Raw genomic sequence first — 70994 nt, 5'->3', positions numbered from 1 at the left:
AAACCCTCTTTGAAAAGATTCAAAATAGACTTGAAAGCAGAAAAAATAACTCCACGTTCTTTTGATGTTAACCCTAAAGTTCCCCACGTTAACAATCTGGATACGCCAACCATTAACGAACTTTATAGATCAAAACACTACTGCTATATCTACGGTACTGTTCCTAAAAGCGACTTTAAGACCTGGAGTAATATTTCATTTGTCAAAAAGGATCTTTGCAACACTACTGGTGACCTGTCCTGGTCTCTTCCGGGCCATTATCCAATGGAAGGTTGGTTCGTTCCGGATCCAAACGGATCAGCAGAGGATGATGGGGTCCTCATGCTTCCGGTTCTGGACGGAAATCAAGGCAAAAGTTATCTTTTGATTCTTGAACCAAAAACGCTGAAACCAATCGCTAAATCCTACACGCCTTTTATTACCCCTTTCCACTTCCATGGACGATTTATCGAGAATTTATTTTAGGATAGTTCTAGTTTTTGTTTTGCAACTTTCTTTGATCGATGTCTTTCATTTTGAATGATTTTGAAGAAATGGAAATGTATTGTCTTCGACTGGAATACCCAATATGTATTTATGGCCATGGCTATGCTAAACACTGCACAGATGTACTCCATTGTGAACTTAACTGAAAGTAGTATTCAAGAATTATTAATGTCATATTCAAATACTTCTTTTATATATTTAATATGTCACAGTTCCTTAAATTTGCACTACACTGTGCACCTAATTTGAATGAAATTTAAAAACAATTCTGTGAATTGTGAATTTTGAAATTCCTTATTATGTTAAGCAATGTGTTCAGTATTTGTAAATTTCAGTTTCACATAATTAAGTAAAATTTCATGGTAAAGTTGTTTGTTTCTTTCTTTTTTTAATTCCAGAAGTCTTCCATCTTTTCTTTATATTTATATATATTTTGTTTTCAACAAATATTCCAAATATTACATAAAGATCGTCTGATTCGCAGGTCCTGAAATCTTCAGTTTGGGAATTTGGCCCTTGAAGCCCCGAGGAAACCACACTGACTTGTGAATATCTATACGTATACCGATAATTATATAAATACAGGATTTTGCCTGTATTATACTTTTATATAGTTATACCCCCGCTTGAAAATGTCCGTCTGTACGCACGACCGTCTGTGAAGGTTAAGGGTACCCATCTCTTATCTGCAACTCCTCTGATACCACTGCATGATATTTGATGAGACTTTCATAGAATCTTTATTACATATTGCCATTATGAACCTCCTATCTTACTTTTTGATCCGACACATATTTTGGGTTTCCCATAGCAAAAGAGGGACACTGCCATTATATTAATGTGGGAGGCTGAGGTATCATTTAGTGATCTCATGGCTCACAGTACCTCTGGTTTAATTTCTATTTGTTTTCTCTATCATAAATCTTTGAAACACAGTTTAAACTGTGTACATGTGTAAATAACAATTATAGAGTCGGACATTTCCTTTTTTCATCTGTCCATCCCAATACTTGCTGTCTCGACCAAAATGATCCCCTTAGTAGGACGGCGGGAAAAAAATCTTTGTAATATTTTTTCAATTCCAATACTTGGGTTCATAATTTTAAAAATATATATTTCAAACCGTTCAATTTTCATTTACCATGACGTAAATTGTCCCATTTGGTACTAATGGCAATTCATCGGAAATTTTTAAAGAAAAGTAACAAAAACGGGTTTTTAGATATTTAACCCTTTCTCTTCCGGCGCATTTTACGTGATTTTGGAGGCCTTTTGACATGGCATTATTAAATTATTTCTAAATTTTTTATCAAAGGGGAAAGCTAGGCATAATGCATACCATTTTGTAGGAAATTTCTTACAGATGATATTTTATGATTGTTTAGATACTCAACCACTGACCTTATTAGTAAAAATTGAGGTCAAAGGTCAATTAAGTGCAACATTTTATGGGAATTTTTGATACTTTTTCATCTTTAACATGTTTAAGCTAAATATTAAGTATGATGCATGTTGAAATAGGAAATTTGGGATATACCCACAAAAGAGCATTATACTGTACTACATGAAACATATAAACTTTTTTTTCAATTCTGCATATAACTACTTAAAAGGGGTTGCTTAGCAACGCAGAATTCTTTAATTTTCGGGCAAAAATTTTCATTTTTTACTCATCCTAGACAAATTTATGCATCCCAGCACATATAAAAGTTAGATGTGAGGTCATAAAATTACAAGGGACATAAAACAGATAAATTGGCTTAAAGTTTGACCTCATTAGAACTATTTTAGGTGGTCAAAGGTCAAATAAGTACAAAAGTTTCATAAATTTTTTTCAACACTTTTCAATATTCTTGCCATAATTTTACACAATGGTTGCTGAAATGGAAAATTCTGAATATACTCTCAAGAAGGGATCAGAACTGCAATATCCATGTATCATTCTAGTTCAAATATCTGTTTAATGACCTTTAAGTGGTTGCTAAGCAACATCATTTTAAAGTTTTTGGCTATATACATGTTTGTTATTTCACATTCTGGACACATTCTAGACACTTTTTGTATATTTCATCATATTGTTTGTAAGATATGGGCCATAAAGATGAAAGAACATTTTTGTATTAAAAAATGACCTTGACACTCTTGTTCTTCAGGGGATCAAGGTCATATCAGTACAGAATTCTGCTTTAAACTGTAAGTAAATATCAATTTTGAAATGCTTCAAACATGGATAAATCATCTAATAGTTGACGTAATAAAAATGGCGAACAACAAAATTTGCAAGCAAAGAATTCTGGTCTTCTTACAAAGCCCTAGCAAAACATGTATACTATCTTTTTGTTAAACAAGAAATCCATTCTCTTGATGCCATTAAAAATAATCTTTATTTTCAAGGATTTAATCAAACAAGAAAAAAAAACTAAATGATTTCATTACAAGATTTTTCTGGTAAAACAGAGCTTAAGGGGTACAATAAAGACTTGACATGTTATCTTGGAGGGAAATAATAATAATAGATAGCATTGGCAATATTTAACGCAAAACTGTTCAGGCAATAAGTTGAAAATTTGACGCTTATATCCAAATATACAAATCCAGAAATATTGCAAGATGAATTCCAAATCAGACTGAAATCTTCAACAAAATGTTGAAGAGCACTTTTACTTTGTGTCCGCCATTCTTTTATCAACTGTCATTTCTCTGTAAGACTGGAGGAAATTCTTTGACTTGTCCAAGACATTATTATTTGCTGCCAAGCACAAGTGATCAGCTTCTATCCTGTAAAAGATTTAAGTATTTTGAAACAGATACATGTCATTGTGTATATAAATTTATATTTATAAATAAAATTAAGAATGCTAAAATTACTACATTTATTTGATTTTCCTTTTAAAATTAGAATTGTATTTATTATGTGATCAAAGTAGTTAAATGATATTGTTAAGTCAATGTATCAGGACTGATAATTCAACAACCTTGTAGTAAACCATCATGGTAAAATTACTGAACTAAAACAAATAGCATATATGGCAATCTGACTAAAGCCAGACCTCTGTTTACGCTATCGCAACATGTAAAAAAAATCTGGCATTAGATTGCTACGAAAGCCAGGAAGGGACACGTAAATTTTTCAAAAAAGTAAAAAATGATATGGAATCAAATTAGACAATCCAATCCAACGTATAACTAAATTGTTCCCTCGATTTATAATACGAGATCTCGAATTACACAATCCGATCTTAAGGATTACTAATTCGCCCCCTTGATTCATAATTTGAGATCTCGAATTACATACCGGTAATTTGTTTTCACAGATTGATAATTCAACATCTCGATTTGTTACAACGTCGGTCTTATGATTCTGGAAATCTGTGCTCTTGAATTTCATTACATATATGTACAGATACATCCAACCATTTTAATCAATAAGAGCGTTCTATTTATTTTGTTTCAGCAACCGGTCGTTTCCAACCTCTTTCATAACTAACATGACTAATTCAATGTATATTTATTTTATAAATATTATGATTACACAGGACCCATATTCACTTTTACTATCTAGGACTTTCAATTATTCTAATATACAAGTAACACAAAAACCTCTAAGATTTTTTGTTGTACAAATATCAGTACTGGCACATGGATTTGAAAATGTTCATGTATTTTTCTCATTTTGGACCGTAATATGTAATAAAAGTTAGGATGTAAAATACTACAATATTCTATTTTTTAAACATGTATTACCATATCCGATATGTACAGATAAATAATTTAAACGAAATCATGGGAAGGGTTTACTTTGCGAGGGAATGAATCATTTAAACTAAGAGAATGAATTATACAATCTGAGATAACGGATTGTGTAATTTGAGGGAACGAATTGATAATCTGTGAGAATGAATTGGCAATTTGTTATAACAGATTGTCAATCCGAGAGAACGGATTGTATAAATCAAGAACTCTGTTTACTTTTATAAATTTTAAAAATTCTATGTCCCTTCATGGCTTTCATAGATTTCATACCTGCATGGCTGCCAGGGTTGTAAAAAGAAAGGAGACAATAGACTGCAATGTTACTTCAGGGCAAAATTCCTGGGGCAAGGCTGTTCGTGAGCATGGGAGTGTTGATAAACCATCCAGTGAGTTTGACCACCCATGTATATGATGTACCATAATTGGAAAGTGTCTGAAAAATTGAGAAAATGAAATGCTAACCACATACTTTATGCAGATTGGAAATACAACAGCAGTCTATAAAAACAGCTTGTTCCATATCTCGGCATTCATTCAGATAGATATTACATGTTTAAATAATGTGTCTGTATGAATAATCAAGCATCATAAGTATTATGTGTTTAAAACACTTATTTTTCAAAATATAAATCAAATGTTTATAAACTTGTATGAATGCGATATCATGAGACTTTATTTTTTGAAATCTTAGAAATACAGAAATTTTCAATACCAAAACAAAAATTTACCTGTTCATTGGTGTCCTTACATATTAATTGACCTTCGTAGTTCATGGTGAGCTTAGAAAGTGGGTATTCACGGATGAAAGTATTGTTGCATATGGTGAAAGCACCCTAAAATTTCAATGTGAAAGTTGTACATGTACACACTGGTACATAGATACTGAAAACAACTATCCATTATTATGACAACTTTTATTTTACTTTGAACTTACGAGTGATTGTCAAAAGCATCAAGGTTCAAAAACAATGCAAAATTGGCTGAACGATACGAAACACGCACACTGAAACATAAAGATCTAGTACATGTGTACATTTAGTTTTCTTTTGAACGTGAACTAATGCGTTTTAAACTTAAACTTTTCAGTCAATATACACGTATTCTCACCTGCTAATACCAAAGGCATGTCCGTATTATTTGATTCATTGATGTGAGGATCTTCGTCGTGAAATAATCATGAAAATTGACGTTCAGATTTCAGATCATGTTTTTGTTTACAGCTATCACAGCGGAAACACGTGTTTATTTCAATTCGTATCAACTCATACGGTGATGAGTCGTATTTATTTATAAATACGAGTTTTTGTATTGTTAAATATAGATCTAATTAAATTGCAAATTAATAAGTATACAGTATAACAAGATACAACAATATTAAAAATCTGATTGATTTTTCTTAGTAAAGACCGACGTTTTGGAAATCTACAATTTTTATCAATATTGTATATCACTTCATGAAAAATACATCATTAGGGCCCACATGTAGATGAATAAATTAACATTCACTGAACACAAAAGGCAGAACGAAATTATAATTTGTTTTTTGAAATCTTTTTTTTTTTTTTTTTTGTATTATGCATTTATTTCAGTAAAAAATATATTTAAATGGTCAAAAAAGTCTTATAAAAGAATTTGTTGTTTCGAGTAAGACGCAACAATATCGACCTTGACGTTACATGTAAATATTGACCGATTTTTCCATAAAAACTATGCGAAGGTCACAAATTCAAATTATCGTAATTAAGAAAATACTGAGCGTAAGAAGGCCTATAAGGGCTTGTTGGAAAGGAAATTTTCTCTACTTTTACCAGCTTTATTTTGTTTTCCCTATTTCAACACGGAAATAAACGTAAAACTGAGCTTTGTTTAAATATTACGAATAAAATCGAGAAAAAACACATAAGTGCAAGAAAATATTGTTTTTAAAATATACCTTAAAGTAATAACAATAATTTTTACATATTTTAAAAGTAGAGAATATATGCTTTAAGAATATACCATGCTTTCTTATAAAGTTAATCAGGAAAAAAATTGTCAATCGTCTGGAAAATCGGCAATCGCTTTGGAAAATTACGCCATCTTCAAAAAGTCTCGTTTGTCTTTACAACGTAAAATCGATTAAATACCGGCAATCAAGATATAATCTTTTTAGATATTTTAAAAGTAGAGAAAATTTCCAAAAAGATGATATATAGCTTATATACCTTCATGTTACCACAAAATAGATACGGAGATCTTATTTTCGCGAAGTCGTGTTTTAACGCGCCATCGGTCAATTTGACCGGTACGGAAGTGAAGGGGTTAATTTGGTAATCCTGAAAACCACCATTAGGACTTTTAGTAAAAGTGGGAATATTATAAGTATATGGTGGCATATTTCTGCCCCTACATGCAAGATAAATTATGTTAACATACAAGCGAAATACTGAGTATGTCAACGTGCAAGATAATTATGTCTACATGCAAGATAATTATGTTGACATGCATGTTAAAAATTTTGTATAAGAATCTGATTTTAATATGGTTAAAAACACGTACGTAAGACCGTATCTGACATTGTAGATGCAAGATGCAACATGATTATGTTAACACGCAAGATAATTATGTTAAAATGCGAGATAATTATGTAGACATGCAAGTTATCTATGTCACCGTGCAAGTAAAATCAAATTTCATTCTGATCTGAATTGTGGTTTGGTAAATATATAGTTCGCGAACCTTTTGATCACTCCTCGTATATACTTTATTTCTACAATAATTTTGATCTGCAGATTTTATATTCATCAACAGTAGAGAGTGCTTGATTCGATACTAACTGGAAATTGATTCGAAACCAGGAAAACTGAGGCGATGTTGTCGTAATTGGCATCTCTGGGCCGTTTGTGGACAGGACCCTCCTTTTACGATGCATCCCACTTCTGTAATTTTTAAGGTCTTACGTTTCCAACGGAAAACCTTCTACTGATTCTGATGATTGAGATTATTTTGTCGCCCCGAACGAAGTCGGGGACGACATATTGCGATTGTACCCATGTTTTTTGTCCAGGCGTTTTCTCGGAGATGGCTGGGACAGTCTTCCTGAAACTTTCCTCAAAGGACGATCACTGGTTGTAGTTGTGCCATGTGATCATTCAGTATCAAAATGGCTACCGTTGCCATGGAAACCTGCAAAAAGCGACGAATTTTGACCGCGAGTGTTCTCTCTGGTCCCTTGAACATTCTTTATGAAATTTTATTGACATAGTGATTAGTATCTGTAATTGTGCGTGTTGCATTTAAAAATTGCAAATTGTCAATAGTTTCCATGGAAACAGGAGAAAAGTGAAAAAAATTTTCTTCGAATTTTCAAATCAAAGTACCAAAAGTACTGATACGAGTAGATATTTGTCCAAGCTTAGCTTATGGGCCTTGTTTTAGTGATGAAAAAAATGAAAGTCTTGTCCAGTTCGGGGCGACATACGCTATTACTTGCAATAGCAGACTTTCTAGTTCTTATTATTAAGGTCTTCCGACTTCCTTCGGAAGACCTTACTGTTTTTCTTATGTTTCCTATTATCATTTAGGTCTTCCGACTTCCTTCGGAATGCCTTACTGTTTTTCTTATGTTTCCTATTATTATTATTACTAGTATTCCCTTTTCATAGTACACGTGATTTCTCGGAAACTACTGAACCGATTTCAAAGATTTTTACAGGAATGATGCATTTTTGTAATATCTCCAGATCATATCTTTATTTTTTGAAAAATCACTTCCGGTCACATTTTTTGTTCGATTTTCTTTTTTTAAATTGCCATTTTGTCCGAGCATCTTCTTGTTAACCACTCAAGATTGAATCACGATATTCTCAGGAATGATAAAATATCTCTTTGATTTATGCATGGTGTCTTTAGATTTTGCATCTGTCTCTTCCGGTCGACACAAGAAGTGACATTCAATTTCAATTTTTTTTTAAAAATTCAACTGTTTTGAATAAAGGCAAATAGAACTTATTTTCACATTAAGATTTGTTAACAAAACGCATCCATGAGAGTTACTCCGGTGTAAACCGGAAGTAGTTGAAAAATTAAACTTTCTCTCTTGAGTCGAAAGAAATAGAATAAAATGGGTTTATATGAGTTTTTTTCAAAGTTATTTTGTACTTGTGACTTTGATGTCAGCCGGAAATGATGCCTAAATTGTCTAAATTCGTCAAATGACGTCACTTCCGGTGAAAACGGAAGTAATCAGAAAATGCAAATTTTTGACATGTTATTGGTTAATTAATGGCACTATAAGCGTCTATTCAGATTTCCCATCCCTTGATATCACTACCGGTCAAACCGGAAGTAGCCAAATATAGCTTATTTTGCAGGTTTTGGCGCAAAATTGAAAACTGTTAAATTTTAAAGTCCTTGGAGGCGTCTTAACTCATTGCTTTCTCTTGTTGACGTCACTTCCGATCGAAACTTGACGGAAGACCTACTCGTTGCTTTGCAACGAGCTTTGCTCTAGTTATTATTCCCTTTCCATAGTACACGTGATTTCTCGGAAACTACTAAACCGATTTCAAAGATTTTTTAGGAATGATGCATTGTTGTAATATCTCCAGACCATTTTTTTTTATTTTTTGAAAAATCAATTCCGATCGCATTTTTCGGTCGATTTTCTTTTTTTTCAAAGTGTCATTTTGTCCAAGCATCGTCTTTTAAACCACTCAATTTTAAATCACGATATTTCAGGGATGATAAAACAACTCTTTGAGTTATGCATGATGTCTTTAGATTTCGTCACTTCCGGTCGACACAGGAAGTGATAATTTATTTCAATATTTTTTGAAAAATTCAAACATTTTGAATAAAGGCAAATAGAACTTATTCTCACATTAAGATTTTGTTAGCAAAACGCATCCATGAGAGTAACTTCCGGTGTAAACCGAATTGGCGAAAGTTGACGAAAAATTAAACTTTCTCTCTTCAATCAAATGAAATAGAAAAATTGGTTTAATTTGAGTTTTTCTGGCCTTATGACTTTGATGTCAGTCGGAAATGAAGCCTGAATTGTCGAAAGTCGTCAACATTTCAAAAATGTACTTCCGCTTTTGAGTTATTTCCCTTGAAACGAAAATTTATAGGCTTTCATTTCCAGATAAAGGCTCAGAGACCACAAAAGCTGGAGCAGAAATTCTACTGATTTTAGATAACAGAAGAATTGAAGTTGTGCATGCCAGTTTTTGTTTTTCGATTTCTGTATTCAAAATGGCGCTACACAGGGGTAAAAAAATTACAACGCCTAAAAGAGCGAAAATTTACACATATTTTACTTTTTATCTTGAAAACTAAAAATATTTTGTTAAGACATATTGAATAAAAGTTGTGCATAATTGCAAGAGCTTTCATTTGATATCATTGAAAAGGGGCTGGCCCCTAGAATTAGGGATCTAGGGGCCTTGATAGTTTTTGCTTTATAACTTAAAAATGGTAAATATTTTGATATAGTTGTCGATTATAAAATTGTTCCTTTATATCATTTCTGTCCTATAAAAATATTATTTTGTTCGAGTCTTACGTATGGTAAGAAAGAAAGGTAGATCTGTAAACAAGGCACCGTTCTCATTTTGCTATTGAAGGAAAACTTTTTATGCGTATAATTGAAAAAAACATTCTATAAGTAATAAATATTTTACAACGCTGATCATATTTTTTTTAAAAATAGGTGTTGAACGTGTTCTTTGGTTCCCGTTCAGAGTATTCGATGGCAACTTTTTCCTTTTTTTTAAATAAAGATCTTTCCGAGAGAGAGAGAGAGAGAGTGATAGAAAAAAGTACGAGCATCTTTTCTTTCTTTAAAATGAACACAAACAATATTAATGAAAACAATATACGCCCGAATCTCATAAAAACTTTTTTAAGAGTCAAATAGTACACCATTATTTACTGCTCGATTCTCACATTCACCTGGAACCCAGATTTTAAGTGTGTTTACCATTACGTAATCTATCCCTCGATTACACGCGGCCGAGAAAATCTAAAGCGACACTCCGCGGTGAACCATTGACCCTGCAGTCGTCTAGGCAAAATAATTGATATATTAAAACCTTTCTACAACACGAAAATTAATGGAAAATTGTTATTGTCGAATATCTGAGATTAATATGTTGGCTTATCTTTGTTTTAAATTTGATCGTGATACATATTTATCTAAAACAGCTATCTACGTTTTATGTTTGATTACAATTACGCGACCAACCATTCTTGACATTAATTTACACCTGGTGGTCGACGTGTTAAATCTAATTTACAAACTTACGGGAAAATATTATTTTCATTAAGTAAATCGAATCTTTCAAAAATATCTTAAAATGTCTTAGGTTTAACTTCAGTACAAAACAAGGGGGGGGGGGCATTTACTTTACATGTACATTAATCTTATTAAGGTCAAGATCTAGTAAATAACTTTAGACTAATTTTTTGGTGCTAGATCCATTATGACGTCATAATCAATTTCAACTTTCTTTTTCCCGTACTTTACGGCTTTCGCAGAATTATGTAGACAATAGGGTATTTTCATGACATTTAATATGAAATCATATGAAAAGTAAACCGGATACCTATATTAAATTTGATATTGAGTTAAAGAAGAGGCCATGAACATTCTAATTGCTGTTTTTTGAGAGACTGTAGGCAACCTGGATACATTTCATTTGTCGAAAATGAAAAAAACTCCCATATTAATGACTGATTTTCTTAATTTGTCATTGAAAATGACAGTTTAAAATACAGTTTTTCATCTTGTTTGCCTACAGATTATGCCCCGAAACACCTTATTTGACCAAGCTATAGTTGTAAAGCATCAATAAAGGAATTTATTTCTCAAGTTTGATAAATCTGTAGGCACCTTTCATTTACTAGATCTTGACCTTAATCAGTCTTCAATTTTTAAATGTTCGTTAGCTCCATGTGTAATTTTACTTTTTATTTTGACAATTCATTGCGTAAGGACTATAGCGATCTGTGGTTACTTTATTTCAACCAATATTGATTTAAATGCACAAGCTTTACGCTTTTCACACACAAATAAATCCGTTTTCAACACAAATTTTCCCAAACCCATTTTTTTTCATCACAGATTTTTACCATGGCATACCAATTTTAAACTTGTAAAGAGAATCTTCCGAATCATAAGGATATAATTATAGTCGGCCCATTTAGTCAATGATACGAATTAAACATCAATAGGTAAGTCCGGCACGTGTAAACTTCATAAGTGGCTTCTGTGCTGCACAATGCCTATTTATATTACAGGTTTGATAGTAAAGTTGAAAAAATAATAAAGATTTTAAAGCAATGAACTAAATTTGTTTTATAATTTATTCAAAACTTGTAAATGATTAGTAAGTGTGCTATTATTATAATTTTGTTCCGTGATTAAAGATCGGTAGCAGGCTATACAATGTACATGTTAGTAGTAATAAACCCGAATCGTATGTCCAGAATAAAAAAAATTAAGAACTTATATAACAATCTGCAGCTACTGAATATCACAAACTTTTTATGTAATTACAAAATTTTACAACTTAAACTGTTAAAATCATAACCAGCACCATAGTCAAACCATTTGTATCGTTTACCGTATATAACTGAGTATTTCCTTTGAAATTATTAACTTATATGTAACGTGCATTACTTTTCTTGGTTTATAAAAATACATGTACGAGAGAGAGAGAGAGAGAGAGAGAGAGAGAGAGAGAGAGAGAGAGACTTTCCTACATTAAGAAGAATGAATCATACAACAGTTCTATGGGGAAACTGCTTTACCGTACTTTTTTTTAAATCTCTCCAACATATACTATTATTTAATAAATCTATTTAATTATAAACTCTACTTGCTTATTTCGAAACTCTGTCGTTAAGGTGTATTTTTTCAAATTTTAGTATATGGGGAAATGATTTTTTCTCACAGAATAAAGAGGAAAGTATTTCGGAATCCCTCTAAATTTTAACTATACGATATAAAATATGCAATACTTCACTAAACTTCTTATATGAACTTAACAACATGTACTTAACAATACATGTATAATGTTGCTAATTTTAAAAATTTAGATTGCATATAGCTGAGATTAAAATATGACACTGCAAAGAGTATTACTTCCACGTTAAAAACTATTTTGATTTAACAGATTTAAGTATTCCCCATACTGTTACCATACTCTCTCATTTTCCCAATACTTATTTTGGAGTCTCTTTCTCCCTCTCTGAACTTTCGTCAAAACATTCCCCGACTTTCTGACTGAAATTACACGTTATTTTTTTTTTCTTCAGGTCTTACACTATTCTTTCCGCAAATTGTTTCCACACAACCTCTCATCAATATGCCTAATGCTATTTCTAATCTCTCTCACTTTACTTTCCCCATACTGTTTCTAGACTCTCTCACTTTACTTTCCCCATACTGTTTCAAGTCTCTCTCACTTTACTTTCCCCATACTGTTTCTAGACTCTCTCACTTAACTTTCCCCATACTGTTTCCAGACTTTCTCACAGAACATTCCCCATAATGTTTCAAGACACTCTCACTTTACTTTCCCCATACTGTTTCTAGACTCTCTCACTTTACTTTCCCCATACTGTTTAAAGACTGTCTCACTTTACTTTCCCCATACTGTTTCCAGTCTTCTTTTTACTTTCCCCATACTGTTTCCATACTCTCTCACTGAAATTTCCCCATACTGTTTCCAGTCTCTCTCACTTACTTTCCCCATACTGTTACTCTCTCACTTTACTTTCCCCATACTGTTTCTAGACTCTCTCACTGATTTTTCCCCATACTGTTTCTAGACATTCTCACAGACCATTCCCCATACTGATTCCAGACTTTCTCAAAGAACATTCCCCATAATGTTTAAAGACTGTCTCACTTTACTTTCCCCATACTGTTTCCAGTCTCTCTTACTTTACTTTCCCCATACTGTTTTAAGACCCTCTCACTTTACTTTCCCCATACTGTTTCTAGACTCTCTCACTTTACTTTCCCCATACTGTTTTAAGACCCTCTCACTTTACTTTCCCCATACTGTTTCCAGTCTCTCTTACTTTACTTTCCCCATATTGTTTCTAGACTCTCTCACTTTACTTTCCCCATACTGTTTTAAGACCCTCTCACTTTACTTTCCCCATACTGTTTCCAGACTCTCTCACTTTACTTCCCCATACTGTTTTCAGACTCTCTCACTGAACTTTCTCCATACTGTTTCTAGACTCTCTCATTGAACTTTCCCCATACTGTTTCTAGATTCTCTCACTGATTTTCCCCATACTGATTCTAGACTTTCTCACAGAACATTCCCCATACTGTTTCCAGTCTCTCTCACTTTTTCCCCCCATACTGTTTAAAGACTGTCTCACTTTACTTTCCCCATACTGTTGCCAGTCTCTCTTACTTTACTTTCCCCATACTGTTTCTAGACTCTCTCACTTTACTTTCCCCATACTGTTTTAAGACCCTCTCACTTTACTTTCCCCATACTGTTTCCAGTCTCTCTTACTTTACTTTCCCCATACTGTTTCTAGACTCTCTCACTTTACTTTCCCCATACTGTTTTAAGACCCTCTCACTTTACTTTCCCCATACTGTTTCCAGACTCTCTCACTTTACTTCCCCATACTGTTTTCAGACTCTCTCACTGAACTTTCTCCATACTGTTTCTAGACTCTCTCATTGAACTTTCCCCATACTGTTTCTAGATTCTCTCACTGATTTTCCCCATACTGATTCTAGACTTTCTCACAGAACATTCCCCATACTGTTTCCAGTCTCTCTCACTTTACTTTCCCCATACTGTTTAAAGACTCTCTCACTTTACTTTCCCCATACTGTTTAAAGACTCTCTCACTTTACTTTCCCCATACTGTTTCTAGAATCTCTCACTTTACTTTCCCCATACTGTTTCTAGACTTTCTAATTGAACTTTCCCCATACTGTTTCTAGACTTTCTCACTTTACTTTCCCCATTCTGTTACCAGTGTCTCTCACTTTACTTTCGCCATACTATTTTCAGTCTCTCTCACTGAACTTTCCCCATACTGTTTCCAGACTCTCTCACTTTACTTTCCCCATACTGATTCTAGACTTTCTCACAGAACATTCCCCGTACTGTTTCAAGACTCTCTCACTTTACTTTCCCCATACTGTTTCTAGACTCTCTCACTGAACTTTCCCCATACTCTTTCTAGACTCTTATACTTTACTTTCCCCATACTGTTTTCAGTCTCTCTCACTGAAATTTCCCCATACTGTTTCCAGTCTTTCTCACTGAACTTTCCCCATACTGTTTCCAGTCTTTCTCACTGAACTTTCCCCGTACTGTTTCTAGACTCTCTCAATGAACTTCTCTCTAGAGAGAGAGAGAGAGAGAGAGAGAGAGAGAGAGAGAGAGAGAGAGAGAAGAGAGAGAGAGAGATTTTGTTCATGACTACATTCAAGTATTTCCCAGAGAGTCCCTGTATCAAGTATTGTCTAATTTATTCTATTAAACATTATTTCCCTTTCCTATTTCAATTAAATTTATTTGATGATTTTATTCAACTTCAGCACAATATGTAGGACTAAAATGAAGTCCATGCACGGATGCTATTGTACATCGGGAATTTTCTTTAATCTTTTATCCTTTCTTCCTTCATGGAAAATAATTATGAATAAATTAATTGAACGAGGTGTATAAAACCATGTGGTTTGGGTTTGTCAACGTGTTTTAGATCATGATCGGGCCTTTCTGTCTAACGGAATAACCTCGAATGTATTACGTATACACCATGACTTGATCCCCATGCACCCCACCCCTCAATCTTTGAAATAAATGAGAGGAGATATTTTATTTGTGGACTTTTGAGTTTAATTTTATTGAATGTAAAGCTATTACCTGAAATATACTAATAATATAGAGGGGACTTTCAACCCCGTCTATCCTTTATAAATAGAAACTTCATGTTGTATTGAATTTTAACATCCGTATGCATACATCCGGTGTGTTTAAAGTATCTCAAGGTTGTTTTTCCGATTTTTGACATATGGAACGAGGTGCTGCATAAGAATTTTGAACATCTTCATCGGCCGATATCCGAATAAAAAGATAATTAAGAATATCATGGGTAAAAATTTGTTTTATAGAAAAGTTTCATATAAATAGATATACAGATAATCAAAAACATCTATATAATAATTATTTCAGTTTGTCTATAGCAGATGTTAATTTTGTAAATGCATGCTGAATTATATATAACTTACGTTTATAAATTGATCAATACGAAAACCGTACAATTATAAGAAATATTCCGAAGTAAACATTCTTATTCAATGGAATGATAGTTGTATGTAGCCTATACATTTAACATCCCTCTCGAAATAGTTAAGAGGCGAAATTCTTAATCAATTTTTTTTGGGGGGGGGGGGGGTTATGATTGATAGTGTATGTTTAAACGTCCCTCTCGAGAATCTTTCACTCATATACATGATATATAGACGCCATAACTTGCCAGTGGAGAGCTTCAAATATTGTCCTATAATCGGCACTTAGGGCCTTTAAGCAAGGAGGGATCTTTTTCGTGCCTGCACCTTAAGCGACACGGGACCTCGTTTTGTACAGTCTCATCCGAAGGACAGGTCCCCACGTCCCACAGTGGGATTCGAACCCACGACGTAAGGACCAACTCCTAGAGCAGACGCTCTTATCACTACGCATAATGCGGGCGACCTTGGGGATATAAAATGAAGATAATGAAGAAAACGGTTAGTAAAAATAAGAAGGGGTCGTTTTAAAATATTATTCTTACTAACTTTTGGGCAAGAATGAGAAACCATACTTATGAAAGCTTCCTGATATAAAAAAGATTTTTTTTTCGAATCATAACCAGAATAGGTATTTAAAATTTAGCATAGGAATTTATACCCCCGAAAGTGATTGTGTATTTAGGGGGGTAGGATGGATGGGTTGGGAATTAAATTGTCTGTTTAACTGTCCAGATGTCTGTCTGTCCCTCAAAGTTTTTCCCAGAAGACCAGCCTATAACTTCAAAAAACCGGACGCTCATACTCGCTAAAAAGATTGAGGGTTTGTCTTGACACAGAGCCAAGGTTATTCCGTTTAGATCAAGGTCACTAGCAGAAAAATATTTTCTTTCCCATGCTATGAATTAGTAAATGGAAATCATTGGAGGCTCTTACTTGAAACACAGAATACTTATGATTGGAGGTTGTGTCATGACCCTGATCAAAGGTCTTTCTGGCAAATCAAGGTCACTGACAGAGAAAAAAATGTTCAAGCATAACTTGTAATCAAGATTCACTGGAGGCTAATGCTGAGAAGAAAGGTTGTTTAAAAGAAGAAGGGAGAAAGTGCAAGTAACCTTGACCCAAGGACGGTACTTCCTGTCCATAGCTCCAATGGAAGACTCTTTCTTAGAGAGATATCTCTTAAAGTTGAGAGATATCTCTTACAGTTGAGAGATATCTCTATTTTTAAAGAGATATCTCTCTAAAATGAGAGATATATCTGTAATTTTAAGATAACATTTTTTCCGAATAAATAGCAACAGTGCTTGCCATATTCCAATGTCTTTGTCCGAGGTAAAATAACAAATAGTAAATGTACTTTATTTCCCCATCAATTTAATGGTTTATCAATAGGCGTGATTAAAAAAATTACGTGCAGGGGGGACAAATAGCTAGACAGAGGCAGGGCTTGGAGCACGTGGATTGGCGGAATCAAATGCATGTAAATATAAGGAATAACTGTCAGATTTTTCAATTTCATAACGATGATTAATCGAATGGGTTGCGTGATAATTTAATGCATAAACGCCTTCGGCGTTTTATGCAAATTATCACGCAAGCCAATCGGATTGATCACATCATGAAATCGAAAAATAAGACAGTTATTCCTTAACGACGTTCGATCCTGATATTTAAACTTTAAAGTCTTAAATTTTTTTGCCAAGTATAATCTTAGTTTCTACATACATAGCTTAATTAAAATTCACATCAAAAAGTGGGGGTCAATACGCTTCTTTTGGCGCTACAGTACATTTAATATGACCTTTTTGCACTGAAATTTGCGTCTTAATTGAAAATTAAATTTTTGATGTTTTCCATCCAATATTTTTATCCATTTAAAGCATGAAACAAAATGAACTCTAAGTTTGCTTAAAAATTGTGACTAACAAAAATTTTCAAATTGCTTCGCATAATCAATTATTTGACCCATCTGCACTAGTAAAAAGTTATTTTTCTGGCATTGAAAATTTAATAAGCAAGAAAATTATTTTAAAGTCTTAAATTTTTTTCTGATTTTCAGCAAATAGGTCAAATATATCTTGAATATTTGTCACACTTTGTTGATAGAATTCATAAGAAACAATTTAAGGTGACTCATTACATCCACAGTTTATTTTAGATTTCAATACAGCACCACTTATTATGTAGATGTTAAATATCCAGATGGGGGTATTGATATTATAAATATTTTTTATAGAATTTTTTAGTTTTTGTCTAATTTTAGTGAGATAATTTATTTCAAGTTTATTATTAACAGAATTTCTGAACTTTCAGTGTCAAATGATGGGCATCTTCTTAAGACAAGTACACACAGTGAAAATACCTTATAATACCTAATAATAATTTTATTAGAAAAAATAAGTTTCTCCTAAAAAACAATTAATGTCATTATCTTTTTAATCTATGCATAAAACATTAAGAAAATGAGTTCTGAAGAGACAAGGAGTGTATTTCAATGAATTACAAGTGTCAAATTGAATGAAGATTGTTTAAACGAAATGAAAAATCCAATTTAAAAAATATTGGGTATAAAAAGTCCACTTTCAAGAGTTATCTTTCCTAATTACCCAAGACTCAAAACACGAAGGAACGTTTGACATTACATGTAAAATTTTGAACAAAGCTTTAAATTGCCAGAGTATACATTTAAATCAATAAAGCAAATACTAGTATATAAATTAACACCAACACAGTAAATAATGCAAGTTAATAATTTTTTAATTTCAACAAGGGTGTAGATTTTAACTCGAATTTCCTCCATACAAATATGTCATTGATTGATAGAGCTCACTACATGCATCGCTATGAAATTGACATTACTTGTTTGGCGAAGATTTGACTGTTGTTTCCTTTTGTTTCTGCTTAAAAGCAATTCTTCTTGGTTTATGCATTATGAATCCGTTACTTTGTTTTCACTTTTTATAACACCGCATGTTAATGTTTCATCTATTTTTAAAGCGTTTAAAAGGTCAGGGTCATATTATAGAGGTATCTGTACAATTCGTCCCCAGAGGAAACCGGTCGACACAATGGAGGTTTATTTTTTTGTGTAGTACGTCATCAAAAAGTGGTGTAATGAGCCTCCTTAACAGTATTGTATTGAATGCTGAATGATTTGCATCGTTTATTATTTTCAAAATATGTTATAAAAATTAAATTGTAATAAAACAATGAATAATGTTTTTTGCAAAAAAAAAAATAAAAATAAATAAATAAATCAAAACCTACGAGGGACGTTCAATAAATAATGTCATTAGCTCGATGGCATACAACATAGAAATCATATGACATTAAGCTAGACTTTCTCTCATTATTGAATCTTTAATGAATTGATAACAGTTTATGTAACCCTTTTCATCGCATTATTGCACTGTAGGAAGCTGGAAAACAAGAATATTCGAGACACTGCATTAAAAATGAATGGTCAAGAATCAGTAAACTAGAGTAAAATTAAACGCTTCTTTAAAGCAGCTGTAAAACGTGTTAAAACCCCAAGATATATTATGTTTTATTGACTTTAAGACACATAGCAAAATTGATAGAAATCATTTTGGGGGTAGTTCACACTGTTTTAAAGAAACATTTGACAGTAAAAAGTTTAATACACAAAGGTCAAAAAATTGTACTTATACACGTTTGTCTAAAATACAGATATTGAAACTTGAATTCATTTTGTTTTAATCCCTCAACACAAATTTACAATAAGATGCACTTGACAAAACTGCAAAGGTCTAAAAAGAGCAAAGAATTGAAAGAGCACAAAAACAGTTTTATATGCTATTTTCTTAAATATTAGCAGTCTTATTGATAAAATTCATATTCGGGAAGGAAGTTCAATTTCTGGAGGAGTCTAGAAAACATTTTTTTGCAAAAAAAATTTAAAAGATTATGAAAGGAAGGAAACAGAATGAGGAATTCGCTACATCAAATTTCTTCATGACAGCGTACAAAACCAAAGGTCATGAAGAGTAAAGGAGTTTTGGGGATAAACAGAAAGTTAATGTTTTGTTACACCAATAAAATTTGAACGCCCCTCGTATACTGTATTCGAGGTTGAGTATTCTAAGCATATTAGAACAAGAAACATCATTGCGTAAAAGTATGTAGGTCTAAAGTTCAAATATATTAAATTTTATAAATGTGTAGATTTGAAGGACTTTCTTTTAATTGTCTTTCCACCTCAAGAAATAGTTCCTTGTAAATCTTGCTTCTTTTTTTAGTTTTTTAGCAGTATTATCTTGAATGCTGAATAATTTGCATCGTTTAATATTTTCAAAATATGTTATAAAAATTTGAATTGTAACTAGAGGTACTGTGAGCAATGAGCTCACTAAATGATACACCCCGCTTCCCATATGATAATAATGACAAAGTCCCTATTTTGCTCTTTGAGAGCCGAAATAAAAGTCAGATCAAAAAGTAAAATAGGTGGTGCACAATGGCATCATGTAAAAAAGAATCTGTGAAAGTATCATTAAATTTGTCCTGTGGTGTAGGAGGAGTTGCGGACAAGAGATGGGTGCCCTTCAATGCTATAAAAAAATGGCAGTGTCAATGTTTCGCTTTGGAAAACCCAAAATATGTGTGTCCAATCAAAGAGTAAAATAGGAGGTGCACAATGGCATTGTATGAAAGTTGAAAATCGAGTATAGGACAAAATTTGCAGCTCTCCACCGGAAAATGGTGGCGTCTCCATATGAGTGAAAAGTTCTCGAGAGGGACGTTAAACAATATACAATCAATCAATCAATCAATCATATTTCATTCAGTGGTATAAGAGGATTTGCGGATAAGAGATGGGCACCTCAAAGAGTAAGAGACAAACAGACGGACGTACAGCTAGATTGACGGCCGGATTTACCGATTATTATATACCCTCCCGCTTTTCAAACGGAGGTATAACTATATTACCGTATAATACAGGCAAAATCCTGTTTTTATATAATTATAGGTAAGTATCTACAAGTCAGTGTGGTTTCCTCGGGGCTTCAATGCCCAAATTCCCAAACTGTAGATTTCAGGACCTGTGGATCAGACGACCTGCATGTATTATTTGGAATATTTGTTGAAAACAAAAAATATAAATATAAAGTAAAGATGGAAGACTTCTGGGGTAAAAAAAAAAGAAACAAACAAATTTACCGTGAAATTTTAATTATGTGAAACAGAAATTTACAAATAGTGAAGACACCGGTTAACATAATAAGGAATTTCAAAATTTAAAATTCACAGATTTTTAAAAAAAATTTCACAGAAATCAGATGCATAGTGTAGTGAAAATTTAAGGAACTTTGACATATTAAATATATAAAAGAAATATTTGAATATGACAATAATTCTTAAATGCTTCTTGTTGAGAATTTTCAGTAAAGTTCACAATGGAGTATATCTGTGTTGTGTTTAATATAGGTATGGCCATATATACATATTGGGTATTCCAGTCGAAGACAAAACATTTCTATTTCTTCAAAATCATTTAAAATGAAAGACATCAATCAAAGCAAGTTGCAAAACAAAAACTAGAACTATCCTAAAATAAATTCTCGATAAATCGTCCATGGAAGTGGAAAGGGGTAATAAAAGGCGTGTAGGATTTGGCGATGGGTTTCATCGTTTTTGGATCAAGAATCAAAAGATAACTTTTGGCTTGATTTCCGTCCAGAACCGGCAGCATGAGGACCCCATCATCCTCTGCTGATCCGTTTGGATCCGGAACGAACCAGCCTTCCATTGGATAATGGCCCGGAAGAGACCAAGACAGGTCACCAGTAGTGTTGCAAAGATCCTTTTTGACAAAAGAAATATTACCCCAGGTCTTAAAGTCGCTTTTAAAAACAGGACCGTAGATATAGCAGTAGTGTTTTGATCTATAAAGTTCGTTAATGGTTGGCATATCCAGCATGTTAACGTGGGGGACTTTAGGGTTAACATCAAAAGAATGTGAAGTTATTTTTTCTGCTTTCAAGTCTATTTTAAATCTTTTCAAAGAGGGTTTATATGGATAGGCATTGAGCCGTGTCGAATTCATAATAACATTCATTTCAAAGATTGTCGCAACTGTAGCATCTGGATAGGATGCAACATCCATCAAAATGGTGTCTTCGTCCATTTCATAAGCATTTATATGATGAAACGTAAAGACATTTTCTGTTTGTATTGTCGTCACCTTTCCTGTTTTAATGTTAACTATATATGTAAGTGTAGGCTCATCTTTGTGAAAAAACATGCTATTTACAGGGAGATGACCTGACAGTATTTTCTCAATGTCTACGTAAAAAGGACAAGCTAAGATTATAGCGTATCTTTCGGTGACTGAAAAAGAGTGTAAATATGGCATTTTCTTCACTTCCCACTCTGCAATCTTTTCGCGAATATCTGCAGACTTTGTTCGGACAAGGGTAAATTTACTAGATATTTTGGGTACAATGCTGTTACTTTGGAGAAAGGTTAGGTGATGGTTTGTGCCGAATTCTTTTACCGGATGTGCCACAGACAACAGACTAACGAAAGGGAAACCAGTGTTTGCATTTGGTATCGTTGGATTGCATTCTCGTATTGTTTCTAGTGTATAGCAGTTGACTACATACAATTTCCACGCATCCGTTAAAATAACACAATCTCCTGAATAGTTGTAAATGTTAACGTTCATATTGTCCATACCATGAGCCACCGACATTTCCTGTTCCATAAGAGTACGGGGTGGGACAAGGTTATCAAATGTCTGGTAGTTGGCGACGTCATTGATGCTAAGTGATTCTTTATAAGACTTGCTTTGGACAAACTTGGCAGAGAAGAAAGCGGATCCATTTCCTGGGAATTGCCATGAATATAATTTTGCATACCCATCAAATACGTTAAGAAATGAATGTTTTCCCATTCCATATCGCGCAGGCCCATTTCTTACCTAGGAAAGCAAGAAACCTTAAAAAAAAAACAAATAATATCTATTGCTTTTCATTTAGGATATTGAGTACATTTTACTTACCAAAGACCCTTTGATCCATTTGGGAACAGGGTTATCGAATGTTAATGATTCTTTGTGAGTTTCATTTAAAACGTCGGTTCCAAACAACAAATTCCATCCAGGGAGATCTGCTAGAATTCCAACGAAACACATCGTGAGTAAGATGTGACGAATCATGACGAGGCTCTAGAGTAAGGACTTGTGCGATTCTGGATCAAATGAAATCTGAAGTTTCAAATGAGGTGGCTGGCTTATGTACCCTATCGCACACTATCATTTTGATATAAAGTCGACTTCAGAGTGACGCATTTCATACAAAATATTAACGAGGCCGAATCTAACTAGTTCTGCCCTATGGATTTTGATAATTTTTTTGATATTTAATTTTTACTGTTATATTTATTGTTTTTAGATTAAAAAGTCGAATGTTTACCATGCCGCTTTCTAATGGTTCCATTTCAAAAATTGTGAAATTTTACTATTGGACCCTATATGGGAATTTGTTGGAAAAGCGCAAAATTATCACATTTTCCATATTTTTGGTATTTCTGTACTAGAGATTTTCTTTTCATTCAGGTAGATGAAAGTTAATTTTAAAAAAATCACCAAATTGTCTAATTTCAAAAAAGTTCACCATCTAGGTTGGTCTAAGAATTACTATACATGTACATGTAGTTTATTTGTTTTAAGCCCAATACCTTTAAATTTGCCATATTATGTAGAGAAATACGTGGCGGTGCAGATGAATTATATATGCATATGATTTTTTCGGTAAAAATAGCAATGTTTAGATTGCTAGTATGTTTCTTTGGATGTTCTGTCATCAGTTTTTAGTATAATATCCATGGACGTCTTGAGCATACAAGCGAGTCATTCTTCAGCGTTATTATTGCTTAGAAAATCCGAAAATGGTGACGTCGTTAGAGCCATTTCAGCGGTTTTTTCCTACTTATTATCGTAAAATCACATTTTCAGACCAGTAGGGGTTACAGATAATGTCAATTTTGTATCAAAATCAAAATATTTGGCAAATGTGTACTAGCGCACAAATGACTGCATGAAATTAAAAGCTGCGCAAAGTCATGCGCACTTGAATTAGACTCAGCCTCGTTAACCAGTTATTGCTAATATCTGAATGAATTTAATTGGCAAAATTCAAAATTAAAAACGTGTATAACTATGAGGGAATTTTTGTTAAACCCCCCTCCCATTAATTAATTTTTATAGCAGTTATGCCATTACATTTTGATAAACCCTCGTACATGTAGACATGTATTTATGACTGACTTAATAATGAAAACAACAAAACCTTTTTTTTTAATGCCATGCACTTTAAAATGCCATGCATCTAAATGACACTTCCTATCTGATTTATGATCATGCTGAGACATTGCACAGATTCCTTCATGTCTCAATAATTATAATCCAAATTTTGATTGAAAGTATATTTCTTCCTTTTTATCAGGTGTACATTTAGTCACAGTATTTGCTTAGACTGAAATTGTTAATTGTAGTTAGAAAATTGCGATACCCCGCTCTATGAATACATACGTCTTAATTTTTAAAAGATTTTTTAAACAATTTTCATGCAATTTTGCGGCATCATAATTCCAAATGTGTAAGAAATATATTTTCTGGAATATATGGTCAGGGTCAAAACGACAATTAAAATGATTGACACCTATGGAACAATCTTGGCAATATGAATAAACATGTGATATATGTAGTCCCTAGCACCAACAGTTCACAAATTATGACCAAGGTTAAAGTTGGGTATATTTGAGCAAACGTGGGTAAAACTCCAAGGTAAAAGGTCAAATATGTGTCTACTAAAAGGAAGGTCCGGTCACAAGGAGAAAACGTGTAAAATATGAGAGCCATAGCCCCAACCAAACAAAAGTCATGGACAAGGTAAATGTTTTAGTGGACAAACAGACTAACAGACAGAAAGGCAGCCAGACAGACAGCGTGACTGGGCAAAACTATATATCCCCAACTCTTTGATTACGGGGGCATATAAATCAAACTATATTTTTTAAAACTATTCTTTAAAAACAAAATAAATGTGCATTGTTGTTACCAAAATTGCATGAAATATCACATATAGGTTGACTGCACCGTGGGTCAACGTTAGTACTCTGTAGTCTAGAGCCTTTGTTTTACTATGGCTGAATTATATTTAAGAAAAAATATAAAACAATAAAAAGGCAATACTTAGACATTTTTTTCCGGCAATCTCATTAAGCCTTGACAAGTGTTCTCTACAGCATTGCAAAAATAAATTAGTGGCGATACTTAAAACATGTAGCATCTAGCATAAATTGAAATAAGAAAGCAATCTGTTTGACTTTAAAATTTGTCCAACTAATCATTGACAGTACTGTTATAGTTCAAAATGGAAAAACTGATCATTTGCGTCTAAAAAAAACCTTCCGCCACAAAATATAGTCCCTAGCTTAATTCTACTTGAATGTAATTTAATCGCGGTATTTTTCATTGAATACAGCTAAATTGCACTGTAGAATTCAAATTAAATGTTAGAACTTAAAGATGATGCAGAATTTTATAAATAAAGAACCTGACCAAAATACGCTCAAAATCTCAGGATCGAACGTCCTTAAGTACACTTACTCCAAAACAAGTTTGGATTTTTGTATATTTTTCTTTGAATTATACAAGAATTTTCATCGATTGATATTTTGCCCCCCCCCCCCCTTCCCCCGCTGAAAGTAGGTGACATTAATTTGGTCGGTCTGTCCGTTTCCACGCGATATCTCGAGAAGCCTTTGAGCTTTTGCAATGAAATTTTACACAATAACTTCTTATGGCCTAAGGACAATTCCTATTGTCAAAAGGTCAATGTTCAAAGTCATAAATCTAAAAAAGTGTGTCTGTTTTAACAGTTTCGTTTCCGCACGATATATCGATTAACCTTTCAGCTTTTGCAATGACATTTTAAAGTACAACTCTCTATAGCTTAAGGAAGACTCCAATTAAAATTGAGGTCAAAAGGTCAAAGGTCAAGGTCCTAAATTTATACATTTTATGTGTGTTTGTAAAACTTTCGTTTCTGGGCGATATCTCAAGAACCTTCTAAGCAATTAAATGTTATACCATAACTCCCTCTGTCCCCCACCGTCTTTCTGTCCGTCCTTTCGTTCGACTGTCTTTCAGTCTGTCTGTAATTACACTTTCATTTCCAAGCGATATTTCGAGAAACCTTTGAACTTTTGCGATTAATTTCTACGCGACAACTCCCTATGGCCTAAAGGGGATGTCTATTAATTTTGAAGTCAAAAGGTTTAGCAGAGGGTAAACTAGACACACTTTTTTGTAAAATTTTGACAATGTAGAACGTGATGTAAACATATGCATGTAACCCATTGTGTGGTTTTAACTTGATTTGCTGTTTGATTATCATTAATGTCTTTTATTGTCGAATATCCTTAAGTTTCTCCTTCACTACTGTTAATATTTTTGTGAGGAGCAAAAAAGAGGCTTGGGATCACATTTACTGGAGCCCTTTATGTATATTTGTTTGTAAGGATGTTTTCGGGATTCAATATTAATATGGTATTTTAAGTTTTATGCCGCTAGAAAAAAAGAAAAAGAACCCATTTAGCAATTACTGCGAATAATCTGCATATACTAATATTTATTTTAAGATAATGGGTTATATGTGGACGAAGTGTACGTGTAACAATGCGTTTAAAAACGACCAATCAATCATGTTAATCAATTTATCGGAATAAAATTGGAACATTCCGCCATTTTTAACAAACTAAATGCACAAAACATTTTTATCTTGGTTAAAAGTACACCCTTTCCCGCCACTTAGCCCTGTGACTGAATTAGTGACAGAGCTTTATCAAATATAGTTAAGATATCACTCAACATTCTTTATCAATGTAATCATTAATGTTACATCATTTGGTCATATGATAAAAAAGGAAATTTATGTCATCGACCATAAAAATCTAAACACACAAACTAAGATATTTATTATTCTGTTAAGCTTCTTTATTTGCTCCTCACTAAAATATAACAGCATTGCATTTTAGGAGTACTGGTGTGCTTTACAGTAATATAATTGGGAAGTGATGGAAAACAGACCTGGTCCCAGGATCCTGAAACAGACCTAGACTTAAGTCCAATTTTTAATTGCCTGTAAAATGCTTATTAATTATTGAACGAATCTCTAATTTTGCAGATAACAACCCTTTTGTAAAGCAATATTAAAAAATATTCAAGTTTTTGTCTACTTTACTTAATCAAAATTCTAGTTCAAGATGAATAATTTGACTTAAAACTTAAGATGTTTCATGATCCCCAGGGGCCTGGATACTGAAAAACTCAAAGGAACTTTTAAAAATTTCAAAATCAAAATATTTACTAAATCAATAATATTTTAAAAAACGTACGAACTTTTCCTTCCTATATACAAACAAACCTTAAGTTGAATCAAAGTCAAGTCGTTTTGACATCATAGGCAATTATTTGTTATGTTCCCCAAACGAAGTTGGGGAACATATTGTTTTTACTCTGTTTCTTCTTATTATTATTATTATTTTTCTTCTTCCTGGGAAAATCTTTTCCGCGAATGATCTAGTAAACTACACGTCTGACTTAGGTGAAACCTTTTTAGGGTCAGTAGGCGTGTTATGTAGATTTGCGTGCAAAGGTCATTTTGCGCGCACGTGCTTGCAAGAGCGTGCACGTGCAACACGTGAAATGACCGATTTAATTGATATAGGCGTAACTTTTTTAATTTTTGATGAAATGCTTTGAAACTTACAATATAAGGATATATTAGTAGCATATACAATATGACGTGGTCAAAATAGGATATGATCTCACGCGCATGCACGTGCGCTTCGCTCTGATTGGCTGAAACTAAAGTCTTAATATTTTTCTTGTTTTTTGACGAAATCTTTTGAAATTTTAAACAGAGCCATGCATTAGGATATCCTACAACAAGATATATAGCAATTATCATGAAAACACGTGCATGCACGTGCGCTGCAATCTGATTGGCTTAAACTTTAAATAGCTATAACTCCGTTGGTTTTCAACCAAACAGGATGGGATTTGGAACATAGATAGATATAATGGGTTACTACAAGAAGGTATGGTCACCATGCACATGCATACACGTGGGTGTACGTGCGCTGCTTTTTGATTGGTTGAAATTTTAAACAGCTATAACTCCCTTTGATTTCAACCAAACGGGGTAATATTTAGAATATAGATAGATGTAATGGACTTCTACAAGAAGGTGTGGTCACCATGTTCACGTATGCACGTGCGTGCACGTGAAACGAGCAAAATCAAAAATACACTTGAATAAGCGTATTTTTCTTATTCTTTTGGATTAAATGCTTTAATATTTAGTATATTAAAATATATAGATTGTGTAGACAAGATGATATGGTCATTACGTACATGCATTCACAAGCGCACGCGTGCAATGCTAAAATTTGAATGAACTTGTTACACTTCTGGGTAAACGTTGTTAAAGTCTCAAATGCATAGAGTTTGTCTTATTTAATGAAGCTTACAGGGAATATGGCACCAAAAGGGAGTTGGGGAGCGTTTGGGGAACATCTGTAACGGTCCCCAGTTACAATTAGCACTAGTTGTTTTTGGGGTGGGGTGGGATGGGGTAGGTGGTTTAAATAAAAAATTGCCTCTATTGACATGTCGACTTGTTACGTTCAGTGAACTTGAAACACTAGTATATGATATCACAGAGTCAGAAACATCTGTTTCAAATTTGAATGTTTTACTACATAAGGACGTTTATAATAGTAACCGAAAAACAAAACCTCATGATAATCGCAACTTTTCTATCGACATCTTCCTTTTCTTACGTAGCAATATACCATTATTACGTGCAAATGGGGTTTATGTTTCTCAGTTGGGTTCGATTCGGAAGAGCATGAAACACATAGGAGCAATCTCTAAAACGAGACAAACTAATGAAAAACAAGTTGATGAAACAAGCATAATGCATCGAATGTTTCTATCTAAGTTGGTATTTGATTTTGCAAATTCTATGGTCGATACACTGACCTTGTCAGAAAATACAATCTGTCTTTTGATGAGTGGCTTTTTTCATACTTATTGTTAGGATATTATTTACAAAATGAAATGTCTACGTAATTTTTCGTTTTGCATGCCTGATCGTGAAAAGGTGCATACAATGAGTATGATCGATGCTTCCTCCTCCATGACATCTAATTCCAGTCTTTTGAGCTTTATCACTGTTCCTGTCTTTATGTATTATTCTTTGAAAAGCATATTAATCAAAATACTAAGTCGATGTATCTACTGCTTATACATACCTTCAATTTGACTACAGTGAGTTTCTGGAATGAGCTTCCAAAGAACGCAAATGCTTCTCGGAATATTGGTATACATGTGTTTTTAAAGATCTTCAAGCTGATTTTATATAAATCGTTTTCCACTGATACACTGAGCTTAATTTGTGATCATAATAGAAATCTTATCTATGATCTTCATGACAGAAGCTCACAGAGACAAAAGAGTTACATTGTTGATAACATATAGTGCATATTAGAATAGAAAAATAGGAAAAAGGTGACTCGAACCCAGATTTAAAAAATTAAAAAAATTAAATAATGGAAATGAGGAAGGGGGTCCAAACCCCAAGTGCCTGTGTTCCCAATGTACCCTTGACATCAATGATTTAAACTGAAATCATTTTATGGTTATTTTGGTAAAAATAAATTGTAATAATCTCATACTTGTCTTTTCTGGGCTCTAAATTAGAAATAAAATGTTCTGTTATGGTAAACTTTAAAAATTGTGTATCCAATCTTAGTAAAAATAGTCTAATGAGATTTTATAATGTTTAAATTTATAAATATTTCTTTTCAGAACAAATTCATTTTTATTTATATGCCTTTAAGAAAAGAGTGGTGGGCCTTCAAAATTGGGAATCTAGCTGATAGGGAGTTTGGAAAAAAATGCCTACACGAGGCCAACTTTAAAAAATTGTTTGGTTGTCCTCTCCAGACCGACTTGCTAAAAATTGTGCGACTCAAAACTTTTTTAAGGACAGACGACACGTTCCTCAAATATATGCTTTGTATTTCTTGGTATTATATATATATAAAAAAAAACTATGCATAATTGCCATTCTCTTGTGATATCTACATTGTTTTCATTATGTTTTTAAATATAATTTCACCAAAACCCGTGATATAAGCCATTCAGAAGATTACCCATAAGGGTATGTATAAGAAATATCACCCTGTGGTATCTTGTCCAAATGCCTTGTAAGGTACCCTAATTTTTTGTGAGGAAACTTGCTTTAGTTCCTAGACTTCAATGACCAATTATTGGGAAAAATTATATATTTTTGAGGAACGTGTCCTCTGACCTTCATTAACCACCAGGAAGCAATTATTTTTATTCATTCCGGGAAAAAAATCGGAAAATAACACCAATTACGCCTACCTACCTACCGAATTTTGCCATCCTGAGTAGGAAGAGGGCAAGCAAACATTTTTAAAAGTTGGCCCAAATGCTAAGTACCATATGGTCAAGGCTTTGCTTTGTTTATCGGATGATAACCCGTTAACTGCTCTGATAACAGTTGATCAAGATTTTTTACCACCAGTATTTATATGTAGGCCAAGGTAGTAACTAAGTTGAACTTAGAGAGGCTATTAAAGGACTGGGGGCTACCCGAGTCCCAAGCGGGCCTCGTTGGGGCACTCGAGGGAGGATGTCCGAGGCCTGGATTCAAGTACATTAAGAATTTAATTTAAAAAAAATATCTTTCAAAGTTTTCATGTTTTGAATTATTTTTCATGTGCGTTCTCATTGTAGGAATTCACAGACAGAATGTTCGACCCTCTTCAGGTGAAAACTATATGCGGACCCCGAACCGTGGTTTGAGACGATGGTGCGTTTTAAACTACATGTATATTAAAGCATCTGGTGGGATCACCGATTTACAGAAGTTGAAAATATTAATTTAGCATAAGGACACGTACAATTAATTATTATTCAAAATTAGTTTTACTACTTATCAAAGACTCAAAAATTTTAGTGAGGCTTTTGCCTCAATTGCCTCTGTGGTAGATACGACATTGTGGACGGTTTTCAAAAATTTATAAGCATCATAAATCTACTAGTCAATATTAAAAGATCAATTTCTGGCCGATAAAAAATCTTGATAAATTCAACTATTATCAGAGCAGTTAACAGGTTATCATCTATTAAACGTTTTTATCAACTTACATGTACATATACGTATCAATATATTGACACAGCCCTAATTATGTAATCGTGCCTACATTGAAATCAGGATCAAATGTGTGTTTTGCTCATGTCAGACATTTACATTATCTCTGTATAAGTTCGTCCTTCACAGTAAACAAGTTTTGATAACAATTCCACAATTTTGATTTAAATGTTTAATTAAATATTTCATGTACCAATGTAATCTAAGTAAAATCCGTTAGTTACTAGTAAGCCACAAAATTAATTAAGGTTTAACTGGTAGTTAACTTTCGTGCAACCGATTTAACTCGCTGTTATTTTAATCTCGCGTTAACGCAAAGTTAACGGCTAGTTAAATTTAACAAGCGTTTGTGCAACCGAATCCTGATAAACAAAGCAAAGCCTTGACCATATGGTATTTGGGCCAACTTTAAAATGATATTTGCTTGCCCTATCCTGACTCAGGATGAAACTAGAAATATGTCCATAGGACATGAATGCCCCGCCGAGGGTTTATTAGCAATGCAACATGAAAATTTATATTAGTGTAAATTTTATCAGAATATCTTGAATAGTGATGCAGTAATTGCTTACATCAGTATGTATCAGCATATGAAGTTTGACGCTAACTTCATTAAAATGAGGTCAAGGTAAAAGGAAATGCCAAGGCCAAAAAATGTTGATGCAGTTAAAAAGCTCTCATCAGTATGTTTCAGCATATGAATGTATTATAAATGGTTTCTTTACTGACTTAAAAAAACAATTTGATAAAAATGAGGTCAAGGTCAAATGAAAAGTCAAGGTCAAAATGTTCATACAGTTGAATTACTTACATCAGTATGTATCAGCACATAAAAATTGACACTGATTTCAGAAAAGTGAGGTCAAGGTCAAAGGAAAGGTCAAGGTCAAAAAATGTTGATGCAGTTGCATATCTCTCATCAATATGTATCAACATATGAAGTCTGATAAAAATATCTTGAATGGTATATTCAAAACTGAGCGAAACACTAATTAAAGAAAAGTTAAGTCAAGGTCAAAGGAAAGTCAAGGTCAAAATTGTTGATACAGTTGAATAGCTCTTATTAGTATGTATCAACATGTGAAGTTTGATAACAACTTCTTGAATGGTATGTTTAAAACTGAGATAAACACTAATTTCAGTAAAGTGAGGTCAAGGTCAAAGGAAAGGTCAAGGTCAAAAAATGTTGATGCAGTGTGCATTAGCTCTCATCAAAAAATCTATTTCAGCATATGAAGTTTGATGAAAATATCTTGGTTAGTTTCTTTGAAATTTACAGCTTTTTTAGAACAGAGCTAAATGCAAAGTGCACAGAACTATGTATCTTACAAGTTATAATGAAATTGGACCAAAACTGTAGGAAGTAGCATTTTGGAATTTCATTTCTATTTTTAGACAAACACCGTATATGCCCACAGAATTATTTATCTTAGTGTAGTCTACTTGTGTGCCAAGTTATATGAGGCCATAGGAGGAGTAGCATTTTGAAAGAATTTCAAAGAAATTTCTATTTTTAGTAACCAAGGCAACACCGTTCATCGAAATGTGCATAGAATTATGTATTTTTAGTGTAGTCTACTTGTGTGCCAAGTAATATTGAAATTGGACCAAAACTGTAGGAGGAGTAGCATTTTGAAAGAATTTCAAAGAAATTTCTATTTTTAGTAACCACGGCAACACCGTTCATCGAAATCAAAAACCGATTTATGTATCTTAGTGTAGTCTACTTGTGTGCCAAGTTATATTGAAATCAGACCAAAACTGTAGGAGGAGTAGCTTTTGAAAAATTGTTTACAACAGACAGACGGACGGATGACGGACGCATTACTATCGCAATCCCTTGCCAGCTTGCTATGCTTTGATGAATTGAAATGAAATTTGTACAAAGCATAGCAAGCTGGCAAGGGATTGCCATTTGTTTTCAAAGAATGGCCAAAAGATATCAGTAAAACTAAAATGAAACAAGAATACCTTAAATCTGTTTATTTTGCAAGCTCATACACATTTCGATATTCAACTTTTACTGCCCATTATGGCCTCATCCTGTCCTTGGGGGGCATGATATAAAGAAACTTGAATAAGGCCATAATAAAAATATTCTTAGATTCTCATCCCCGCCCGCCCCGATTTTTTACCCCCGCCTCGATTTTTTTTAATATCTGTTTTTCTTCGTCTAAATTCTGATCGGGATCGGTATTCATCTACCATTCGTTTTAAATCCTGCGAAAGTCATGATTTTGACAGCTGAAAAGATGGTAATTGCTATAATTGCTGCGTACATATTTTAAACAAGGGTCATTGGTTGAAAAAGATTGGTGATGATGTGAAGTAAGAGATGATTGAACCTTTACTATGACTTTTATTCGGGTATTATAGATAAAATTACACCGATTGACCAGGTCAATAAAAAATCTGCAAAATTGAAAAAATAAAAAATATAAAATAAAAGCCGCCCGCCTCAATTTTTGAAAAAATTCGGATGAGAATCTAGCAATTTATTTATTATGGCCTTAACACTACCTAAGAATGCTTTCATATTAATATCTCCAATCATTGCTTTGCTATTCTTGAGAAGAAGATTTTTAAAGGAAACTGATGATGTGCATATAATAATCAAAATCCAAGTACTAGACACCTCTTTAATACATACATGTATTTATGAACAGAAAAAAACTTCTTTTTGTCATACACACTGCAGGATGTAATGGCTGATAAATGAATCTTGAAGTTTGTCCATATGATGTTCCAATATTGGCAGCCATCCATAAACTTATCTAACCAATTCAATAACCAGATTTTCCCTATAAAAATCCAGTAAAATACATACACAGATACGTGACTATTGTTGAATTTTTTTTATTTGAGCCAGTCAAATTAATATAGCATGATTTGATTCAGAAGCAGTTATACACATGATTAATAGTAAGAAGTCTGTTTACACCTTTATTCCAGTCAGCTGTTACTTTTTTCTCCCTCGTCTAGTTGATCTCCTCCTTCCTCCTCCAGACTTGCTGCTCCTCTCTTTGCTTGCTGCAATGGATGACTCTTTTAAGGTGCCGGACTTCTCTTTACTTGCTGTCTGGTTCGATTTCTTGTTGACGACGGTTGATTCTTTAGAGGTGTCTGACTCTGGTAGAGAAACTAGATCATCCTCCTGCTGTGTTGCAAGACTTTTCCTTGGCACCGGAGCCTAGTTTCAGGGGGAAAAAAATAAGTACAAGTGAGCACAGTAAAACAATTTTATAACAAAGTGTCAAGGCGAGGCAACTTTGCTTAATTTAAAACATAATTCTTAATATATGTTACCTTTAATATATGTTTAAAAGCCACGGAGAATGAAAATCACCTCACTAAAAGCATCCATTTATCATTTAAGTGTGTTTAACTTTATATCAAATATTTAAAATTAAATGCGATTGAAAACATAAAGGACAAGTGCACTTAAGCATGCTTAATGGGCCCTTTTTATGTGCCACTTTACTATAGGATATATAACCAAACCGTTCTTTTTTGGTAATAGTTAGATACTAATGGATATTTCTAATTAAAAAGCACATTAAGCATCACCTAAATTAGCACGGATTTGAAACAATTGAATATTTTTAAATGCCTATGGATACCCTAAATCCGGAAAAGTCGTACCGAAACTTCTTTGACTTTCGTTTATGTAAATCAAGGGGAATAGGTATTTAAATTGACACTTGAACAATCTGATGGTGGATCATAGTCGGGGGTGTTTGCGGAATGTAACGTTTTGTTCCAAATCTGTTAATTAAAAAATTGAATGAAGTTGTGTGATCCTGTAGCCATAATGAAAAACTAAGAAATTGCTACTCTTGCATTAAAAAATACAATAATAGTTTCATTGAATTTAAAATTAAAAAGGAGTGTTTAGGTGGCTTTCAATACCTGTTTCATTGTCTTGCATGAATGTTATTATTTCTGACACTTTTATGAATAATACCTACCCGTGTTCATACGAATATTTCTAAGCGGCACAAATTTGACTAAATGATACAAAACCTGCCGATGTTTTACGGTGAGCACCTTTGAGGAATGTTTACCTGGATAGAACTCACGTGACTCTCGTAAAAACATTGTACATTTTCAGTATTTTAAGTACAATGTACCAGCCTAATTGTGTACAAATTTCCTACTTTCACACAAGTTTTATAGATGTATTATGTGTCTTTTGTCATTCGCACAAGTTTGTACAAAGTTAGGCTCATAGTAAACAAAAGCCTTGAATTGAATGACCGTTTTCGATTTACTATAGAAAATCACAAATGTCGGCTGACCCCTGCCACATTCTATGGTTTTGTTCTTTGTATATTCGTGGATTTCAGCGGTAGAATTTGTTGAATCGTAAGGTTTAGATATCAATTAATGATTTGAGATGAAAAACTGTGCTTAATTTGATTGTTTATTTTTTCACATTTTACAGGGGCCCATAAGTGCACTCACTCTTTATTCCTATGAAAGTAAAATCAATTTCTTACCGGTGAAGTCACATTCCACTTTTTTGGTTTCGGCAGTCTGAAAAATAACAATACTCGGAGAATGAAATAATATGAACAGCTATGAAAACAATCACATAAAACTATTTTATAATGACTTTATATAGAAGTACATGTATATGAACTTACGGCTTGTCAGGAGAAAACATATAGATGAAGTCTTTATTTTGGTTATCCCCCTTCCTTTTTATGCAAGTAGGAGGAGCTGCAATAAAAGTTAGATGTAGAATTTATAATAATAGTACATTGAAGAATATATACCTAACCTTAAACATATTACTTATATGTACATGAATGTCATACAGGATTGTTTCTAATTATACTGTACCTGAATTAGCATCAGCTGGGTATACCCTGATAGGTATAGAGGAGGGGATGGGAGAGGGGGGAATAAGGGTCACATTTTGGTCAATGTGGAAAGTTATATTGTCCAGCACACCTGAAATAGAAAAAGTACATAAAAATAAAATCCAAAGTCTCCTCCAAGAAATAAATACTAGGTATTTAATTTTTACCTGAAATTCATATGTTCATAAAATTAATATACATAAATTCTCAATTGTACACAAAGGACACTTATAAAACGTGACACTAAACAGTAGTTCTAAATTAAACATAGTTACAATCTTTTCCACCAGAAGTGCTATTACAAGATATCTGCCAAGAACAAGAACAGATATCTACCAACAGAAAACCACATGGTGTAAATAAATCTTTAAATTCAAATGTTTCACTCTCAAGGTAGTAAAAGTCAGAAATCAGTCGGATTTCTGTGAGTTTTGAAGAAATACACTAATCTGAAATGAGACTGCAATGAATATAGAATTTGTAGGCAGCAACACTGTAGGAAGTTCATACATATGTTTCAAAAATACAACTTAATCCTTTGAACATTTTTTTTCCTTTTGAACTTAACCAAGATATTTTAATACAGAGAAATATTAAACTGAAAAACACTGAAGCTGTACAGGAAGTATCTATATTTAGGAAGCACCCTTTCTCTCAAGGTGATATAAGTGCAGCTAAAACATGTATAGTTGAACTTTGTTATCTCAAATACCAATGATACGAGGGTTGATCCAAAAGTAATGTCACTGTTGTCCATATCTTTAATATTTGGTGACATATTATCAAATATAATGTACCAAAACATACATAAACATAAATCTAATCAAAATTGAAAATTTCATTTAATAATGTTTTATTGAATTAATTTTATAGACGTTTAAAACATTAAACACAATGGGTGTCGCAGCGTCACTACTAAACGTCACGTTTATTGTAAGAATGAAAAAAGATAAATACATTAAAAGCATCCTAAAAAGGCGTCTAATTGCCAAATATTTCAAAAGACAAAATTTTACAACATTTTATAATCTTTAGTTGAAAATAAAATGATGTCATTGCTTTTTGATAATAAATATTGTTGTTTTAATCTGACTTATTGAACAAGGGAAATGTCGAAATGGGGAAAAATACACTGAAGAGAACTAATGGGTTTTCGCTTCGAAATGGGGAAATTGCTAGAAGAGACAGTTTTGATGTTTTTATCAGACATACAGAGGAAGGAATGTAAATAAAAAAACTTGTTTATAAATTGTTTCACAATTTTTTATGTATTATGGGTCATTGAAGGATCAGCAGAGGACAGTAAGACCGGAAAAAGAAGGTCGGTCGATAAAGTTCAATAGTGTCGGACGTCATCAAAAAAGATAGACGTGTCACGTTTAGAGCGATATGAGAAACTTTAAGTTTGTCTTATGGTTCTGTTCAAATAATTCTGACACAGGACTAAATTTTATCTAGAATGAGTGTACAATGTGTGCCAAGAATATTCCTGAAAAAAGTGAAATATGTGAATTTGTTAGTGAATCTCAATTTTTTTTCAATAAAACGAAGGGGAAGTTGTTTGAGTGTATGACGGTGCGTATCCGTTATACTAACATATGACGTTATTTAGGTGCGGCGACTACCATAATTGCACTTTGCATATAATTCGATATTTTGAAAAGTATAAATCATTTTTATTTTAATTTATCAGGACTGATTTGTAATAAATATAGTTTTAATCATGTATAATTATGTTGATTTACGTTGACTAGTATAAATTTTATCGAAGTTGGACATTACTTTTGGATCAACCCTCGTACATGTAGGTCAAAGTGATTTAACAGCCCAGACAACATTTACCATTGTATACATTGTATATGTTTTTAAACCTTGAACCCCTTGAATGGTCAGATATTACGTTACTGGGTTTGAGATAACGAGGTCTGACTGTACGAGGGTTGATCCAAAAGTTCGTGGAATTTCTTTATATTTTATTTATTTATAAGTGAAATTAGTTGAAAATTACAAATGAGAATACAGACACTAGTTGAATATTTTAAATAAAAAATATTTTAAATATTTGTGATAGTAACTCTATGGCAGTTGCCATAGAAATGAATGTTTGGAAATGCGGGGGAGACATCAACATGTTTATTATCATTTTAATTCATAATACTTGAAATGAGAATAAAACCGCCCTTTGTGGTATAGAAAACGAAAATTATGTCATTATTACGATTGCTTGATCTTTTATAAACCTTTGTATGTGAGTTTTACTGATTTTACTGGATATTATGTTTATTAGTTGATAATTTATTGTTCATCTTTAGGTTGTTATACAATGTCAGATTTCGGTCAAGTCATCAGTTTTGTGAAAATCCTGGGATCACTCTATGTTACATGCCTATATTATCAACATAGACTGGGGGAAAATGCATTTAGTTACTGGTTTTCCAGTGCTGTAAAAAAAATTAAGACAAATAGAACTTCCATGGACGTTGATTAAAGGTGTGGTCGCCTTTTTGAGGCTCTGTTTTAAGTGTTTATCACCCTAAACAAATTAAAAGCGTTCACTGACTTTGTCGGCTGACGTACTGTTCTTGACATTGCTAATGAAATCGGAACATCATATGGAAAGATGGGGAGTGTTTAGAAAAATGAGTGAAAAATGAATATAAGTTGGTGCGAGAGGATACCCAAGCTTTTCATGAGAAAAAAAATATAGAAGAGGCAGCATTTTGTAGAATTATGTGTTCGAATTGTACATTAGGGTGAGATGCTTCTATAACGTGACGTGACATATCTTATTTGACGTTACGTCGAAGTCTCCCCCGGGTTTCACAACTATCCATTTTCAGAAAGCTCGTGTGACCTTATTGGTAAATGTAACGTGGTGAAATTTTCCAGTATTGTTGCATTATGACTCTATATTATGAATATGCATGTTGTTTGCTTTTATCAAATCACGATAAAATTTTAGAAAGAAATTCCACGAACTTTTGGATCAACCCTCATATGTGTATAATCTGACTTACTTTCAGCTCCTGTAACAAATATTTAAATAGATCAAGGTGTCATGATTTCCAAAAGGAACATTCCAATGTAAATGAAGATATTACTATTATAAGAAGCATAAATTAGTCTAATATTTGAAGTAATCATCTACGATTTTACCAGTAGGGGTGCTGATGGCTCTGTTGGTGGATCTAGTGGCACGGGGTGGAGTAGAAACACTGTCTGAGGACCCCGAGGGCAAATCTGCTGAGAACTGAACAAAGATAAAATAAAAGATTTTAAATCAAACAAAGCCATTTTAATAATCCAAAATTTTAACACAATTACTTGGTCTGACACACATTTTGTTTGTTTTTTTTAGTGGTTTGAAGATCTTAAAAAAAAATTAAAAATTCTTATGATACGAAAGTGATAAAGATTGATGCACAAATGAATAAAACAATATACATGTACCGTCTTTTGAAACTCTTATAAAAAGTAGTAGCAGAGAAGAGACAAATATAAAGAGAGACAACTTTTCCTACTACAGTGTAAGAGTATTTAATTTACACCAGTCCTTCATTTGTTACATATCAGTATAAAATGAAAATTGAAATAATGTAATTTATCCCCCAAAAATAAAATGTGAAATTTTCAAAGTGAAAAACATCTTGAGTGACATTTTCCTTAGTGAAAATAAAAATTGCAACAAAATGAGAAACTTTCCTTCCCTTCACAAGGAGTGTTATAAGGAAATACTCCTCATAGATAGATGAGTAAGTAAATAAACAGTCCTGACACAGATTAAATAAATATTCAAACTTTTTCCAAATTGTTGTTAAAATCCATGTTTACAAATTCCAAGTTCACAAAGCCTTAGCAAGGACATCTCAAAACTCTCAGCTAAGAAGTCACAGCGCTCAGGGACAACAAAAGAAAATGTATAAACAAACAGGGAATTGAATGTTTTGTAGGCCTTGGTTTTGTACAAGCTACAAAAACCCTTGAAAGAATTTATATAAATGTAAGTGGAGTTACCCTGACAGTGAGGGGTGGGGTCTCCTCCTCCTCCCTCTCTGTTGATTTCTCCTCTGTAGTAGCCAGACTGGATTTCCTCCGGTTTGTCTTACTAGCTCTGACTGGGCTATTTTCCTTGGCTTTTAAGAAAGCCTTTCTGGCAGAGTTCAGTATAGCAAGGGTGGACAAGGACTGATCTCTGTAATGGTAGAAGTGATAAATACAATTAATAATGCATTCAACTTCTTTCATATGTTTCTCTGTAAATGATTTTACACAATTGTATTAACAAAGGGTACTTTTTATTGTTGTGTGGTAAACCATGGCCAGTCTTTTCTGCACTTTGCACTTTATTAAAAACATGTAAATTTCAGTCACCTAGTAAAGTCCTTGGATCCAACACTCATTGGCAAAGGTGCAGTCTTGTTCAACTGAACAGAAACTGGGGAACTTGGCCTGAAATGTAAATACACTGTAGCTGAAGCTTAAAGAGAATAAATTCTTCAAAATAACTTTTCTACATCAGTATAATGTATCAAAAAATTCCAAATCAAAACAGCTTTTAATATTCATATCAGCTTTAAACAATCAAGTAAGAAGGCAAAGTTTTTTTTTTAATTTTAAATCATTAAATCTTTGATTCATATATTAAAACTGCTGTTTCATAAGTATTAGTTAATCCAATAACCTAACAGCGCTCCAAAAACAAAATTTACCAAGGGTTTAATATTAAAAATTCTGTCTCAGTGATTATTATACTCCTCAGGCAGTTAAATAATTGAATTGGCCTCAAAATAGAATTTTTACCCCGTAGAGCCTTGTCTTTGACCCACAGGACTGTTGGCCAGTGATCTGGTATGTGCTGGGGGTCGTGATAGGGGGGTGATCTGGGGGGACCTAGGCGATGGTCCCATCACAACTGGTCTGGGGCTAGACCCGGGTGTTCCCTGGTAATCACACAAAACTATGAATCATCTTATATCTGTTTATCAGAGATTATTAGCTCAATAGATAAATGATGTACTAGTATATTGCTCTGCATATCATGAATTCTGTATTTATTGCTAAGAAATATTATTGTAGAAACTCATTAATTCAGACATCAATAATGCATTCACCTTCAATTTGCTTTCAAAAACTTTTTTTTACATAAATTTTTCAAACACGCACACGGGCACAAAAAAAATTATCAGAAATCTGATTTTGTTTTTAGAAGAACCAAGTCATTTTAATAAGCTGTGGAAAAGAAAACATCTTGGCTATATGAAGCCAGTTTGTGCAAAATTTAGTTTATTGCACTACTGCCTTCAAAAGGATATGGACTGCTTCGATACCTGAAGACTCTGTACAGTGTTCTGTTGATCCTGCTGTCTCCTCATTTCCTCTTGTTCTTCCTCAAACTTCCGGAGATCAAACTCAATCTCCTTTGCTAGCTGTCTATCAGCTGACAAGATATCTGTTTATAAAAGAAAATCAAGAACAACTGTAAAAGCTACAATGGCTTCTGTTGCAGAAAGGAACAAATACATCAACAGGAATTTTTAAATTGTTTGTGAATGAAGAAAAACATTAGTATGGGGAGACGTAATATTTAACCTTTAACTTCTGTCTTGTAGTCCTGCATGAGTTCTCTAAGATAACACATCAAGTCCTTCAGAACTGGTGACCTGTGCTTTTCAAGCTGTAAGAATGTTATTAAACTTTGTAACTTTTCATTTACACTCCTGTATTTTCATGATCATGGACTTGGTGTCAATTTCAGACAAACTCAGAGATGCTTTAGAAATAATTTTCACTCTTACCATGTGCTTCAGTGATACAACAATGGGCACAATATTTTCTATAACGTTCTTTTTCACCACCTGTAAAACAATTATAATTAGACAACTCATCTTTTACATGTGGTACCAATACTGTAAATACATGTAAACAATATTCTTGTAAAATTGCTGATAACTACAGGCATTATAGTCTGATTACTTGTGAAATAAGTGTTTTCTTGGCTGTTGCTATGACAATGGCTGCCATTTCTTGTTCGTCTCCACCAGCATCCTCCTGTGGCTTAGCCTTCAGAGAGGACAGCTTGATTTCCTGAAGCAAAAGTAAGCATAAACATCATAAAGGTTATTTCATAAATATGCAATGGGGATAAATACCGGGTACTACATGTAATTACAAACTCATGTCAGAAAGCCTTCCTACCTTACAACTTAGAATAGCAAGAGCATCTTTGAGAAGAGCTGAACTTGCATTGTCCAGTGGTATTATATTGTCCACTATTCCTCCTAAGATCTGAAATGTACAAGAGGCCCATGGGCCACATCGCTCACCTGAGCACTGTGGCTAGGAAAAAGCAGAATTGGTTTATACTTGAAAAGCTTAAATCCAAAAGTAGTCCCATGACCAATCCTGGCTTTGCTATTCTTGAGAAGATTTTTAAAGAATTTTCCAATACATTTCTATGTAAAACTTTGGTCGGCCGTTTTGGCCCCTCCCTATCCCTGGGGGTCATAATTTGAACAAACTTGAATCTACACTACCTGAGGATGCTTCCATATAAATATGATCAATTATGGCTTTGCTATTCTTGAGGAGAAGATTTTTAAAGAATTTTCCTATATATTTCTATGTTAAACTTTGGTCGGCCATTTTGTGGCCCCGCCCTACCCCTGGGGGTCATGATTTGAACAAACTTGAATCTACACTACCTGAGGATGCTTTCATACAAATTTGATCAATTATGGCTTTGTTGTTCTAGAGGAGAAAATTTTTAAAGAAATTTCCTATATATTTCTATCTAAAACTTTGGTTGGCCATTTTGGCCCCACCCTACCCCTGGGGGTCATGATTTGAACAAACTTGAATCTACACTACCTGAGGATGCTTCCATATAAATATGATCAATTATGGCCTTGCTATTCTTGAGAAGAAGATTTTTAAAGAATTTTCCTATATATTTCTATGTAAAACTTAGGTCGGCCATTTTGGCCCCGCCCTACCCCCGGGGGTCATGATTTGAACAAACTTGAATCTACACTACCTGAGGATGCTTCCATATAAATATGATCAATTATGGCTTTGTTGTTCTTGAGGAGAAGATTTTTAAAGAAATTTCCTATCTATTTTTATGTAAAACTTTGGTCGGGCATTTTGGGCCCACCCTACCCCTGGGGGTCATGATTTGAACAAACTTGAATCTACACAACCTGAGGATGCTTCCATATAAATATGATCAATTATGGCCTAGCTATTCTTGAGAAGAAGATTTTTAAAGAATTTTCCTATATATTTCTATGTAAAACTTTGGTCGGCCATTTTGGCCCCGCCCTACCACCGGGGGTCATGATTTGAACAAACTTGAATCTACACTACCGGAGGATGCTTCCATATAAATATGATCAATTATGGCTTTGTTGTTCTTGAGGAGAAGATTTTTAAAGAAATTTCCTATATATTTTTATGTAAAACTTTGGTCGGGCATTTTGGCCCCACCCTACCCCTGGGGGTCATGATTTGAACAAACTTGAATCTACACTACCTGAGGATGCTTCCATATAAATGTGATCAATTATGGCTTTGTTGTTCTTGAGAAGAAGATTTTTAAAGAATTTTCCTATATATTTCTATGTAAAACTTAGGTCGGCCATTTTGGCCCTGCCCTACCCCCGGGGGTCATGATTTGAACAAATTTGAATCTACACTACCTGAGGATGTTTCCCCATAAGTTTAATCTTTCCTGGCACTGTGGTTCTTGAGGAGAAGCTTTTTAAAACTTGCCACCAAATTTTCACCCTTCTAAATTATCTCCCCTTGAATGAGGGCATGGCCCTTCATTTGAACAAACTTGATCCCCTTCACCCAAGAATACTTTGTGACAAGTTTGGTTTGTGTGCCAAGCGGTTCTTGAGAAGAAGTCGAAAATGTGAAAGTTTACAGACAGACGGACGCCGGACAAAATGTGATCAGAAAAGCTCACTTGAGCCTTCGGCTCAGGTGAGCTAACATAAAAAATTAAGGCTTTAGGTCTTAAAACGAAAATTATTTTCATGCACTAGTGTGTTATTTTCTGTTGCGATGGTAATCATTACCTCAGTACAAATCTTTGCAGTCATGTGAAATCTTTGTTCATCTGTCATGTGCTCCAGCATAAAGCAGTAGAGCTTCAATCTGTCTCTAAATAAAAGAAGGGCACAAATGTACTGATGTGAAAATAAACTGATTGTTTGCTTAGGAATTTACATGTATTTACAATTGACTTCAACTTCAAAGTGGTAAATAAATTCACAAGCATATTCTTATATTGCCTCATGTTTCTTAACAAGGTCAATCTTAGTTCAGATAGTATACTTCCTACATTTGAATACAAGGTACATGCATATAAAAATGATTATACTTCTCTTTAGCTGCTCCATGTAATGAAAACATTTTCTTTTCTCTTTCATTCTGTGCAAATTTATTGTAGGCTGAAAAATACAGATTCTAGTAAGTGTCACTGACCATATAAATGAATTACATGTGATAAAATGTATAAGAACAAATTGCACAGAAACAAGGAAACTGGCATTTATGTTAATATACATATTTATGTATCAAATACAAATCACTCAAAAAAAAATTTAAGTTTAATGGACCAAAGAAAACAAGAGATGTTTGTAAAACACTTATGCCCCACTCCACCCAAATAGGATTTTTCATAAGTCCAAGGGGCATAACTCTGAAAAAAGGATGTGACCATACCCAAAACAGAACTTGACCTAGATATTAATGTGATATATCTGTAAATTAAATTTCATCTCAGTATGTGCAACGGGTGCAAAGAAAATGAACAGAAACTGCAAATAATTGGAATTTTTTCAAACTCCAAGGGGCATAACTCTGTCAAAAATGGTGCGATTGTACCAAAAACAGAATTTGACCTAGATATTAATGTGATATATCTGTATACCAAAATTTGATTTCAGTATGTGCAACGGTTGCAAAGAAAATGAGCGGAAACTGCAAATAATTGAAATTTTTCTAAGTCCAAGGGGCATAACTCTGTCAAAAATGGTGCGATCGTACCCAAAACAGATCTTGATCTAGATAATAATGTGATATATCTGTATACCAAATTTGATTTCAGTATGGGCAATGGTTGCAAAGAAAATGAGCGGAAACTGCTAATAATTGAAATTTTTCTAAGTCCAAGGGGCATAACTCTGTCAAAAATGGTGCGATTGTACCCAAAGCAGAACTTGAACTAGATATTCATGTGATGTATCTGTACACCAAATTTCATTTCAGTATGTGCAACGGTTGCGAAGAAAATGAACGGAAACTAAGTGGACCGACAGACGGACCGACAGACAGCAGCAAAGCAATATGCCCTCCCTTCGAAGGGGGGCATAAAAGAAATTGAAAGCTTTCGAGATCAGAAATCCAAAAGTCATATTCTATGAAACATACACTTTCACACATACATATTTACAGTATATATAGTATAGATTCTTGTAAATCAGAATGTTTAGATGCAAGACATAAAAATTACCTGAGTGGCCCTCATAAGCATTGAAGTGGAATATACACTCCATGAAATGGTTAGAAAACATGGCTGGTTTTCTTTGTAACAGGACATGAATGAGGCAATATTCAGCTGAGGAAAAGTTAATACGTATATGTAAGAATAAGTATGATACACATAAAGTTAAAGCATTTATAGCAAATTTGCAATAGATTTACTTTATTTGCCAAATCAAATACTATATTTGTAAGTTCATCATATCAAAGTCATAACAGCAGTAAAATTTTCCAAATTTTTAAAAAAGTTTTGCTGGGAATCAAAAATAAATTGTTCCATCCATGAATTTGCTATACATGTGTAAATTGTAAATGAGTAAGTAATATTGTATTCTTTAAAAAACACATATTTACCAAATTCTGCGATTTCCTTCTTCTCATCCAGGAGAGTTGTTATAAATCGGAAGAACAGAGCTCCTTTCCATTTTAAGAAGTCCTCCTGTATGTACACAGAGAAACTTCATGTCATATTTTCTTACAAAATAGTTATCCCTGTTTCTTTCTTTTGTTAATCAGTTAAACATAAATGATGAAATAGGCATACCTGCAGAAGTCTAGTGATCAGGATGAGGGTTTGTTTACGGACAAGGGGCGCCTCATCCTTCAAACAAGCGGCAATGGAGGGCATATACTGCTCCACTGTAGTAGTGTACCTATAACATGTAACATACCAACTGTCAAGTTAGCTATATCAAAGTGATCCAAACTACTGTCTAGTGAAAACAAAACTAAATCATTGCACACGTGAAATACCAAAATGAAATCAAACCTGACACAGAGGTCACAGAGAATAATGACAATGTTATTTCTGATGGTAGGATCTGGGGAAATCTCTAGCTCTCGGGCCAGGGCTGCAACACACTTCTTAGCTAGCTCTGCATTCTGTAGACACAACTTGCCTGTAAATGTAAATGTGGTACATTTTGAGAATGTTCAATTATGAATAAAGAATCATCATTCATTTCCAATAAAGACTTACCAAGTGCAATGAAGGCAAAGGCTCTGATCCTATTAGACATTTTTGATCCCCTGAATTGTGTCAACTGAGTGAACTGTGTAAACTGAGTTTGTTGGGAAGATCCAGAAATATGAGCCTAATAAAGCAAACACAGTTTATGTACTTGTCATATTCATAATACATGTAGTTTTAGAGTACCATCTTTACGTTCCTCAAAAAAAATATCCATCTCTAGTGGTTTCTCTGATGTAAAAGGGTATTTAAAATCTAAGAAGTTAATGAAGATGAAGGGTGAACAAAGATCAAAGATGATACAATTATTTAAAAAAAAAAACAGATGTATACATGTATGTATCTATGCATTCTGTTTTACCCCAGCACTTTGAGTGGATTCCCCGCTATGGTTTCCATGAGAGCTATTGTGAGATGATCCACTGACATTTTCGTGTGGTGCTACAAAGAAAATGTAAAGGTATAAAATCAAGTATTTTACAGTGTAATGTGTGATTTATGTTGCCAGAAACACACAATTAATTACTGTATTAACAAGCATTTTTAAATATTAATCAATTAATAAAATTCACAATATTCATATGAGTACAAATGTAAAAGTCACAATGGTACCTTGGGAGGGTAGGACAGTCTGAGAGGGGGCCACTGTGATACAGGGGGCTGCCACCATACTCTGTACAATCAGGTAAATCCGTTTAGGGGTCCTGGCAGGGCACAGCTGGGCAATTTCTCCCAGAGTGAAAAGATGACGTATAACCAGATCTTCATTTATCACTCCACCTACAAGCAAACAGAGAAAATGTCTTACAAATCAAGTTACATGTATTTATTGGCCATGAAAATTCAAGTTCATTGAAAATGTTGCTACGATATATTATCCATGCTCTTTGACATGCTGATCAAAAAATTGGTGATAAAAAAAAGAAAGAAAACATTTTCCTCAGTAGGAATATAATTTGTCAAAATACCATCTTGTTGAAGGATGACTTTGGACAGGTACTTGTCCGATGAGGTCAAGAGGTCAGTGCACCAAGCCTCTCTTTCACTGGCCAATCCTAGAGCTTCAGCCTTAGCTTCACATAACTTTAAAACAAAATCAGTCAAACTAACTAAACTAGAAGTAACAAGCTAAATTAATAAAAGGGGAGTCTGTAGACTTTAGCTAAAGAAAAATCATGTGGACTTTGTTACCTTGGACAGAGTGTTAATGGTTGTGGATATCAGTTCTGGAGGAGAATCAAACTTCTTCAGTTTGTCTTTCAGGTTCTCTGCAAAACAGAATTTTGGAAGAAAATTTTTTTTTTTTATTTCAATATGTCCATGGCTTATACATGAATTAGGAAACATGAACTGTCCATTGACTTTTCCTCATGAAGATAAAAATGTATGGGAACACTCAAGTGATTATTGAAGGTTCTACAATTACAATACTTCTTTATTATTGTGCAGAAAGAAAGTGGAAAAAATACACACCCACTCCCAAAAAACAACAAACAAACTATTTCTGTTATGGAATAATTTATTTTGGTGTTATCTTAACAATAATTCCTACTCTAAATCACAATAGAGAGTTGTATAATAAATGAATAATTTACCAATTAATAGGTCTCTTTGATCTGCAGGGATATGTCTGGCACAGCAACCCATCACTGTTAACACCCTCTGTAGTGTGTAGTACTCCGTTTCTGAAATACCAAAGGAATTTTCAAAATTTCAAGTCACTGAGCAGAACAAACATCTATAAGATTAAAATAACACTGATTTTTACCATTTGTACTGCCAGCATGCTTTTCCCAGTATTTCACAATGAATCCATGGCTGAATTTTTGCACAGCTGGAGCCAGTTCAGCTAGCAACATCCAGGCGGCCTGAAACATGGCATAGAAAAATCAGTAGGATATATTGTACATCTAAAGTCCACTATAAACTTTGCAGAACAAAAATTTTCAATAACACCTCAACTTGTTAATCTTGTATTCAATTTATTTGCCTTTAGTACTGATACCAAAGCTGGCATTTTGCAAAATCCAAGTTGGAACAGTTTTAGAAATATTTGAATAATATTCATATTTACACAGACCTCATTATTCTTAGTCTCAACATGGGACTCTAAAGAAGTAATGAGGTTTGATTTGATCTTCCCAACACGGGCCCAGTGTCTGCAAGCCTTCTGTAGGTATCGCCTGTAAAATTACATGCAGTATTATGTTCGAAATATATACACATGTACATGAACAATCACAAGGAATATCAATCAAATTTTTTTTTACTGTACCTTAAATCACAGCTTTCAAACTGAGTCATAATTTGTAAAATGTTCCAAACAAGCTCATGACCCTCATCCTTTGATCTGAGAAGCAAAAAGTTGCTCAAATTTACTTAATAAAACTGCTCATATTTTAAATAAATCGATTTTTACTCATAATTATACCATTTCTTTACTAACATTACCCACCTATTGAAAGGGACAATGTTGTTAAGGATGATTTCCTCCAGTGTCTCCATACATTTCTCTTGTAGTGTTGTCTCTCGATCAATGACAAGGGGAAGAACTCCATCCAGCCAACACCTAAAAAATATTCATACACATTACACTGAGGGCCAATCCTGTATCAAATCAAGATTAGAAATCAAACAAAATGTTATATATTGTGACTAACTTTTGTAGAGGTTTCTCTGTAGGCATGGAGAACAGAAGGTCAGTTAGACTCTGCATGGCCTGTTTACGGACAGACAGGGCTGGGTCACGACATCTCTCCACCAACACATCCAGGTCCTACAATATACATGTACATTCGAAACACATTTGATGTGCACGTATATACCCAGTGCATATTTATATATCAATTCAATAAATTATCAATGCCTATTAACTTTTCTTCATTTAACAAGTTTCTTAAATAAAATCAATTAAACATCTATAATGCGAGAAATTCTGCTAACCTGTCTTCTGTAATCTGGTGCCTCAAACTTGATGACACACTCCAGGGCTTGTAGGGCAGCCTTCCTCACGTTAACCTTCTCATCTCGAGCTCGACGTCTCAACATCGACAGGACTCCCTGCTCATCAGGTAGGTCTGCAAAACATAAAATTATTGTTTTATTTTTTTTTTCAATTAAGGGCACAAAGATCATGAAGATGCTTAAATATTTATATGTGTTCAAAACAGTGGAAATTACATTCATTTCTACAGATTAATAATACATTTAGCTTCATCTTTTTTAAAAAAAAATGTATTAAATCATTTCAGTTTCATTACAGATTATATTTATGCTTTAGATATTTCAGAACTTTAATTGCAGATTCATTACATATGACTATACTTACTGGGATTAAAGGGTGTTAGGACCACTTGATGGAAGGGGGTCTTTGGAATAACCCGTGGGGCAGGATTGACCGGGGTTTCATCATTACCCTCCATAGGCTGTGCATTTTCTGATGTTTTATCTGTGCTGGCTTCATTCACAGTCACTAAAACAGATACATGTTATATATTTCTCTCAGACAATACTTTTCTTACAAATAATCATGTGGATTGTTTATTGGATCTATGTGTAGAGTGCACATAAAGTACATCATTATACAGTTTATTAATTTTATATGAAGTAAATGTCCATAAAAGCTGATTAAAACTAGAAATATGTCCATAGGACATGAATGCTCCGCCGAGGATATATTAGTAAAGCAACATGAAAATTTCTATGTGTATAAAATTAGATCAGACTATCTTGAATAGTGATGCAGCTGAATTGCTTGTTTGGAAAATATAGGTCAGATCCAGCATCCGAAGCAAGTCTGGTAGTGTCCATCCCTAGATGCATCATCCATGCAAGTTTGGTTCAGGTAGGGCTTATAGTTACTTGGGAATGAAAATATAGGTAAGATCCAGCATCCGACGCAAGTCTGGTAGTGTCCATCCCTAGATGCATCATCCATGCAAGTTTGGTTCAGGCAGGGCTTATAGTTACTTGGGAATGACAATATAGGTCAGATCCAGCATCCGAAGCAAGTCTGGTAGTGTCCATCCCTAGATGCATCATCCATGCAAGTTTGGTTCAGGTAGGACTTATAGTTACTAGTAAATGAAAATATAGGTCAGATCCAGCATCCGAAGCAAGTCTGGTAGTGTCTATCACTAGATGCATCATCCATGCAAGTTTGGTTCAGGTAGGGCTTATAGTTACTAGGGAATAAAAATGTAGGTCAGATCCAGCATCCGAAGCAAGTCTGGTCGTGTCCATCCCTAGATTGCATCATCCATGCAAGTTGGTTCAGCATATGAAGTTTGATGAAAATATCTTGGATAGTTTCTTTGAAACTTAGCTTTGAACAGAGCTAAACGCAAAGTGTGACGGAAGGACAGCTAGACGGAAGACGGACATGACAAAAACTATATGCCCCAGCCATATTCAAGGCGGGGTATAAAAATATTTTATGCAATGTTCATTGTTAATAAATATATGCTCTTTTCTATTTTTAATGTAGAAAAATAGTGGGTGTGTACCAGTTCTTGCTCTCAAATGTACATTTCAAAAAGATCTCTATTCATGTACTTGTAACTTATACATGTATATGAATAATGTTGTTTACATTGTAAATTTTATCTACATGTATATATACAAGACTACCATTAGCAAAATATCTGCAGTGAGTCTAACATCCAATCTGTTTAAACTCCTTTCTGTAACCAATACCTACTTTCAACCATGGACTGTGCCCTGTTGCCCATGTCTGGGGTGGGGATCAGATGTGGGGCATGAGCTGGTCTGGGGCCCATCACGGGGGTCACAATCTCCTTCAGCGTGTTCTTTATCCCCATGTCTGCAGTGGTAAAACACTGGGAGAAGGCTGTAATGGCTCGTGCTCTGACACTACAAGGTGTAAAATTATCTGTTCAACATTTATTTGTTTGAGAAATTATGATTTATCTCTACAGATGACTGTAAAATCTATTTACATGTACATAAAAATGGTGTTTTAAAATGTTAAAAAAATCAAATACATGTAATGCCTAACATGTAATACACCTCTACTAAAACATGTTAGCAAAAAATATGCAAGTGAGTTTGTCACAAAACGCATCAATTTATTGTGTAACCTACGTTGGGGCAGCGTCTGAGCACCTGTCCAATAAAATTCCAAGCAGGGAAGTGTGCTTCATATAGGAGGCTGTCTCAGGTGGAATATTACCTGATAGATCAAGAGAATTTAATGAAAAGAAATCTAGAATATACTGTACTAGAGATCACTAATTTTTCACATTTCCTTAATAATAAGACATTATTTGGTATTTATAAGAAAAATAGTTTTATGAAATTGTTTATTAATGTATACAATCCTCAATACAATTGCAGTTAAATGACAAGTACATGCAAGAATGAAATTTTCATGATCACCAGGTAAGAAATATATCTATATATTTTGACTGAAACAGAAAATTGCTGCAATATATTAAAATATTTGCAAAATCAATTCATAAAGGATTTTTCTATTAATAAATCCATACACCAAATGTATAAGTATACAGGCTTAATTCAAGGAAAACTTTAAAAAGAAATAAACATGTACATGTATTCAAGTATTTACCATCAACTTCCCTTTCTGGTAAGTTAAGTAACAAAGAAACAACCTCCAGGGTGAATGCTCTGTTATTCATCTGCAAAAATTTTACAGTAGATTGATTCATTTATTATCCAAAATTTCCTTCAATAAAAGTATTGACCAAAACACAAAAAATAAAGTAATTTCAATTTTTAAGTAAAATTTTGAAAAGGGTATTATCTTATCCAAGCTAATTCAAATTGTATAGGCATATGGATTCAAAAATTCAAGTCTACAAATCTGAAAATTCAAGTACACTTTTATTAACAAATACATTCAAATAATTAATTTATGCATACCTTTGCATGCTTAGAAAGCCGGTAAAACCATTCTACCATTTTACCATACTGGTCACTGGGCATCTCTTGAAGGATACTAACCACTGCCTGCAAATACATGTAGATACATGTAAACCTGTAGTTATTGAACAGTAATAATATCTTTCTGTGCAAATGATTTTCAAAAACAGCTTTTAAAACTGTATAAAATAAAATTCATGCATTTTTATTATGGTGCAATTTGATTTAATAATTTAAGTCATCACTGCAGCTTCCTCTGACCATTTTCAATTGAAAGCACTTAGCAGTAATGAGTACACTTCACTTTGTAGACCTTTTTTACTTCTAAATTATTGCATTATGATTTTTTTCATATATAGTTCATGTATGTTTACACACAAAATACTCCATTTTAATCATTTATATTTACAGACCATGCATTACTTGTGTAATATTTTTGTTCACAAATATCTGTATAAACAATTACTTACCTGAGCCACCTTTGTGCGGTACTCTGCTCTATCGGTAACTTTAGTACACAGGTGTTGTAGAAGTGTTCTTATACTGGACAGGGAGCGGGCCTCCGACTTCATCAGATATCTACAGGACAGGTAAATCAGGTCATATTATTATCATTCTTCTAAGTTTTCCAAAGTCTCAATTTAAATTGGCAACTTTTCAACACAAAAAAGAATTTGGTTTAATTGAAAAACACATGAACAAAATGATCGGATTTACAACTATTGGATAAGAAAGAGACACTGACATGATGAAGTTTATGGCTTGATCTCTTGCCATCTGGACAGGTCGAGGGATAGTCTGGGCTGCCACTCTGTTGTCTCCCATCAGCATCAACAGGTTAGGGAGAAGACACTTACAAATCTAAAAATCAATGAATGAGAATTCATTTTTCTGCAAATATAATAATTAACAAAAGATTATAAAGAATCCTCAGACAAATAAAGGGTACCCTTCACTTACTGCATTGATAACTGTATTCACATGACCATGTAGAGGCTGACTAAGCAGTTGTAAGCCCTAAAAATGTGAATTAAGACCATTAAATGTAGCTTTAAATACAATAGATGTTATAATATAGAATACCTAGTTAATCTGCTTTCAAAATTAAAGTTTCAAAATTCTTACAAGTCCAAAAGAATAACTGTAGTTTTGACACCACACTACATGTACATATATGTTGTAGTTACCTTATAAGCCAGTCCTGCAGTTGGTATGTTTTTCAGATGTATTTTCTCACTACAAATATTGTTTTGATTAGTTGAAAAATAAATAAAGACTAATTCATAATGTCATTTCTTTATCAATCCGATAGTTTGACACAAGTACAAAATGTTACAATATTCAAATAATTATGTGATGAACACACAATTAATTTGCAGTATAAAAAGAGAGATCTTTAATTCTTGTGCCTTATTCCCTGGAGATTTGATAACACACACACTGGTAAAACTCCAAAAATTTCCATCTTTAACTGGAGAGTTCTGGCCCCTGCCTGGTTTACATTATCTTCTATGTAGCACCTGTACCGTGTGGTAGGTGGAGGATTCCGACTGTCTGAGGGAGGTAACCATCAACAGACTGACCAAATCCTGGCAAAACAAAGACAGCAAAGAATAATTCATAACAACTAGAGGTACCTGTTTGTAAGAATTTAGATAACTGAAATTTTGAAATCATATCCAACGAGTGCTAAGCATGCAAAAAAAGATTCAATGAACATGAGACTTCTAAAGAAGACAAAGAATATAGATTACCAGCAAGGAAAGCATCAGTTAAATTTACAAAGAGAAAATACTAGTACCTTTAATACCTACACCATGCGGGTACATTTACTCATAAGGTTGAATTACCTGTAGGACTGACAGATACAGTTTGTTAAGTTTATTAATTTCTTGAGGAGACATGTCTTCTTCGATATTACTGTCATCTTGGAATTCCTGTTTTTAAAAATGAAAACATTCTCTCTATATTGCTTATTGTTAAAGGAACACACAGGTGTACTTAGCATGTATAAACCATAAACAAAGTTTTTGCTATAATTTTTTTTCCCTAGTTTTGTTTTTTTAAATGGACATTATTGTGTATGCACTATATAATCAATTACGTATAACTGGAACATCTATGCTCTGTAATTATTTGAACATTGTACATGGTATAGGTACCTCTATACTGCCAGTAGAGTCTCTCGACCTCTGTGTTTTGTTGGCTTTGTTTTTCTTTCTCTTCTGACTGCAAGCAGGCGATACACTTTTCTTTCTTTTCCCTGTCCCAGTTTGTTAAAGATATAAATACCTTATATTCTGGACATTGGACACACATTCTGGCAATTGACAGGATTAAAATTACAGTATTTGAATAATTTTGAAAAAAAAAAGAATTGTTGATGAGTGAAATCAGAAATGTACCTTGTGTCTTCAATTGTTTTAAATTATCCACACATTTCTCAAACAAAACTGGGTGGAAGATTTTGAATGCTGTACTTCCTACAAAGACAGAAAATCAGATGCAAATTAGAGTGGGACTCTCTAAAAATGAAAAATAGTTTATCATGTAAGGTGATTAAATGGTGAAACGATCTTATTTTTAAAATTTCAAACCTGGAATGGTCAGCAGCTTGAAATAATTGCATGAAGACAGTAAAGCAGCCTCTTTTTGTTGAACACTTGATCCTTTCTACAAATTGAAAAATAATACCAATTTATGCATTTTCATTAAATGTATCAATATTTAATCTTTAGGATGATCTTTAAAATTTCAACACCCAACCTTGCATATAACAAACTGCAATTAACATAAAAGTATTACAACCTGTATAAATTCAGATTAGCAAGAACTTAAACATAATGTTAAAAGTTACATTCTTTACCTTGCTTCCATTTTCCACTAAATATGCCAGGAGCGCTATCAAGTTTTTGTGAGAAAAGTCATTCTCTACCAATACCATCCAGAAACCTTCAAGTAAAATATCATTAGTATCTATTGTTTATCTATAGGGTAGGTTAAATATATCAACACTTTTAATGTTCCAAAATGATTCTCTTTAGCTATTTTTGAATCTTTGTACTTACATGTATAAAAATACGTATGTCACAATTTACTGAATACATGTATACAGCAAAGTGCCCAAAACACACTTTTAATACAGTACCATGGACAATCAAATTTGAATCGTTACATTAACTTCTGTTTGTGCTGCTATAACTACGCATCTACCGTATTTCAAGTCTAAAGAAAAACATTAAAACATGCTGTAAACTAGCATTTACCTTCCCCTTCTTGGCCCTCTTTATTATCAATCCAGTCATCCATGACAGATAAAAGGGGATACAGGTTTTGTACATGATACTCATTCTCCAAGATGTCAGACTCCACTAGAGGTTCTAATTCAGGAAATTCTGCAAAGTCATTGTCCCAGCAGGATTTCACCCACTCTGTAAAACAAAGAGAAAACAAGTGCAAACTTCACCTAGTTCATTCCCATTACAGTTTACTGATGAAAATAGTTTCTTAGGTAACATGAAATATACTAGCTGCAGAACTGTAGCTCTCTGCTTAAGAAAATTTGCAAAGAGAACTTTAGATCTATTCATTATAAAAACTTTTGATTTGCAATGCCCCTTATTTCTCACTTGCTTTGGGTATTATTTTTTGTATGTAATGCTTTCCCCTAAGAATTGTGTTGTCAAATCGGTTGAAAATCAGAATCAATTAATCGGCAGCATTGGTTGACTCAAACCAACTGATCATCAGCCAATAATCGAATCAGTAACCATTTGTATAAAATAGGCATTAGATTTTATGTTTAATGTTGAATTTAAGTTTATAATAATGCAAGTTAATGTGCATTGTACAAATTAAAATTTTAAATACAGTATGCAGTTAGATAAACAATTTCAGTACGCTTGATACAGATTTTTGCATGATTAGGAATTACATATGTACCTGACGAGTCAAAAATTTTGTGATATACGTAATCTGTCCTTGAAAATGTTGAAAATAAATATATTTACCACGTGGTAAATATAGAAAATAAATAATCTGACCTTGACTTATGATTTCTTAAAAGGCAAATGATTGCAATGAATTTTTATTACAGTATAACACATACAGAACATGAAGGAGGAGGTAGTTTTTTTTTACCCACTAGGACATTATAAAGTTGCATTTTCAACATGACAATGTGCACTCAGTAGATGTGATCACTTTAAATATAAGCAGTCAAAGCAGGGCTATTAACGCTTGTCCCTGTGACCATGAAAAAAAATTACGGACAAGTGAATATTGCCGGGCACTTGTCCGATTGGACAAGTTATTTTTTTTTATGTAAAGAAGTCTTTAAATAATAATAAAACTAAAAAAAAAAAAAAACTATTGAAAAGTTCATCGAATAAAGACGGAAGCAGTACATAAACCTATATTTCGATCCTGATATCAATCGCTATGTAAGTTCACACTTAATCGGGATCGATGACAGATAGCACTTTCATTCGTGGATCACTGATCGGGTTTGGAATATATTTGATTAATATTACCGTAATACTTGCGAACATTCATGTTGATGTAAGGAAAATGCTGACAAAAATGTTTTATTTGTCTATGTGTTATTTATTAATAACAACACTAACAAATCAAGGACGTTAGGACGTTTAATTTAAGTAATTGTTTTCAAGTTGACAGAATAAGATATTTATTGAAAAATTTACACAAGTGAAGTTCAATTTCGCCGCGCCATTATCCTTGTCACTTCCGAATGGTAGGGAAAAAAGTTGTCCTTTTAGATAAATTTTCAAATTTCAAAGTATGATATGAATTATATTAATATTGCCATACTTTAGTACAATACCAATATTTTTGTGCCTAGTTTTACTCTTAAAATACACAAAAACCCGATGTTGAGCTACATTCAAAGTATTATGACTAGTATTAATTATGTCATACTTTGGAATCTAGGGTTCTTACATAATTGTGCCTGGTTTTACTTTTAAAATACACAAAAACCCGCGACACGGGGCCTCAGTTTATTCAAAGTATGATATGACCAATATCAATAATGTCATACTTTGCTACATAATAACCAATAATACAATTGTCCTGCTTTTACAAACATGTTACACCATCTAAATTGGCCAACATTAATATGCACAGTGGTATATAAATGATGTAGATTGATAATGTTGTATAAAATTACACACAAATTAGTAGCTATAATCAAAGCCTTGATAATCTTGAAAATAAATAATCTGTCCTTGACAGGCATGAAAATAAATAATCCAGTTCTCTTCACCCCCCCCCCCCCCCCTCAGAATCAAATGGTCAGTACATATGTACCTGACTATTATAAATTTTGTGATATATGTCTCCACACAGGGATTCTTTGCAATGAATTTTTATAACTATCCACACACATCAGTGGTGGTAATTTTTTTTTTACCCACTAGGACATTATAAAGTTGCATTTTCTGCCCATTGATCAAAATTCAGCAAACCTATGTTCCATAACTCTTATATTCAGAACAAATCAGCTAGAGTACATTGTAAATATATATAGATATACACTTTTTTAAACTTTGCACAATGTAAATTGTTTTCTAAAGCACTTGTTTAATTTAAATATACACTTCAATTTCGGCATTTAGTTTTTAATTTTTATTTGTAATTTTTTTTTTCTCTCCTACTTTTTGATTTAATTTTAGAGGTCCGTTTGCGCAGGGCCAGCGTATAATCATCATGTTTGATGGAACGCTCTATAATGTAGATGTAGATGTAGGTCTCCACGTCCCACATTGGGATTCGGGCGATGTATTCATCATGAAGACAGAACATCCCGTCGTCAAAATAAGCATAAAACACAGGCCTAACAATTGGTATGAAACTAGTCAGCCAAATTACGAACCAGTTATGTTAAAATATCCTGGAATAGTCATTATAATGAGCATAGAATTTACGAAATCCCTGTAACATCAACTTATCTGTCAGAAGCCTCCCTTTGTAAAAAAAAAAATGGATCGTTATCGGAACATCCTTTGCCTCATGAGTATTGAATATGTTGGGAGATGCATGTGACGTCAGGATTTAACTACATTTATTGGATGCAATAATTAAGCCCCCTCTCTTTTTTTTTGGGGGGGGGGGGGGGTCGGAGAGGGCTACATTATTGCACCTAGACATTTAGAAGCAAAGTTGACGTTGGAGAAGTTGAAATCATCTCGCTTGCCATACAATTTAGTTATTAATTGGGCCTTATCGTCTATTAATTATGAGTAAAAAATCCAAATTGGAAGCACATGTGGCAGATTCTGAGATGTCTTTAACTTCAAGTTCACTGGGATATCGGAAGATGAATAAAAAAATTACGATTAATGATTAATAATACATCGTCGCGATAAAATGTCGACTCGAAGGCCAGAGCAAGTTTTTTTTTCTTTCAGTATGATTTTTAAAAAATAAATTCTGCTTCAAAAGATATGAAAACAGGTTAGATTGGCATTTATAGGATACCAACAGAATCATTCATAAAACATTGAAGAATTGTACTGTTTATAAAAATAATTTTTTTAATACCGATCACTCTTCGTTATCTTCATTTTTTTTTTCAAGTATAAAATTCGGAGATAGCAAGTTGTATAATCAAGCTCAAAAATCCATATAAAGAAAACAATTCAGGAATAATGCAAACACAGACATCTAAAACAATATACACGAACCTCTAAAACAACAACCAAGAACCTATAAAAATCAAGCACGAACCTCTATAAACATCAGAGGCGGGAATAGGTGACATGGAGAAGTAAGCATCTTCTGTTGACCTGTCATGCACTCTTTGTGCTTTTGCTCCGTGTCATGATGCGAAACTGAAATTACAATTTAGCGTGTACATGTGTATAAATAATGGTGTAACAATTTCAATATTTCACCAATTCAGTTTCAGTCCTACGTTGATATGGATCTCGAAATAAAGGACACCACAGAGTCTGGGCCATATGCTTGATATTTAGGTATTTTATTCGAGAAAGATATTAATGACCATGGCCAATTAGATTTCTTGATACCGTAGCGACTTCCAATCATTTTCCCGCCATTCCGTTCGCTTTAAATTTTAAAACTCCAAGTCAGAAGAAAGCTAAAGACCCCTGATATTGCCTATTCTGTTGGAACTCTCAATTTAGTCAGTTAAAAATATATTTGTCTATAATATGTCATATCAAACTTATAATGAAGATATGTAAGTGTTGATTAAGAGCTATTTTATAGTCTATATCTTTAAAAAGAGTTTTATTGGTGATTCTTGATGAAGCTTTTTTTTTTCAATTTTATTATTGATTCATATTTGTTTGAATTAACGAGGTTGGCTCCTGATATTTAATGTCATAAACTTTTTTTGTCAAGTATATTTTTAGTATCTACACACATAACTTAATAAGAAACCAGATAAAAAAAAAAATGAGGGTCGATAATGAATATGAATTTTGGTGCTACATGTACAGTACATTTAATATGACGTTTTTGCACTGAATTTTGTGTCTTAATCAAAAATTACATCTTCGACGTTTTCCCTCCAATATTTTTATCCAAATAAAGCAATGAAACAAAATAAACTACATGTATTAGTCAATTTAAAAAAAAGACACTTTAAAATTGTGACTAAGAAAAATTTTCAAATTGCTTCGCACAATGAATTATTTGTCCTCTCTGCACTCAAAAAATGTTATTTTTCTGGCTCTGAAAATTAAATAAGCAAGAAAATTATTTCAAAGTCTTAAACTTTTGCTGAATTTAAGCAGATAGGTAAACGTTATCTTAAATTATCAGAAAAGAACATCAAATGTGGGGGTATATGATGTAAATTTTTAGATATTACTAAAAAAGTGTCAATTTTGTGTTAAAATTGGCTCAGTTTTTTCCTGGACTTTCAGAATATATTTCCTTTATTTGTCAGAATTCGTTGAAAGAATTCATAAGAAACAAGAGGCCCAGGGGCCACAGTGCTCACCTGAGCACACCGGCTAGGAAAAAGCAAATATCAGATCAGAAATGAAAGTTTACTGAGTTTGGAGGGGGGGGGGGGCTTAAATCTTAACCCCCTAGGGGTCATGATTTGAACAAATTTAAATCTACACTACCTGAGGATGATTTCGTATAAATATCACTAATCGTGGCTTTGAAGTACTTGAGAAGGAGATTTTAAAAGATTTCCCTATATACATGTATTCTTATGAAAAACTTTGATTGGCCATTTTGGCCCCACCCTACCCCCGGGATCATGATTTGAACAAACTTGAATCTACATGTACACTACATGAGGATGTTTTCACATTAGTTTCATCTTTCCTGGCCCAGTGGTTCTTGAGAAGAAGATTTTTAAAGATTTTCCCTATGTATTCCTATGTAAAACTTTGATCGGCCATTTTGGCCCCACCCTACCCCCAGGGGTCATGATTTAAAAAAATTCAATCTATACGAACTGGGGATGATTTCACATGAGTTTTATCTTTCTTGTCTCAATAGTTCTTGAGAAGAAGATTTTTAAAGATTTTTCCTATATATTCCTATGTAAAACTTTTAACGGCCATATATTTTTAGTATCCTACACAGGGGTCATGATTTGAACAAACTTGAATTTACACTACCTGAGGATGATTCCACATGAGTTTCATCTTTCCTGGCCCATTGGTTCAGGAAAAGAAGATTTTTAAAGATTTTCCCAATATATTCCTATGTAAAACTTTGATCGGCCATTTTAGCCCCACTCTACCCCTGGGGGTCATGATTTAAAAAAATTGAATCTATACTAACTGAGGATGATTTCACATGAGTTTCATCTTTCCTGTGTCAATGGTTCTTGAGATGAAGATTTTTAAAGATTTTTCCTATATATTCCTATGTAAAACTTTGAAAAATTTTGGCCCCACCCTACCCCCGGGGGTCATGATTTGAACAAACTTGAATTTACACTACCTGAGGATGATTTCACATGAGATTTATCTTTCCTATCTTAATGGTTCTTGAGAAGAAGATTTTTAAAGATTTTTTTTTATATATTCCTATGTAAAACTTTGATCAGCCATTTTAGCCCCACCCTACCCCCAGGGGCCATGATTTGAACAAACTTGAATCTACACTACCTGAAGATGATTCCACATGAGTTTCATCTTTCCTGGCCCAGTGGTTCTTGAGAAGAAGATTTTTAAAGATTTTTCCTATATATTCCTATGTAAAACTTTGATCAGACATTTTGGCCCCACCCTACCCCCGGGGGTCATGATTTGAACAAACTTGAATCTACACTACCTGAGGATGATTCCACATGAGTTTCATCTATCTTGGTCCAGTGGTTCTTGAGAAGAAGATTTTTTTAAATGCCATTAATTTTTTCACTAATTCATAATTATCTCCCCTTTGAAAAGGGCGTGGCCCTTCATTTTCTTCAAACTTGAATCCCCTTCACCCAAGGATATATGTGCCAAGTTTGGTTGAAATTGGCCCAGTGGTTGAAAGAAGATGAAAATGTGAAAAGTTTTTTCGACGAATAACGACGACGACAACAACGACGACAGACAACGGACAAATTTTGATCAGAAAAGCTCACTTGAGCCTTCGGCTCATGTGAGCTAATAATTTAATAGATATTTCAGAACCAACATAACACATTTCGCTGCAAAAACAAATTTGTGTGCAACCAGCATGGAAAAATAGGAATCTACAATTAACAGTACATTTAGTTCAAAATTTGGGAAAAAAATTATCATTTTCTTCTAAAGAACCTTCCCCCAAAATTTATAGTTCCTGGCTTAATCGTACTTTATATGGTAGCACATCATTAATGCTAATTCCAGATATTGAAATACATTGACAAAAACTCAGAATTCAAAGACAGTAATATTTCTCTAATTCTCTATGGTTATTTCAAATGGATTGTTTCTAAGAAATTTCCTTGGGATTTTGATTATCGATATTTTCTTAGTGAGGTCAACATCGTTTAATAACCATTATTATTATTAACCATTGCATGTTTAAGTTGATTAATGAATCTAATATTTTTTGTATTTTTTTCAAGAGAAAGTTAATTATCGCACCACAGAAGGGTTGATATTTTCCCCCAAATTTACTTATCAAAAAACATTAAAATTTGATATAATTGCGTTTTTCTTTTCATCAGTTAATTAAAATACAATCTCAGCTCGCTTTTAAATTCTTTTTTTTTTCAGATTACTAATGTACAACGTTTATCTATTTCTTTTAGTTACACTATACCCAGAACTGTTTTACATTCAAATATATCTATGAACAACCTGAAATTGCTTTAAATGAGGAGAATAATCTCAAGTCTAGTTTCGGAAAATATAAAGAATTTGCGTCCCATTAAATGCACTAATATACATGAAACATATGGAGATAACGAGCAGTATTCAAAATCAAAAGTCCATAAAACAATACAAAATATGGAGCAGAGCAAACACGGACTTCCAAAACATCAGAGGTGGGATCATGTGCCATGAAGGAGTGAGCATCCCCCGCCAACCGGTCACACCCGCCATGTGTTCCTTGTCATGATCGGGATTCGGGAAATATCGGAAAAATCCGTCGTCAATCAATATATAAATAATGGATTAACAATTAGAATGAAAAACGTCAGCCACCATTTGACTCAATGATAAACTGTATTTGCTGACAAGGTCATTGTATCGGCCATAGAACTTACGAAATGATGACTATAAACGAGACTGCTGATATTCTTGTTTCATCAACTTGTTTGTCAATAATTGTAGAAATTGTGCATAAATTTAGCATGCTCTTGCATATCGAATCAACTGAGATATATAATTCCGTATGTAGGTGATGATGGTATATTGTGGCCTTAGTAAGGGAAGTTGACGATAGAAAAGTTAAAGTCATCACGTTTATCATAGAGCTTGGTTGTTAGTATACCACTAACGTCTTTTTCAAGTAAAATATCCCTACATCTCAAAATGTGCATAAGACACTGTTATTGTGCAAATAATGACAGGCATAGTTTGAAACACTTTAAACCGGATCATTGAATGTTCCAAAGTTCGCCCGTACTTTCAACATTATCAGAAGAAAATCTTAAAACACCAAGCAGTAAAATAATGTGTGATACTTCAATGCTATATATATTAGCTAGAACGATATACAATTTACTTAAACCAACAGTATGGTTGCGTCAACGTATATCAATTTGGTTGTGATTGTTGGTGTGTGCAATGGATTCCTATTTGGGCGTAAGTGTCTTATACTCATTTTTTCTTCAAATTTTCTGAAGATTTCACATTTTGTTTCAATATTTCTAATCTTGACATATATCTCTTAATATGAGATGCATTATGATACATTGGGGTTTGATTTTTTTTCAGCCAAGTCTCACCCTTGGGATGGATTGAAAGGTAAATGGATGCTTGGGTATTCTGCTCAATTACACTTTCATAAAAAGTTTAGAACTTAGAAATACTATAAATGCACAAAGTAGAGCGAGTGTTGACACTGATGGTTAATTTACAGAAGAATTCTAGATGCTTGTTTTGGAGTTCGGTTTTTGGTTTCAATCTTTAAAGAAATGTGTCCAAAACAAGAGATTTGGTGTGTTTGACATAGTTTTTTTTTTTAAATCATGGGTATGTTCAGATTCCTCTTATCAATCGATAATGGCACCTGACCCAACCTCTGATGTTTTAGGGTTCTGTCTTTGCTCTGCTCCTGACTTGAATTGTTTGAATGGACTTCTGAGCTCGAAATCTTTTCATTATCTCTATATATTTTGTAATGTATTTTTAAAAAGGAAAATAAAATATATTTACATTATAACTGTTAGGTATTTATCTTTATATATATCCCGAAAAAATATTTGAACAGGGATGCATACGTAAAAAAAAAATGACAATTCATTTGTAGAGTTTTTATTCATCCCTTTCAGTGACGTGGGGTATAAATCCCCTCAGTAGTACTAACTTTGCCAACATGCCGAGAACAGAGGCTGATGCCAAACATCAAGGCTTTACAATGATATCCGGATGTGGTGAGTAGATGATATCTGTAAAATCGATATTAATGGACTTTATGATAATATTTGGTTTTGTTTACTAGAGTCTTTTGGTGATTTTGATTTCAATTTTTTAAAATAATTATGAATAGATATCTTCATGCCACCCCACCATCTGTCTGTTTAACAATTACTACGTTTCTGTGACTCTTTGATATCATATGTTGATTACATTTGACCTCTAATATAATGGATATAATGCTCATTTGAAGTGCTGAATTATGATATACTATGGTAGAAATTATAGTTGTCAGGATTAATGCAACTATCTCAAATTGTCTCTATTTACCATAAATCTAATATTGAAAAATATTTTAAAACTCTTAAACCAATGTGAATTCCTCTATAATTTTGTTTTAATGAATAGTACTGCTGGAGGTTCATACATTTATGTACATATCGTCATTTCGGCTAAACCAGGTGGACTCATTAATTTTTTGCTTTAGGGCATCCTAACTTCATCGGAAAGAGATACATGAAAAATAACGACCCTGCCGTCATTTTGATATATGATGTTAACGGTTACATCGCTGGTATCCAGGCTGGGGTACTGTATACATACGTTTCTAAGAGGAATTCTATCGAAAAACACGGCACTGAAAATTTAAGATATTCTTTCGGGAAATCATGCCAATTTGTTAAACAAAAGTAATTTTTTGATTTGGTCAAGTATTCTCAATCTTTTTATTTGTTTTCATTTAATATTGTTTAAATAATATTAAACATTCTTTCTGTATATGTGATCACGCTGCAAAATGTGTATGCATGTTCATAGGTACCAACAGGACTTAGCAATGGTTACCCGGAATCAGGTCTTCAGAGTCATCCATTGGTCAGAGAGGGCGACAAGCATTACATGACAGCCTATTTTGTCGCACCTAGTATGCAACGTTTTATACTTTGTTTGAGTTTGTTGAGTTTTATTATTTTCATCATGAAATGTACGGTGTAATATTTGACATTTTAATAAAACAGGAGAAAAAGAAACTTTTTTAATCTATGTTTGTTTCTATGCTTGTTTTCAGATTCGATATGCACACATGGACGTACCGCTGCTCAGTTTAGCCATCAGGGTACAGGAACCGATCTTTACATACAGAATAGTACTGACCCTATGGCCTCTATCAAAATACCCCATCGAGAATCCGACATTGGATCTACATTGTGGGTTAAAGGTCGTTGCTTCCCTGCCATGGGTAACTGTCATTTTCTAATTTATAATTATTTTAATTCTGGTTGTAAAACAACTTTTGATTGGCTGAAAAAGTAATTTATACTGTATAACCTGAATTGACTTCATCAAAATGACATGCGTCAAAAACTAATTAATGTAAATCCACTTGACATTACAGATAATTAAACTACGGTCGATATAAAATTCCATAGATTGTGTTTTTGTTGTGGTTAGGTTTTGTCTCAAATATGAAATAAATAAATACATATAAAGATAATATGATTAAAAAGACATCGAGCCTCATAATAAATAGACTTTATCTGATATTATCTAGTCAAAATTAAAATCGACTCACAGAATATGAAATTGTCTTCTTCTTTATATAGCAATTGAACTTGAAACAAAGAACAGCACAACTATTCAGACTCTTTGTAGATTTTCATAACCAAAAAAAATCATGCTCCAGAAAGAACTCGTTAAACGATATCTAATTGTATTATAATTTGGAATAGATTATTTCTAATCAGAAAAAATATTCTTCCTTCTTTATTATCAGAGGTCATTGTTAATCTTAAATTATTTCCAAAGAATAGATGTTTTTCATTATGATACTGTTAATGCATTACATTAATTCAGCACGTATAAGTTATTTGGCGGAAATTGATTTTTAGCAAATTAGCATAGATTTGAACTGGCACATTTTTTAATGTTCTTTTGATGTATATATGTGCAAAGTCGCGAAAGGCGCTACAGAGAATGCACAGCTAAATGCAAAACGTTTACAACATCACCGTGGGTGAAACGATCATGTGAAGACTTACACCACATTGACATTTAGAGTGTATTTGTTATTTACGATAGATGTGTTCATCATTGGTTTTACACAACTAATTAATACGTTGTTTAGTAGTTTATAGGTGTTTTGATCATTTGTTTAATATTACTCCTGGTACGAGTACACTGTCTGACAACACTGCGGATACATTGTTCTTGACACTACTTCAACATTGTTATTTATTTTTTTGGTATTCATTATTGATATGAAAACCTCTCCTGAAACATTTTTCTTCACTTTATAGGTCTCCATTACTGTTTCGATACTCTTTATGATATTAGTACATATAGTTTTTTATCTGTATACACATAATGTATTTTCAAGTTTATATCAGTTGAACACTACTGTAGATACGCCACATTATTGTTTTCCTGAAGGTGATTATTACTGGTTTGACGTTACTATTTATTCATGTTTTATATACTTTTAGGTGTTTACTGACTTACTACGGCTGATCCATATACATCAATTGTTGTTTTCGCTGTAGGTGTTCATTGCTGCTCACATGTTGTACCTTATTTGTAGCTGTTCATTCTGTACTTTATAGGTAGGAGATCATCACTGCTTTGACACTGCTGCTGACACATTCATATCTTCTGCTTTTTTGGTTTGACAATCTCTCTGATACATGTACCTGTTTTTTATTGACTTCTTAGTTGTTTGTTACTGATTTGACACTCTTAATGATACATTATATGTCTTGTTCTTTACTTAATGGGTGTTCATTACTGGTTTGAGTTTATTGCTGAAACCTTGTTTCTTAGCGTGTAGGTCTTCATTCTTCATAGGTGCAGGTTCATTTCTGGTTTGACACCACTGCTGATTTAAACTGTCCTTTACCGTATATGTCTTCCTGATGCATTCAGTTGTTATTTAACTTTGAAAGTGTTCATTAAATAGATGTTTTGATACTACCACTAATACGTTGTTGTAAAGACTGGAGGCATTCATTACTATGCTGTCACTACCACTGATACCTGATATATTGTTGTATACTCACTTACTTTACACTACTAGTGATATACATTATTGTTTACTCTTTAGGTGTTCATTATTGGTTTGACACTACGGTCGATATGTCCTGTGATCGACTTTACCCTGTGTTCCTTTTATATAATGGTGGAGTCTTGAATGCATTTGGATGGGCTTTCAAGGCAGATCTCTCATCACCAAGATACGAACACCCTTCACAATCATCATTTGGGGTAAGCATGTTTTTTACATGTCCTCATTTCTGGGGAACTGTTTAAAAAGCATTATTTTTCATATAAGCATCCAACTTCTTATGCAGGTCTCCTATGTACTTTTATCAGCACTGAAGTGTTTTATGTTCTCTTTTAATGACAGAATTTAAGTGAAGATATTTTTATACATATTGCTCTGAAGCATATTTTGCTTCTATTAGTTCTATCAGATCTTTCAAACTTAATAAGTAACATTCTGTTTGTATCAAATTTCACTTAATTGGGCATTATCTGTTTTAGAGCGTTAACACTATAGTGAATTATAGATAATATATTGTATTAAATTCACCTATAATTACTCTCCATTATTTTTTTTTTTACTTTTCTATTCAATTTTTTTAAAAGTATATTTTTTAAAATTTGTTGTTTACTTTTCCAGGCATTCATGAAGGTCGTGCCCAATTGTCTACGTGATGCAGGAACACTTTCAACACTACACATTTACCTTAATGGAAATCCACAGACAGATTTGTTATGTAACTAAAAGCGCTTTTATACCACAAAAATGTAACAAATAAAATTTATTTTTTAATCCATTGTCTTATTTATCTTTGGAATAAGAAAACTAACAGAAACCTACAAATTTAGGGCTTTTTTATTAAAATTCTAGACTTTTATTTTTTTTCATCCACCTGTCCACTAAATATCAATATTTAGAATTTTAAAAAAAGTTCATGTTATGAACACATTTTTAAAAAGAAATCTTTTGTCTATTGAATATTTTGACTCGTATTGAAAAAAAGTTCATGCAAATGAAATTTCAATCGATATTGTAAACATTAATTAGAATACATGTAATAAACTGCACCTCACTACATTATTGCGATGCCTTTATTTCGCAAGATAAACTTTTAATCTTTATTTGCAAACATTTTCACGAATTATTGTTACTGTTTGAAAACTGAAATGATATTTTTTTAATGTAAAATATAAGAGGGGTGGCTTGTTTTTACTTTTATAAAAAGTAACATAAAAATAAATATATTCGTTTCTGCGTACGTATCATCGAAATAGATTGTTGACAATTTACACATTTTTAACTGCTAAATTATTACCCGAAGTTATAGCTGATACCTTCGTGTGATTAAATCGAGAAAGAGACTATTTTTCAGAAAGATCATTTTTCCTGAGAGAAATTCTTAAATTACTATTTCTCTTAATCAAACCGTATTTTAACACAAGGAAATTAAAAAAAAATGTATAAATGTAGCATTATCCAGCAAAGGCAGAGGCCAGTATTAAGCCCAATGTAGATAAAGAATGATTGTTGTCTTGCCTATGTCTGTTGATACGATGTTATTAGTCCCCTGGCAGTAATACCGGAGGTGACAATAGGTTCCTCCTGTCTGTAGACTGTCTGTCTAGCTGTCTCTCTGTCTGTCTGTCTCACAATCTGTCCTATTTGGTTTTTCGCACTTTCACTCAACATGATTGTGCACAGATATCGAGCTATTTATTTTATGTGAGTACATCTTGATGAGTTAAAGATCAAGAACGCATATCGTTTGTTTCACTTAGGTTTTATATCTCTCAGTTGATTCGATACAGAAGTGGATGCTCTACGTATGAACAATTTCTAAAACGATGTAAGTTATTGAAAAAGTAGATGATGAAACAAGAATAACAACGATATCCTTTAAAGTCGAAAAGACTGCATTTTATCCAGAAATAGTTATTTCTGTACTGGAAAATGGTCGGTACCCAGATAATGATACCCCCACCTTCCATATGTATAAAATGGCAGTGTCCATGTTTTGCTATGGGAAACCCAAAATATGTGTCGGATCAAAAAGTAAAATAGAGGTGCACAATGGCAATATGTAATAAATATTCTGTGAGATTTTCATTAAATTTCAATCAGTGGTAAGAGAGGAGTTGCGGATAAGAGATGGGTACCCCAAAGCATAACAGACAGACGGACGGACGGACATACCGATTACTAATTTATACCCTCCTATGGCATTTTCTACTCCCCGTAACATTTAGTGCCGTGACCAGAATTCTGGTACTGACAGGTGAAAAACCTGCCAGGGAGATCATTGGTCGGTGTCTTCCAGGGACGATCACTTTTTTTAAAAAAAAAAAGAAGAGAGAATGTCGATGATTCTATACCCTGTGCTAAAATAAAAAATTCCATTAACTTAAATTGGTTGATTCAGAATCTTTACATTCATAGGTATTTATTTTGACTCATATCAGCAATCAAAATTCATAATTATTATTAAAATATATAATGATCGAAGTTCGAGCCAGCAAGAGATACCTGTAATTTCTTCTAAATTATGAATAAATAACATTGGCTTCTAGTAAAGTATTGAAGGAGGGGTTTTTACAATACATGAGGGTTACTTACTGTCTAAACGTTAGTAAAGTAATGATAGAAAGGGGTGTCGTATGTTACAGAGTAATCAATATGAAAGGGAGCTTAATTAAGTTTAATTCTATATAAAATATGTTGTTTACTTTCCCGGAAAACCTATTTTTGCGGAAGGTTTCACTTGTTATATGACATTTTTCCTATTAAAAAACAGTATATGATTCATATTCAATTTGCATCAAGAAAAAATACGAGGGTTGTTCGAAAAGTTCGTGGACGATGTCAATCTTCGTTACAATACTTTCAAAAAATTTAAAATAAGCTAAATATCCTGTGTAAAAATATTTGTTTTGTTGATGTGTGAAGTTTCATTTCATTCGATTTAATAGAAATTTATTTACTTCAATTTAAATTCAACATGTTTTGTACCCGCGGAGCATACTTAACGGCAATGTAACGTCAAAAACATAGCGTCAAGAATTTCTCAAAGGTACTATCCGTATACATTTCTACAGTTTACTTCAATAATCACTGATTAAAAATCCTTTTCTAGCATTTGAAATTCATTTTTCTAACAATTGTATTCGTTGTATAATTTCCTTTGTCAATGTCTTAATTTCTTTTACAACTTAGCGGTGCTTTTACAAGATCAGCAACTCGGAAGCGTTATGTCTTTCCATAACGTCCCAATTTTTGATAGTTTTTGAAAAGATTTTATCAGATAAACTGTTTCTCCACAGATTGTCCTCGTCCGATACAGGGTCTCTGTCACTCAAATACCACCTGTACAATTTATAAACACATGCACGACTTAATTGTGATATAATTTATATTCCTGTAACATTTTGTAAATAATTAAGGATTTTTCCCGAGTATAACACAAATTTGCATCGTTATCTGCTGCTCTGTAACGTTCAACAACGTAATAATTTTTGCCGCTTTCAATGAGGACTACCTATCTTTCAAAATTGATTTCTTTTTAATGAATCAAAATATTTAGCCATAATATGGAATGTGAATCAATGTAATAGATCTTAATTTCAAAGTCTAAGATTTTTTTTTACGTTTTTGCTCCTTTTCACAGTGAATATGACTACAGACATTGCCACATTCATTGCGTGTGTTGTTTGTGAGAATTACTAAATTTTGACCTGCTCCGCGGTCCGATTTTTGCAGTTTTAAATTCTGGATAGGTTTGAAATTTATCTTGATATAATTTAATTTTGTTTATATTCTCGCCTCTCATTGGTTGATTTCCAAAAAGGAACGCAAAACATTTTTCTAAATCTGGTTTGGTA

At 33.3% G+C, this 70994-nt stretch overlaps 4 protein-coding genes and 1 long non-coding RNA gene across 6 annotated transcripts; 1 reads left to right on the top strand and 4 right to left on the bottom strand.

Moving 5' to 3' along the window:
• Positions 1-2450: 2450 nt before the first annotated feature.
• LOC134242187 (uncharacterized) lies at positions 2451-5500 on the bottom strand. The gene is made up of 4 exons (XR_009986812.1): positions 5347-5500; positions 4968-5072; positions 4510-4672; positions 2451-3264 (listed from the first exon to the last, which is right to left on the bottom strand). It is a non-coding gene; the product is annotated as an uncharacterized LOC134242187 (long non-coding RNA).
• Positions 5501-20911: 15411 nt separating this feature from the next.
• On the bottom strand, positions 20912-22664 carry LOC134242192 (beta,beta-carotene 15,15'-dioxygenase-like). Its single transcript, XM_062724261.1, has 2 exons — positions 22533-22664; positions 20912-22451 (listed from the first exon to the last, which is right to left on the bottom strand). Exons 1-2 carry the CDS (start codon positions 22662-22664, stop codon positions 21078-21080), a joined length of 1506 nt encoding a protein of 501 aa, XP_062580245.1. The 3' UTR covers positions 20912-21077.
• A 10964-nt stretch (positions 22665-33628) lies between these two features.
• LOC134242175 (condensin-2 complex subunit D3-L-like) lies at positions 33629-53095 on the bottom strand. 2 transcript variants are annotated; one of them, XM_062724246.1, is made up of 40 exons: positions 53032-53095; positions 52817-52932; positions 52542-52650; positions 52072-52158; positions 51758-51827; positions 51274-51361; positions 50870-51042; positions 49499-49642; positions 49114-49247; positions 48831-48946; positions 48626-48739; positions 48446-48520; positions 48251-48353; positions 47939-48038; positions 47766-47855; positions 47362-47438; positions 47139-47253; positions 46783-46950; positions 46532-46611; positions 46180-46294; positions 45970-46099; positions 45745-45853; positions 45555-45639; positions 45172-45276; positions 44038-44107; positions 43733-43817; positions 41847-41936; positions 41625-41735; positions 41447-41506; positions 41241-41325; positions 40979-41100; positions 40452-40591; positions 40023-40100; positions 39666-39843; positions 38808-38901; positions 35632-35742; positions 35433-35508; positions 35286-35322; positions 33849-33976; positions 33629-33803 (listed from the first exon to the last, which is right to left on the bottom strand). In XM_062724246.1, the coding sequence occupies exons 2-40, from the start codon at positions 52900-52902 to the stop codon at positions 33746-33748; spliced, it is 3996 nt and encodes a 1331-aa protein (XP_062580230.1). In that variant the 5' UTR covers positions 52903-52932; positions 53032-53095; the 3' UTR covers positions 33629-33745. The 2 variants fall into 2 exon arrangements, with proteins under 2 accessions (XP_062580230.1, XP_062580228.1); XM_062724244.1 differs by having other exon boundaries at positions 33629-33976.
• Positions 53096-53573: 478 nt separating this feature from the next.
• LOC134242191 (condensin-2 complex subunit D3-like) lies at positions 53574-55557 on the bottom strand. Its single transcript, XM_062724260.1, has 7 exons — positions 55338-55557; positions 54938-55023; positions 54669-54744; positions 54478-54554; positions 54234-54341; positions 53922-54008; positions 53574-53660 (listed from the first exon to the last, which is right to left on the bottom strand). The coding sequence occupies exons 1-7, from the start codon at positions 55378-55380 to the stop codon at positions 53574-53576; spliced, it is 564 nt and encodes a 187-aa protein (XP_062580244.1). The 5' UTR covers positions 55381-55557.
• Positions 55558-63208: 7651 nt separating this feature from the next.
• Positions 63209-67879, top strand: LOC134242186 (uncharacterized). Its single transcript, XM_062724256.1, has 8 exons — positions 63209-63311; positions 63444-63473; positions 64001-64102; positions 64573-64673; positions 64902-65007; positions 65152-65322; positions 67180-67340; positions 67759-67879. The coding sequence occupies exons 1-8, from the start codon at positions 63245-63247 to the stop codon at positions 67861-67863; spliced, it is 843 nt and encodes a 280-aa protein (XP_062580240.1). The 5' UTR covers positions 63209-63244; the 3' UTR covers positions 67864-67879.
• The last annotated feature ends 3115 nt before the right edge of the window (positions 67880-70994 follow it).

Source organism: Saccostrea cucullata, unplaced genomic scaffold (genome assembly GCF_032062105.1).
Source record: "Saccostrea cucullata isolate Sc308-1 unplaced genomic scaffold, CSIRO_AGI_Scuc_v1 ctg46, whole genome shotgun sequence".
In the NCBI taxonomy this organism is placed as follows: domain Eukaryota; kingdom Metazoa; phylum Mollusca; class Bivalvia; order Ostreida; family Ostreidae; genus Saccostrea; species Saccostrea cuccullata.
Note: the sequence above shows the minus strand (reverse complement) of the source record. Positions and strands in the feature narration are given on the sequence as shown.

Bases quoted from the DNA above. Each gene is read 5' to 3' on its own strand.
- LOC134242192 (XM_062724261.1), bottom strand. From the start codon at position 22,664: ATGTGTTTCGTTGGAATTCTAGCAGATCTCCCTGGATGGAATTTGTTG. The intron at 22,452-22,532 runs GTAAGTAAAATG...TTGCTTTCCTAG, and splicing joins AATGGATCAAAGGGTCTTTG to GTAAGAAATGGGCCTGCGCG.
- LOC134242175 (XM_062724244.1), bottom strand. From the start codon at position 52,902: ATGCTGATGGGAGACAACAGAGTGGCAGCCCAGACTATCCCTCGACCT. The intron at 51,043-51,273 runs GTAGGTTACACA...TACACCTTGTAG, and splicing joins TGCTCAGACGCTGCCCCAAC to TGTCAGAGCACGAGCCATTA. The intron at 35,323-35,432 runs GTAAGTTCATAT...GTTATTTTTCAG, and splicing joins ATGTTTTCTCCTGACAAGCC to ACTGCCGAAACCAAAAAAGT.
- LOC134242191 (XM_062724260.1), bottom strand. From the start codon at position 55,380: ATGGATGACTGGATTGATAATAAAGAGGGCCAAGAAGGGGAAG. The intron at 54,745-54,937 runs GTAAAGAATGTA...TTCAATTTGTAG, and splicing joins TAGTGGAAAATGGAAGCAAG to AAAGGATCAAGTGTTCAACA. The intron at 54,342-54,477 runs GGTACATTTCTG...CTTTAACAAACT, and splicing joins TAAAACAATTGAAGACACAA to GGGACAGGGAAAAGAAAGAA.
- LOC134242186 (XM_062724256.1), top strand. From the start codon at position 63,245: ATGGTTGCGTCAACGTATATCAATTTGGTTGTGATTGTTGGTGTGTGC. The intron at 63,312-63,443 runs GTAAGTGTCTTA...ATTTTTTTTCAG, and splicing joins CAATGGATTCCTATTTGGGC to CCAAGTCTCACCCTTGGGAT. The intron at 67,341-67,758 runs GTAAGCATGTTT...TTACTTTTCCAG, and splicing joins CTTCACAATCATCATTTGGG to GCATTCATGAAGGTCGTGCC.